Source organism: Haemaphysalis longicornis, unplaced genomic scaffold, assembly GCF_048455015.1.
Source record: "Haemaphysalis longicornis isolate Haplotype H1 unplaced genomic scaffold, Haemaphysalis longicornis Haplotype H1 scaffold_1, whole genome shotgun sequence".
In the NCBI taxonomy this organism is placed as follows: Eukaryota; Metazoa; Arthropoda; class Arachnida; order Ixodida; family Ixodidae; genus Haemaphysalis; species Haemaphysalis longicornis.
Genome location: NW_027526203.1, coordinates 436,905,473 through 436,977,325, shown reverse-complemented (window position 1 = coordinate 436,977,325; position 71,853 = coordinate 436,905,473). Strand labels below are relative to the sequence as shown.

Below are 71,853 nucleotides of genomic sequence, written 5' to 3'. Positions count from 1 at the left end.
TTGGCCCACTTTTGACGCAGTTTCTATGTCAGAAAGCTTTCCCCTTTCTCTCAACTTTCTTTAGGAAGGGATGGTACAGTTTGTGTTTTACAGCGAAGTTGTGTTATCATGTTTCGACGTATAAAACTGAAACAAGCCCACGCGACATCCGCACGTGCGGTTGCGAAGGTGGCTGCGGCTCGGTACAGCTTTCAACCTTTAAACTTAACTGACGGTCGGCTGCCACTGTCTGGTGCGTCCGTCGCTGATATGACACTGTCCATATAACGTGTCCTTATGAAGCAGCGCATACTAAGAAGCACCATATTGACACGAAGCAACGCAATTGATTAGAAATGTAGCAAAGCTTATAACTGGTTGGGAATCGAACCCAAGGCCTCCGGAATGCAAGTCGAGCACGCAGTCCCTGCGCCATTTCGGCTCCATGGCCTTAGGTGTCTAATAAGTGGCTCTAGGTAATGATTTGCGGCCTTTGACTTCAAAAACAAAACAAAAAAATCGGCAATCGGCACAGGCAGCTCAACGCACAATGCGTTTGGGTTTTATTGGCGGGTGGTCTGGTTCAACTTTAAGTCACCACACGTTAAGGCTGAGTTTAGGCCCAACAACCCACGCAATCGCTGCCGTCGGAAGCTGACGGCAGGCGAAAAGTTCCCTTCAGGCGAAAAGTTCGTTTTTCGCCGTCGCTTGTACACGGGGTTAACGCGTCACATTGCGAACGAGTATATAGGACAGCAACGTCTCATCAAGAGATTATCGCGCGGCGTGCGCCGCGGTGGTTCAGCTGAACGTCCTTTCTCACGAAAGCAGCCGCGAAGCTTTGTCAATTGGAAACGAGACGTAGCGGATTTTGTCCAAATACGTGTAAACACGCTTCAGTCGACTGCACCGACGTCGTCCTCAGTCCTCCTATGCCCTTAGGAGGCATTCACGTAAACGCAGCTAGCATCGAACACTGTGCTGTTTGATACTACAGCGTCGAATTAGTTAAACCCAATCCGTCTCTGCATCGGGCTTGCCTTATTATCAGGAGCGGGATGAAACTTCGTCCCTCAGGAGGTTAGGAGCCAGGTTGAGCTCCTTATTTTGTACGCTAATGAAAGTGCCACGGATGGCTCGAGCTACTTACTCATCCAGTTAGTGAAGATGTATTGTACCAAAATGTATACAGCAAACGACGCAATTCCATGCCTACCGGAACCCCGCGTAACGTTTCCACCGTTGTGCCGCCATATTGTTCAGAAGGAGAGAAAGAGGCCGAAGAACTTTTTTTCCGGTTTCGATTTTGGGGTTAAAGCGCTTTTTTTTTCTTAGCGAGAGCATGAAGACAAAGTATATTTGCAATCGATTGTTAATGCTTGCAGCCAAAGCCGTCCGTTTTGCTTCAAGGTCGCTTCTCGAGAGACGAAGGTAGAATCATTACAAAGTGTATCTCAGGAGTCGCACTGTTCGTCTTCGCGCACTTCCGTCGAACGCCTTTCGCGGAGACGGGGCAACGCCGTGCCTCATCGGATTTTCTTCGCGGACCACGCCGCGGCAGTTTGTTTACGAGCGAAAGAAAAGCTTTTGGGAAAGGCGCTTGTTCGCTTTGCTTCCCCTAAACCAGCGGCGCCAAATGGCGTGGGACGGGATTAGACTTGGCATCCAAGGCGCACGCAAACGAAACACGCTGCGGCGCACGTACGGGGCAGTGCTTTCACATCTTTGCCGAGACAGGAAATTTAAGTGCGCGTCGCGTAAAGAGGCGCAAGGCGCGCGCGAGGGCTGCTATTGCCGGCCTCACTCCTTTCTCCTCTCATTGTGTCAGCCGGCTCCTTCGGCGAGTTCCTAATGTAGAGCCGGAGATTTGGAGGGACGCCACTCGAAGAGAATTTCCACTTTCGCGCAAGGTGGAAATGCCCTTACCCGCCGGCCGCTCTTTTCTTCCGGCGCGTATAGCGGCCGGCGTGAGGTGCGCTGGTCGTCCCAGTTAATTTTGCTCCGCGCTGGGACAGCTCGCTAATTAGGTTCGGCAGCAGTGGCGCGCAAAAGGGCGCTTTCTCGTTGTCTTGTCGCCGCCATCGCCTTCAGTGGACTTGCGGTGCGTTGGAAAGCTGTTTCTTGTTTGTGATACGCAGCAGCCGTCCCGGGCAATCGCGGCTCCGCGGTGTGGGCGCCGCGCGTGGAGCGGACAAAGGCTGCTAGATGCGCCGTGGCAGCGTGGCGTAACTTCGTTTGGCCACAGCGGGGCCTAGCCAGACGTCTGAGCGTTTCCCTCGTTGAAACTCGTGCGCGCCGCACCTGCAACCGTCGCTACAGATAACGCCCAACCTATAAGGGGACCGTGTTTTACGCGCGGCGTAAAGCGGCTGCCCCAATTCGTCGCGAAGGCACGCGGACTCGAAGCTTTGTTCTCGAAGCCGCCGTCCTTAGCAGCGCGTTCACAATCAAGCGAAGCAGCGCCGTAGTTTATTTCTTTTGTTGCTCCTGTTTTGCCCTGGGCTTCACGCCATAAACGCTGCAAAAATGGTAAGCTCTGTTGCTCGTCTTCAAGAGCGAAAGCAATTAGGCGGAGGTAGCTGGGTTAGAGGTCGAGGAGGACGCATCGTGACGAGGGCATAGGATTATGTCTTCCATTGCAAACTGCTTCTCATTGGCTACGCATATTAATGCCGTGAAGGAGGGATGCTGGAACGTTCCAGGTACCAAGGCGACGTCGCCTTTTTGGGCTATAGAAGTTCATGGTACATACAGCGTTTATGCAGCAAACCTTGGCGTGAAAGCAGTTTCCCAGACGAAACGAAAAACAGGGGATCAACAAAAACGCATGAAGCTAGACTTTTTTTCTTCGCTTGAACAACGCTTCACCGCTGCGGAAATCAGATTAATTTCAATTAATATCAATATGGCAAACACCAGGTCGGGAATCGTGTGGCGCACATGTGCAGCAAAGGTTTGCGTGAGTTGGGTTGTTCAGGACGGTTACATGGTTAGCTCTCACTGAGGTAGCAAATATAAGTCAAGACAGAGAGGCTAACTCGGATTATAGCTCTCGGAACCGTGTGACAAGGGCATGTCATTTTGCGGCACTGATTGGGACTCTGACTTGGAATCTTTTTTTCTGGTATTGTCTGCATAGCACTATACTCGGTTACAACTCAAGAACGGCACCACCTCATGTAGTGTATCACTCCGCCAAAGCACCGGACCCGTGACGTCAGTGCGCGCGCGTTTTGAAAGGGGTTTGCTATGAATGTGTGATATCGTCTGCCTTGTCTTACGCAGTGTGTTTGTCGTCACTGGAGTCGTTTATAAGCATATCAAGTCCGAAAAATCACTGGAACGGCTCACGCCATGTTCAAAATATTCCCAGTAACGCCCTACTTTCGCCGCGCGGAGAAACATCCGGCTACTGTGATAAGGCACAGCGGCAACTTCGGTGCCGTTCTTAAGTTGTCACCGAGTGTAATTAGATTTGGAATGGTTCGGCAGATACAAACTTCCTCACCTTTACATTCACGTTAAATAGAGTGCCAATGTTGCACTCGCGTGGGATGACGAGTGGGGATGAGTATATGAAACAGGGAAGAGGAAGGAGGCAATGAGAATTGGCGGTGGTAGATGATTAGAGGAAGGAGAGAGGGGGTCGAAGAGGAATAGGAAAGGAATTGAAGAGGGTGAAGGGGATGTGAGGCAGAGGGGAAAGTAGTGGACTGTGGAGCACGAGGGCCATTTGAGGAGTAGGGGAGAGGAATTACGGAGAGGAAAGGTGGAGGTGGCCGAAAATTAGAAAGGAGGAAAATTGGGGTATGATAAAAATGTGGGAGTGAGAAAGGCCTGGTGATAAGAGCAGGGGTCGGAGGGGCGAATACGAAGAGGGAGAGCGCAAAATGTAGAGCGCGAGGGGGTATCGGAGGGGAGTGGAGAAGTGGAGCAGCCGAAGAGGAGTGGAAGAGGGGAGGCGGAAAAGGTAGAATTAAGTCAGGGGGAGTAAAGTAAAGTGGAGATTGGGACAAAGGGGTTATGAATGAGAGCGAGGAAAGGGGGGGGGGGTAGCGTGAGGGTTACGTGACAGGGTGTGTAAAGGCGAAACCCGGTCGTGGGGCGAAGTTATTTGGAGGGAAGCAAGCAGATATGTGGTCCATTTTTTTATGGGAAGCATTCTTTGTCTAGTAACCTCAAGTTGCGGTGAGTTCGGACTGAAATTCGATCCGCGGTTTACATGTTGCAGCGGTTTTTCCTGCTGCGAAAATGAGTGGTCGCCATCTATATCCGAACCATATACAACGAGTCCGAAGAAGAAGTATATACAGTAGAATGTCCTTAAACGAAATTGGTTATACGGAACAACCAGTTAAACTAAACAGTCGCCTCAAGGGCACGGGAAAATATGTTCCGTTTGCTAAGACTCAGCCACCAGAAAATCGGGACGACAGGCAACGAAAGATTCTCTTTAAAATTTCAATGGTACATTCTGCCTTTAAAATATAGTGGGAACTGCGATTTATTGCTCACCGAAGGACGATTTCGTATTTGCACGTTTTAGCTCTGGCAGTTGCTTTCTATATCGCGACACCCATACCCTTCAGGCTGCTTTTTGGGACGGTTTGCTTCGTCACAAACAATGCGGATTTTGAATCCTTCCATTTGTAGGTCTGGTACTGTGGTCAGGATATTTGTCGCCGTAGTGTTCGGGGAAAACGGACGATTCAATTCACGGATAGCAACGTAAGAATCCGTGATAATGCGAAATGTCTTCGCGGTGAGGTGGGTGGAACGGTCATAAATTTGCCGGGTGGCTGCCAGAATGCCCAGAAGTTCTACTTCTTCTATGAGGCCGTGACTCCGGGACATACTTCCGGCGCATAAGGCAACCGCATGGCTCACGACGCTGCCAGGGAGAGGCTTCAATCACCTCCCACGGTGCCCGCCACGCCCGTCCCTCCCCTCCAAGCAGATTGGCAACTTCAGCTACGGCTCCTCAAGAAAGAAAGCAGGAAACGTTTGCAAGATGAAACACCGGTTGGCATCCTTGCACCGCTCAAGCCCTTCTCGCGTCCGGGCGAGGTATTCGCGAATAAAGTGTATGCAAATGCAGCGTATACACCACACATTATACATAAGTGGTCAGCCCCAGCAAGCTCTCAATTGCACCGATGCCCTCACTGTAATATTGACGCCATACCAAATCTCTTCCACTTAATTTGGCTCTGTCCTGTATTCGCCCGTAACCGCCATCAGCTGCTAACAGTAGGTCCTGCACCTGTGACTGAACTGGAGCACGTTAGTCGTGTCCGTGACGACCCCGCTACTTTAGAAATAATAACGTAGTACGCCCTTGAAAACGGTCTTTACAAAATGGTGTAGCGGTCTCACAGACTCTCTCGGACTGACCTTACTTATCCACGTCCGATGTCAACAACGACATCGCCACTCATGACTTAGTGAACTGTGCCTTCTGTGAATTGGACCCCAAGACTAGAACTGTGTGCATTGTGTGAATTGTGACCTTTGGCTTTCTCCTCCCCCTTCCCATCCTCACTTCCCCGTAGGGCCTTATGGCCTCTCGTCTTTAATAAAGTGTTTCACTCACTCTTCGTCACAAGGGCCGTTTTTGTAAAGCGACCACTGCCGAAATCGTTGATGATCTCCGTCTTCCTTTCCGACGCTGCCGCATTCTGCGGTCGTTTCTGCGCTTCCATCATGCTGACTTCGCAACACCCAAAAAAAACGCACCGACGCTTACGCCGACCTGAACACAACTGCAAGCACATTTCGGACTTCAAGCAACCGATGCATTGTTCGGAGTGTCTGAGAAAACCGGACACCGTCGGTAACCTATACTGCGATGGCACAGCGCTTTCCCATCTACGAGTGGTTTCCTGTCTATTTTCGCCTTGGTTTACGGTGGTCCGAAAATTTGCGCTCCAGTTAACGAGATTTCTTTTGCAGCAAAACTGTCTATGGCTAGCTTTTGAAAAAAATGTTTCGTCCTTGGGCAGGGTCACGTCTGCAACGAATTTTAATCTTTCGGCAAAGCCAACTTTCTGACATATGCTCTGTGCTGTCAATTTAATGTGTGTATTTTGAAAACAAAAACGTTGAAATTGGCCGCTAGGACGATTCTGTCATTATGCCGAGTTTCATTCACTTGTCATCACTTCTCGTCACCATTTACTTGTTGAACTAGATGGTTCGCAGTGAAGTTGGGAACGTCGCACAGTTACCTTCTGCTACAAATACACGGCCATCTACGGAGGAAGCATGGCTGGTATGGCTATAGAAAGCGGCCGTAACTCTTGCTTAATCAAAGCTATCCCAAGACAGATTTAAGAACATTAGCCGCTAAGACGAATTTAAAATTGCGCCGAGTTTTGTTCAATTCTCACAGATAAGAGCTAAGGAATAAAGGTTACAGAATTACCGTCTGCTGTCAGTCCATGGTCATCCCCAGACGAATTATGGTTACAGAAAACGGCTGTAACTCCTGCTTAATAAAAAAATATCCAGAAAAAAAATACAAGATAATTATCCACTAAAATGACTGTAACATTACGCCGAGTTTCATGTACTTTTCCTAATTACGTAGTGCACAGTGAGGTTGTTTGTAAATACTGTGAAATTCTCATCTGCTGTGAACACGTGAGGTCCTACGGGCGAGAAATGGACAGCCCTCTGTTTGTGTAGCTAGAATAACAATTTAGTCCTTCCAAAGTTCGTTCAGCTAATTAACTAGACAGTATGCTTAATCGCAAATTACAAACAAACATGTTTTCCTTCCACTCGTTGGATTGTACCCTGTTTGTCTCGTCGTCCTATCTCCGCAGAGTCGAAGGGCAATGGATTTTTTTCATTACCGCATACATAATACAAAATCAACCAACCGCAAGAAGTTTGTTGCGTTTAACTGGTTGTTTTGATTAACCTATTTACGTTTATCGAGATTTTATTGCATTACTGCACACTATTTACTCTCGCATGTATCTTCCAATGCTTCCTGTAATATTTTCGGTAACCGTATGCGCAAATATGTACTCGCACCGGTATATGAAAAACGCTCACTGTAAGTAAAAGCTTGCGTGGCCTCGGGTAGTGTTTTTTTTTTTACAAATGCTCGTTATGGGGCAGAATGAAGCATAAAATTGGCCGCGTATCTGCTCATTTCGTTACAAATGCCGACGAAAGACGATAGTCGACTGGCGCCCCTGGCAAGTACATGCCTCCCTTCTCTTTCCCGCTCACCTTTCATGCTGTTCCTCTTCCGTCTCGTTCCTTCCAAGATAACGCGCTAGAGGTTTGCTCAAGTCAATTTAAATTTACCGCGTTCCACTGCACAAAGTCGGGTGCCGCGCTGCCAGCGCTGCCGTACGGCGGAGACGTGCGTGAATCGAGGCACCCTACTACAACGTTTATGGAGCCAGTTTGCCCTACTCCGCAAGCGTTTCAAGCGGAACGCAGAATTAATCTAGTGGAACCTTTTGTTGCTATTGCCGTTTGATTTTTTGAATGCCGCCAGGTAGTGGGGGCAACAGCAGGCGATGGTTTCTGTAGTTGATGTAGTATTTTATTTTATATCGCGAAAACCAAGCATCCGTGAATTTTCTAATAAATTTACACTGCAAATGTCACTCATGTATTGATTTTCTGCCTTATATTTGCGCAAAGTTTTGTTCTTGTTCAACGCTGTGGGCAAGTAGGAACATTGACACCGGACTTAGACGTTTAGACTTGGCTTAGGGTATATAAGACTATTGTGCAATTTCTGTTTCACTTTGGCCGGGTGGCTGAATCGAGCCACAGACAGACAGACAGACAGACAGACATGAAGACAGACCAAAATTTCTGCGTTTAAGTAGCGTAAGAAAGACTATCGTCTTTAATAACTGCGACGTCTGCTTGTACAGACACATGCCATATTTCTCAAACGCCTTTTTAAAATTTTTTTACCGCCTCGTTTCCAACTAACCAATTATGGTGCGTCCCGGCTTCTGGCAATAATGACACTCGTCAAAGAAGGAGTGCTTCACGGTCGTAAAAAATGGGATAAAGTTCTAAAAAAATAAAACGCGTTTGCAAAGCAGAAAATGCTTCAATCCTGCCGTAAATTCGGCAGGTGGGCAACTGGTGATTCCGCATAAAAAAATCAAATGGAGGCAAATTATAAGACCGTAACTTCGCAGATTTTGGCTCGTCTAGAGCAGGATCTGGTTGCCTGTCAAACGACCCCTCGTTAGATCATACAAAACGACTAAAATGGACAGGCGCCATGTTCAACGACGCTCGAAAGAGGATCACGTGCCGAGAGCGAGAGAGCATAACACGAGTGTCGTACATTTCAATCGCGTGCGGAGAACTCTAGCGCACACTTCGCGCATCGTAGGCTTCCGGAGCCGAAATCAGGCGAGCAGGGAGGTCTTAGCAACCGCAGCCGCGGCCTCGTGTACGGAATTGATGTTGTCTCCTACTTCTCGAGCGGAATATCCTCCTTCCGTTCCCCCCTACCGTCGTTCCGAACGTGCTGCTTCAGAGCGCTCTTCGAACTAAGCTATTACGCTCAGAGCGCAAATGCACGTAGGTCTTTCCCCGCCAGAAAGAGTGGCGGCGAAATGTCAAGGTGTGCACCTCATTTTGAGCGGCAGGTGCCTGCTTACATGAAAAGAAAGAAAGAAAGAAAGAAAGAAAGAAAGAAAGAAAGAAAGAAAGAAAGAAGGAAAGAAAGAAAGAAAGAAAGAAAGAAAGAAAGAAAGAAAGAAAGAAAGAAAGAAATAGATGTGGGAACGAGTTCGTGCGGAGTGGCTTTGCTCTTGCTCATATACCAAATCGGGGACGAGGAGAGGAAATATAGGGGCAGAGCATTTACGAACTCGAACCATGTGCTCACTTTCTCCCTCACCGCCACCTTCGGCAGTGAGCTCTAAAATGGTTCCTTGTATAAATGCGGGAGCACTAAAAATCTCCTCTGGTTTCGCATCAGCGCGCTTAGCGTGCGTGTGGAACGACCTAAATGCCCCTCGCACTACCCATTATACGTACGTACGAGTCGCCTGGAAATAAATTATTCTGAAGATTTTTAAAACAAAGAGGGTCTTGTGCAATCCTCGTGTTACAACAATTCCCCTCCCCCTCATCACGCACCCTTCCCTTATAGGCGTATACTCGTATATACTGGTATGCGCACACACAACACTTATCTTATCCTTACCTTGAGCCTGCTTATGTCCACTGCACCTTCTATGCTACACCTCTAGAGCATTTTACCAGGTTCGAAATGTTGCCTGGCCCGGTATATATATATATATAACGCCACCTAATACCACGGGAGGCTGTACTAGATAGGTTCAACCATGCTGGGTGAGGCTCCCTGGGCCACAGAACAGCATCACCAGACAAGGATTTAGCCAACCTGGTTAAGTACATTTGCTGAAAACCTCCCGATGATTACACAACCACACTATCGGACTTTAGGCATTCCATAGGCGTGGCTGCAGATCTTTGGGAGAGGCCTTCGTCCTGCAGTGGACATAACCAGGCTTGATATATATATATTATATATATATATATATATATATATATATATATATATATATATATATATATATATGAATAATTTCGCGGTTGGCTTTTTCGGGAGTGGAACTTCCTTTCCTTCTTCAAGGACAATCTTACAATGCACGCAAGACCCTTATGCCCCCTTTGCATTGGAGGGAATTCTTTTAACAAGCCAAAGAAGGTAACAACTCCGGTAACTACACGACAGTTGCGGAGCTTGGTGTTGAGAGGGAGAGGGTAAAAGCTAAGGAGGGGAAGAAACGAAAAAAAAAAAGCCACGGGAAAAATAATAAAAAAACATCAGGAAAGGAGGTGGGAACCCAAAGGGCCTTCTGGGCCATTCCAAAACTTAGCAAATCGATTGATTTTGATTGATTATGGGGTTTAACGCGCCGACGCAACGCAGGCGATGAGGCGCGCCGTAGTGGAGGGCTCCGGATTAATTTTGACCACCTGGGGATCTTTAACGTGGCCGAAATCTCGTACACACGGGCGTTTTTGCTTTGCGCCTCCATCAGAAAGGCGGCCGCCGCGGCCGGGGATCGAACCCGCGACCTCGTGCTCAGCAGCGCAAAAACTTAGCAAATCATGTATATATATATATATATATATATATATATATATATATATATATATATATATATATATATATATATATATAATAGGGCCGAATGACGTGTGCTTGTCACGTTTCTTTGATTCATTGATAAATAAGCGAAAATATAAGTCGAGAAAAAATCCGCCGTTTTCCGGGAGCGGGACTCGAACCCACATCTCCGCATAACCGGTGCGGTGCGTTAACCAATTACGCTATCCCCACAGCGGCTTCTCTCTCGACTTTAAAGCGGGGGTTTATATTTACAAGAGCTCTGAGGCCGGTCAACTAGCGCCGCCCCTCGACTACCGCGGGAGACGTAGAACGTCTTCTTTCCCAGCGGCCGCCACGACCGCAGCGGCCGCCGCGTAATTGGTTAACGCACCGCACCGGTTATGCGGAGATGTGGGTTCGAGTCCCGCTCCCGGAAAACGGCGGATTTTTTCTCGACTTATATTTTCGCTTATTTATCAATGAATCAAAGAAACGTGACAAGCACACGTCATTCGGCCCTATTATATATCTCGAAAAAAAAAAAAAAAAAAAGCCGAATAGCACTGGCAATGACGACTGCAACCTTGATATGTATCTTTACCAAGTCCCTCGTCCTGTATCTCTCTGTTCTGCTATATATATATATATATATATATATATATATATATATATATGTGTGTGTGTGTGTGTGTGTGTGTGTGTGTGTGTGTGTGTGTGTGTGTGTGTGTGTGTGTGTGTGTGTTACAGGGTTGTGCATCATGTACCCGCACGCTGCCTTCTGGCACGAGCGCTCCCATGGGCCCAACACCCAGCCACCCTGCCGCCGTCAAGTGGACCGGCGCTTGCCACGTGCCGAACAGAAGTCGGCAAAAACAGAGCGCGGACCCTTTGTTAGGGGCCAATTAGCGTTCTTTTCAGCTCTTCGACGCAGGTTCACCCAAATACACCAGTTCAGCGTAAATCCAACTGGAGGAAGGCGCGTGTTTGTCGACATTCTTCCTTTCGTATCTCGTCGTTACTGTTCCGTGAAAAAAATTCAGGCAACGATGCTTCCAAGTAAGATTAAGTCTGTATGTTTTGCCTCATTACGATTCACACTCTTCTGAGCGAATGCAGCTAGGACACATGTTCGTACGCACTTGACGAAATCCGAATGCTGCTCGGCGTTTTAATTGGAGTTAGCTTGCAATTACGGAACAGCGGGAGCGAATTAAACGGAAGTAGAAAGCGCGCGGCGCGGTTGATTTGCAGTCGCCAACAGCGTCGTCCTCGACATCGGTGGCGACACTACGCCGGGGCCAGTAAGCACCCTGCCCAAAGTTCTAGTATAGTGTACCCTTTGTCACCGTGCAATGTGTGTTTGCGTGGGTGGGTGTGTTTTAATTTTATCCGCGTATTTTTTGCTTTAATTCGTGGTGGCATCTCGCAGCACCCGCTTAAAGGCTAACTGTGCTCATATTTCACCCAGGCTAATTTTACTTTGAACGTACAGAAAGTACCCCCAAACCAACTGGAACATGACTGGCACCCCGTGAAATGTGTTGTTCGTTAGTTAGAAACGTTTAAAATAGCTCACTCGCAGGCGACGGTGCACCTGCAAGCAAACAAGCGTGCAGCGGACGAGACATTGCAGCCGGCCGGGTGCTTTTTCCTCTGGCCATCCAGGAGAACCGGTTGGGCTCCGCCGGGCGCGCCTCTTGTATGGCTGCTGTGAGGGCGTAGCGTTGCGCGCAGGTTTGCTTCTGCCGGCCTGCCGCGTGCGGCCGCTCGCTCGCCGGCTGGAACGCCACTGTAGGCTGGCCGTAACGGCCACGCTCTTCTCAATTTCGGTTTCAAAACCTCCGATGTTTGATGGTCGTTTGCGCCGTGGATACGCGGTATCTCATCTGTCATGTTTTGTATTCTGCAGTCCTTCTAGGCAGACTATACGGAAACAACGTTTTCGGGAAGTTGAAATTTTTAGTGCAGTTGGCCTTTTAGCTTAGGACTTTAGTTTGTACCATTGGCATAAGAATGACCAATTGAACTCAATTTTCTACACAATTTGTTTTAATTCAACAGCATGAAGTGGCACCTGTAGCAAAAACGTGCCGTGAGCATTGGCGTCTGTTGCAGAGAAACGGACTATAAAATGGGCCACGTCGCAAAGAGAATGAAATGTGAAATAGCGGAGTAGAAAAAAAAAACTACCAAAATTTGAGACCGGATAGGAATCGAACCCAGGAACCCGGAAATGCGAGTCGAGCACGCATTTCCTAAGCTCCATCGGCTTTTGTTTTTATGTTTCTTACATAGTATTTATTTCAAATATAGAAAACCATATATACAAGAACTATTTACAAATCATGCCGCTTAATATAAACGGTAAAACGGGGAATTTGGGATTCTGGGAACAAAACATTTACAATAACTCCCACTAGTAAGAGGGTAACGATACACACCGGTGCAAAACTGGGTACCAATAAGGTCTAAAATCATTTCGGTCACAGTAGCTTTTAGTTTAGGTATCATTTGGTTAAAGTGCAATTTGGAAGATACGATTGGCTCAGCATTTCTGCCTAACATGCACGTTTTCCATAAACTGTATGGCTATCAGAACAAAACAGGCCATAAGGCACATCATCGCAGGGAACTACAATGTAACGCTCACTGTGGGGTGCTAATTCAACATACTTTTGGAGTGTCCGCTGAAGCACATCTGAGAGCAATAAAGCGTCTTTGCCGTCAATTAAACAGCGCTCAATTGTTTCCGGAGCATTACAAAGTCAACAATTAACAGAAGACACAAAAATGTTCCTACTACGCAGCCATGTTTTAACGGGCAAGGTTTCCGTATGCAGCTTTAAAAGGAAAGATTTTGTACATGGAGAAAGTGGCATTTTGCACACTCGCTGAACGACATCATGGCCCGGTAAACAATCCTAAAGATATCTGTAGGGGGGTGCAGTAAATATGATTGATGTTAAATGTCCGTGAACTGTTTTGCGGGGCACTTTAAATAAATAGTCGGCGAAAAAGCAAGCCAATAAAAATATGACAGAAGAACAAACATCCTTCGTGAATCCTGACCAGCATGGCCGTGAGGAAAATTTAGAAGAAACAATGATACCAGGAAGAGGATCCACAGGATTCCCCTTACAAGAGGCTCAATAACGGGATGGGATGAGTCACGAAGAAACAAAAAACGCGCGACTAGTTGCCTCAAACAGAGGTGCGTCAGCCCGAGGCACGGTGTAAGAATATATTCTTACACCGTGGCCCGAGTCCTCCAGCACGGACGAGCCTAAACAGATTATCCCGTCTCATAGACGCCATAGAGGACAACCATACAAATCTCGGGAAGGACCCGTGAAAACGCTGAACGGGAAGCCGCGCGAAGTGAAAATTTTTTAAAAATATACAGTAATTTTGTAGGAAAAAAACATATTGCACGCCTTAGATCTACCGAGAATTGAAAAATTGTGCGGTACAAAACTCCCAACATTACGACGGCGTGTTACCCCACCCTCCCGCCAGTATCGTGTGCTACTCTTATGGCAGCCATTTGTACGCCAAGCTATTTTGGCGGCCGACATGACAATTCAGTGCCTACACATATCGGGATTGAGTAAGTGCCCATGAGCCAAACCAAAGACCGGAACTCGTGGCAAAGTTAATTTTAGCTCCTGAAACAACCCCGGGTTCTTCGGTCAATGAGAGCACCTTGTTAGTACTAGGTTTATCAGCACAGAAAAAGGCGAGATCATCGGCATATGCCAGGGCCTTAATCATTGCCCAAAACATTAAAACCACGAATGGCGGGAAATTGACAAACTGACGAGTAGAGGGGCTCTAAATAAATAGCAAAAAAAAATCCCGCTATCTCCACGAAGTGAATGATGATGAGAGGGGCGAAGCTAAAATGCTTATCGGTGAAACCGTGAAACATTGTTATAGGTCTTCTTGACGGCGCGCATCATCTGAATGAGTGAAGGACATAAGGCGCGTTCGTAGCCATGCTCGCGTCTCGGTTTGTAGCGCAGTGGGAATTGCACCACGTACCTCTCGTCGCGGCCAGAGGGTCGTGGGATCGAAACCGGGCGCCGCCGCGCCAAGACCACCACTCCTCGCTCGCAAAGCTTGAGACTTCCCACCCCTCCGTTGACAAGCCCGTCGACGACATCGATGTTTGTGGTGATTATGTAGGGCTTGTTTGGGACGATGAGAATCTCCATGGGTAAGTTGGCGAATTCGGTGTGTGACATTTTAGCCACCTTGGCCGTCGCCTTCTGCAGAGCGTCTTGTGTCGCGTGCTCGCAGGCGACGAATGACAACCTCTTCTTATTCCTCTCCTCCTTGTTGGGTAGCAACGAACGCGTTGAACGTTTTGTCCTCTTCGTTCAATCTTTAGTTGGCCAATCCCTAGGTGCATCCTGCCGCAATCATCATCGTGGTGCCGTGCAGCAACGAGCAGCAACGAGGGACGGGACAGGGCCCGAGCAAGAGGAGCTTCGCCCCTAAAAGAAGCTGGAACAGAGGCCACCCTTCTTTAACTGACAATTGTGACGCCACAGACCCCGAGAGGTGCCCATTAACAATTAGTCTAGTTGATCAGTTGTAATAACAAAGGCGTTCAAAACAACTATACCAACGTTCACGGGCTCAAAGAGTGAAAACAAAAACGAGTGGCCCACGCGATCGAAAGCCTTAGAAAGGTCAATCTGAAGTAGAGCGAACTGCTCGTAAGGGCCGGAACAAAACTGCAGGGCTGTGCGAACAAGGGGAAGATTGGTCTGTATTGAACGTCCACACAAGCCACATGTTTGGTGAGAACGTATGAGCATAGGCATTGCAAATCTAAGTCGGTTAGACAGAACCTTTGCAAAAATCCTGTTGTCCACAATAGCGTGTGTGATTGGCCTGTAACCATCAACTGAAAGCACTTTTTTCTTTCCTATAGACTTCGGAATTAAAAGAGGGTGTTCTTGGGTGAATGACAGGGAATAAAATTTATCTCGAAGGTATGAGTAACAATGGCTCGGAAAACGGGGCACAAAAGAGACTTAAAAACTTTGCTAAATTCACCTGAAATTCCGTCAGGGCCAGGTGACTTGAAAATGGGAAGTTGACCGACAGCATTTTCTATTTCAGTCAAGGTAATAGGACCACTTATGCATGAACAATCCTCATCTGATAGAGGCATAATAGGGGACGCAAGGCATTGCACAACATCGTTGTTAAGGCTGCCAGATGTAGATGTCGCGCTAAACTAATTTGTGTAGTATTGCTCAAACTCTGGTATAATTTCTTCCGTGGTGCTTTCACGTGCACCATTAGAATGAATCTGACATTCTATAAATTTGGCAGCCGCGCAGCGATGCTCATGTAGCAAGGCCTGACCAGGAGGATTTTCGAAATGCAAGACACGATTATTGCGGCAACGCACAACAGCTCCTCTGTGCCTCAGTGTACCATACTGGTGAAGCTGGCACTACCCAGTAGCAATTTCTCCAAGGCATATGTACTTGGTTTCTCATTCCAATTAGTATAGTTGGTACATGCTCTTCAAGGGGAGCTGTTCCTCGCATCGCCTATGATAGCTATTTACCGAAGCTGTCTCAATTACGAGCCCGCGAACCTCCAGCTTGAAGATTTCCCCGACAGCAAATAAAGGCAAGTCCGCCGACACGCAACGTGTCAATACTGCACGTAAATGTCTGCTGCAAAACCATTTATCTTTCCGAAGCGATGAATTATAAGTTTCCAAAGCTCTCACTGTGGTCGGAAGGCAGAACGAGCGCACCCACCTAGATGCAAGACAAGGTTGTGGTCAGAACAAGGCACTGGTTTAACGTAAGAAGCATGGGAATTTCCTCTAAGATGTGTGTACGAGCAAGGCGCTTTGAACGGCAATCCGGTATCAACTATATATCGCAGCAGTCGCAAGAAGTAAGACAAGACGTCAGCTGTCCTGTCCCGAGAAGTATTCGGCCCAGTACGGTCTCCGGGCTCACAAACGCAGTTGAAGTTTCCCATTAAAAGAAGAAATCAATCTGTGCTTAGATAAGTGGCTAAGTTCTCGAAAAACCGGGTTCGCTTGACACGGTCATTAGGAGTGTACACGCTGGTCAGACGCCATAGTGCCCCAGACAACAAAAATCACAAGTCAACCGCCCTTCACCATGCACATAATACGTGAGCAAAGGAAAGGACAGATCCTTCCTCAGAAACAAGAAACAAGAGAGACCTACTGAGTGTGACACAACGACCTCAAAATCTGAGAGGAGGAGGAGAAGAGGGAGGAGGATAAACTTGATTGACAGCATCCTAATGTGGTATGGGGTCCTCAGTCCAGGGAGAAATGACTGCAAAGCTCTATCAGTCGCCTCCACACTTTGGAGAACGGAAGAGGAGACCTTCAACTTTGGAGAACGGAAGAGGAGACCTTCATCTACAATCGCTCGTTAGAGTAATAAGTGCTGGCTGTCGCCTACAAGGACAAAAGACACCGCAATGATGGACTTTTTCGAGCCTCAAACTCTTGACATGCCCTAATGTCGCCCGATCACGGTGTAGTGTTGTCGTTCTACACTTTCGTTAGTTCTAACTTTCATTAATTCCAACTGAGATGGCTTCCCTTCGCGGTTCGGATTAACGAGTTTTACTGTATACAATATAGGTGCGTCCAGAACTTTCTGTGCTTCATCTGCCTTTCTCAGAACCGTCCTCCGACGCTGCTGTTTTCCTTTCCCAACGGGAATTCTGATTTTCTGTACCTCCCAGCGCTTTTGTGTACGCCTTTCTGTACCTCACAATGCGACCTTGAAACACATCTAAGGCTTTCCGCTCTTAACATAGTATGCATACGTGTAGAAAACCCCACTTCTTTACCTTCGGCACCTCTTTCCTCAAATATAAAACCAATGGAAAGGGACGCAGCACAGAGATGGCAAGACGCACGGGCAGCCATCGGACTTACAGGGGATCGCTATGGGAAGAAACTGTTATTTTTGTTAGTAGCAACGACGACGACAACAACGACAAAAACAATAACTACGGCGTTTTTTCGCAGAATTTGGCACTTAAGGCTTTTGCTTTATGATGTGAAAGTTAACTTTTCCACGTAGCACGCGAGTTAGCAAAAGCGAGCAAGCAAACAAGCCGGCCTTTCTAGCACGCGACGCACAGCTGCACAGCCGCGACGCAAAGATACATCTCTGACGCTGATGTGTCACTTGTGGGTATGTCGGTATGGCATCGACGCAGTTTTTTGTTGACCCACAAATGCAAACCTCTATATCCGTCTGACAATCGACTGGTCTCCACAGACTTCGCCAATATTTGTCATGGCTATGTGCCACGCGTAGATATGTGGGTATAGGCCAGGGGAAGGTACTGTTTTAATTGCAGAGCACTTAAGTGACAAGCCTTGTCGTCGTAGCTCGCTCTCTGGACCCAAGTAGAGTCAGACGGCGTTCCGTGGTAGCGGCTGTCGTCGCGGCGTAACCCAGACGCTTCGAAAGCCAAGCGGTTTATATAGTCATAAGCGTTCGAAACTGCTGAACTGCTGGCGCTTGTCCTACAACTCCCCGTCGTTTAACGCAAAGAAAACTTTAGGCACGTTTGAGGCAAAATGTAGGTAATTAACCGGCAGCGCCCGCGTTCATTTACTTAGGAACGCTGGTTGGGTTGGGGTTTACGAGAGTAAGCGAAAAAAAGTGGTAGTGCAACGCCCGCACGTGCGGGAGGAAAAGCAAGCACAAAAAGAACAGAACTCCCGCAGGGTCAGTTTCAGGTAGGGGGTGCGCGAGGCGGGAAATTTTAATTGCATTGGGGGGTAGCAGTGAACGGATAACGGCGCTGCTACAGCCCATTATGGCGAATCACTGCTCTGCACTTCCGAAAGCTTTCACGTTGAGTGGAACGGGTATAATTTTTTGGTCTTGACACCATTTCAGAGTTTTGTATGGTTCAAAAGCATTCGTTTTGAATTTCAGGCTCTAGAATGTAGCTGAGATGAAACGGAATCTGCAAGTGACAGGCCTGCCACTGGCTGCTTCTGGTACAGCTGCACAAAACTGGCGCTTTTCAAGCGGACAAATCTCAGAATTCCGTTACCAGATGGCAATACCTGTCCACCTAGAAATGGCCAAAGCTGCAGTACACCGCGGATTATTATTCAGCCTCCTGGAAGCCCAAAGTGATTGTAAAACTTGCATGTAAAATCCTGCACTCGTGGTTCCGTAACAGCTAGAGCAATGGTCGAGAAATTACGCCCCAAGCTTCGAAAGCAGCGGGCGGGCGTTCGGCACCCATTGCTTGCAAAGGAATGTTAATTTAATTTTAATTAACGCGTGTTAATAAGGTCACCAGTAGATATCTGGTAGGTCGGTACCAACTTGTGTGTCGCTGGTTACGGGTGAAGTCCCCTGACTCTCCGTGCTGGTCACGGTACTCATAAGGAGGGAATGATAGGGGAACGGGACGAGGACGTGGAACGGGGAGAGGGGGACGAGAGGGAGGGTAGAGGAGTCGGAACTAAGGGGAGGGGCGGTACATGGAAGATTCACATTTTCGGCTTCGCAGAAACCTCGGATTCACACAATTTTCGACGGCTAGCCAAATAACTTTTCCTGTGAAGATTAAAAGACACAGTAAAAGAAAAAATACGAAGGAAAGCACCGCAAGAAAAACAATAGAAGACACGAGCAGAAAACTGAGACTGTCTGTCAGTTGCACACCATCTTCTGAATGTTCGTATTAACGCTAACGTGAAGAAAATTACAAAGGCAGCCAACTGCAAGTCTCCGCTTTGGTTGAGCAACTTATTCTGGGCTTAGTCAGCAGAAGACCGCTGTTTTCATACTGCTGTCCACGGCAACTAGGTATAGACAGGAGCTGAGACGCTAAGAATTGGAAAAACTAAACTTTCAGTTAAAATCTCCTCGTAACTTTCCTAGAAACTTCGCTGAAAGTAAAGTTTATGTGGCATGTTTAATGTTCGAGTCGAATAACGTTCTCGCGAACACTTGGGCGGTTGGTGTTTCTCCAAGTTTGAGGAGTAACTTAGGCTGGAATATTAATTAGATGTTAAAACCGCCGGCGCCGCCTGCTATTTTTCTCCGTTCTTTTGTCGTCTACTACAGCACAAAATCCGTAATTCGGTGCATAACCGTGAAGCAAAGTAGGTCGCGCGAAACACCGACCAATCTAGCTCCCACTATAGGTCCGACGAAAAGTGCGCATTTCTCTTGCGGGCTCTTGCGAAGCTCTAGATTCAATTACGCCGGAAACAAAAGAGGCACTTTTTTTCCCGAAAGTACACGGCTACTGTCCAGGCCAGCCCAAGGAGTCTTCCCGTGACGCCGCCCGAAGTCCGCAGAGAAAACTGCATGTGCAGCCAGCGCCGCCCAAGGAGCCCACCGCTTGAAAGGAAGCGAGGAATAGTTCGCTTCCCATATAGAAAGTGCGTATTTCTTCCGCTCACAAGATGAATGAAACCTGGCGTTAGCCGTGTGTAAGAAAATTTCGGCAAAAGAACAGATCTCGAGTGGAAAGCGCGCGCTCGAGGAACCGGTAAATTCGGCCGCGTCGACCAGCGGAACTGGTCTTGTCAGGCCTTCGTGTTCTGGATCTGGGTCAAGCGCACGGGTACCCGCTGATCTAGTTCCCGCGCTTACCTTCACCTGAAAGCGCAGACCCTTTCTCAGCCTTCTCCGGATGTCAGAAACACGCCGCGAGTGCTTGATAAATTAAAGGTAAATGCGAAAGAAGCGTGATTTAGTGTAGTTACCGTTGCCATCGTTTTTTAAAAACGCGATGCGCGCGGTGTGCGCGACGCGCAATTTCAATGCTTAAGAGCGTCCTTAGCACTCCCACGAGAAGAAATGCGGCAGCAGGTGTTGTTCTCACGTTCGGAGTGCTTGTTCGAGGTTCTTTCGTTACAGCCGTTCCGGCACGGGGGAATTGGGAGAAGGGTATCGGCCCCTGGAATAAAGAAAGGGGAAAGGGCCGGTCAAAGCAGGAACAGGCTTTGCGGCAAACCTCTTCTTCCGCCTCCCTTCACCTTGTTAATTAATTCCTCCGCCCTTAACTGTGCGCGCATAGCTGCCTGCGGCAAATTCAATTTCTTTTGCAACGTTCGGGTCTGAGCCAACCTGAGATTCTATTCAAATTGCGTGGTATGCCTTCGTAGGTGCTCCTGTTCGCGGCTGCCGTCCAGAGGTCGGAAGATAAGCGCTCTAACTTCACTAACTTTTGCGCCGCCCCCAACGCAAACCCCTTTTCTCGGCCTCAGCCGCACTATTGAGGTCGAGGTCTGTGTAAGAAAGCTCACTGATTGAACCCCATGTCCATAATACCCTCAAACCAGAAACTCTACGTCACCTTGAACTCAAGATCATTATCATATCTCATATGAAGGGAATTCTACAACGCAGGCGATGAGGCGCGCCGTAGTGGAGGGCTCCGGTTAAATTTTTACAACCTGGGGATCTTTAACGTGCGCCGAAATCTCGTACACACGGGCGTGTTTGCTTTTCGCTTCCATCAGAAAACCAACCGCCGCGGCCGGGAATCGAACCCGCGACCTTGTGCCCAGCAGCGCGATGCCTTAGCCACTGAGCCACCGCGGCAGGTAAATAAGACAACCTGCCTACTTACCCCGACGTGCTAGCACTTATCCTATTACAAGGGGGTTAACGACTAAGCTGCGCCTGAGCTGGTGCCCCGGAGTTGAGGGATACTGGTGAATTTAGGCCACTTGGGAATCTTCAACGTACGAGGGGATCTCGACACGTGGGCGTTTTCTTTTTTATCTCATTGAGAAAAATAGCTCACGTGGTCGGGATCAAACCCGCATTCTAGGGCACAACAGCACAAGGCCTTAGCCACGAGTCACCGCTGCGGGCAGCACTTATCTGCGGTAATGAGCATTAACTTTATAATTGAATTTCTCCGTAAATTTCATACACAAAGATTCAGTCTCGCTAAGTGTTCCCGTGGATCGATAGCGTTAGTTATCTGGGCGGAGTATATCCGAAACGTAATCCAAAGCAATGGCAAGCTGTTGGAAAGCAACTGTACAGGACTATACTATATTAAACTATCAATCATGCTGTGGATCTATCATGTACAGCTTAAGCTGAACAGTTAGTTGAAAACATCCTGCGTACATGCTACAAACCCTATGACGCCAATTTAGAGATAGTATTTTTTTTTAAACGCGTGTTATTTTGCCCGGTACAACTAAAATCACTAGAAATGGCAAAAGTATCCACTGAAAGGCAAATGCCCCCCATCTTACACCGCCCTTTAACCACAACTTAAGTCTCAAAATCTCCGGCTGAGTTCGAGGTTAAAACATGTGACCTCCCTCAAGCAGCAAATGACAGCCCCTGATTTCACCTCAACCTCACCTAATCTAATATAACGAGGTGGAGATTCACCTGAGGTTGCTATCGATTTCACAAGGTTCTGCCACCGATAGCACTTGGTGTTGGGGCGGCGCACGCGTCATCGGGTCTTCATTTTCATTGTGCGCGTACTCATTCCCACGGGCGACTATTCGCGCGCCGCGCCAGTTCGCGAAGCGATAGGCGGCGATGAGCCGATCATCGCAAAACCGGATAGTTAATCACGGCTGCAGAGTCACCTGACGTAGTCGGTAACGAAACGTTTGTTTACATCCGCAATGGCAAACGGCGGCTCGCCGCCGCCCGGTTAAAGTTGGCCCGGCCCGCCAAGGCGGGCCCACTGGGCCGGCAAGCAGCGCCCCGTGCTCACCGGCTCTTTGGTCAGTGACTTCAGCGTACACATGTAATCGACGAAGAGCGTGGGACTCATCAGTGCCCAGAAATTACTTTGACTTGTCAGAGCAAGCTTCATCTTCTTAGGTATAGCTGGATGCATAGCGGGACGGTAGGCTGACTTGCAGCCTTGTCGTACCTCTACCGGCACGACACGTTCAGACGTTGTTCCACATTGAAACTCATAGAGTCTCGTTTCAACGTGGAGTTCGAAGGTGCCAGAACTTTTGCGTCTGTGAAAAGAAGTGAACTTTGCGGTCTGGGATACAGGTGTGGCGTGAAAGCAAACGTGTGTATTTCTTGATGTAATAAGACGTTGAAAAGTGTCTGCTTGAGTTCGTCATTTCCGACTCTTCGCGCAACCCGCAATGCTTTAGTACTATTCCAAACGAAGCCGCATCAGCTCTCGTCGCAAGTGCGAACACCGCCGCATCGCGCGGCACGCGTCGCGCGCCCGACGTGTCCGAATCACTGGGTGAGTGCACATTGCACCTTGGTTTCGGCTCGCTTGTTCACAGCTAGGGATACATTTACACGTCTTATTAACCACCCGCGAGCGTCCGATCTTGAGCTGGCTAGTGCGTCGTAAGAAACTTCTTTTCTTTCGTATAGGTATCTTAGACTGAAGCTCGAAGGCGCGGTCCTGGCCGTGTGCTGAAACCTCTGCCGCTCAAGCGCAGGACTGGCCGGCCGGCCGGACGGCACGGAAGCATACGCTTGCAGCGCCGTCGGACGGCACTGCAAGGCCCCACTATAGAGCCGTCGGACGGCACTCTAGACACTGCGTTTTTATAAAAACACTTAATTTCACTTAACTGGTATCTACCAACTCTACCAAACCTTGGGTACTTTCGGTTTTGCTTCATTTAACTTAAACCCCATTGCATTGCTTGCGCCTGATCAGAAAAGAGCTGCAGGCAATACGATAATATCTCTTCGCCATATATCTTTCACTGCTAAAGCACCGTATTAGCCTTCTTCGGTCAATTTCGCGTGAACGGGCTGAAGCCGAATTCACAGAACCTCATTCGTGAACCCTCCCGTATTTTCTAGTTTATAACTCACCTCGGTATGCGACATCGGTATGCGACGGCACGGCGTTAAGCCGCGCTTTGAGCTCTCACGTCGTCATCCGGTACGCGCAGCCCGACGCACAATGAGCATGACGTTGCTTGGCTCGTCGCAAGGCATAGTTTGGGTGTTTCGTAGCGTTAAATCTAAGCATAGGATGTTAGGCCTCACGTCACGCTTTGAAGTCTAGCGTCGTCAACCAGTATCCACTGGAAGAAAGTACTGATTATATTATTTGTACTACAACCTGCGGGTGCAGACTGCCGCCGTAGGACCTCGAAACGAAACGTTGGGGCTAAGCTCTGGCACACTGCCGGCAGTTGCTGGGGTTATTCCAGCGAAGTCATACATACCCACATATCCGACATACACGCAGCGGTGTATTGAACAAGGTTTTGAAGGCAGGAATGTATACGTATCCTGCCGCAGCGCTCCTTGCTAAGACGTCATGCTGTAAAGGCAAACTTGATGATGATGATGATGATGATGGGGGTTGGGGGTTGGGGTCGTGGTCGTGATGATTATGGTGATGGCGACGACGACGACGAGTAGTCCAAACCCTACCAAAGTCCAATACCCGCAGCGTGGTACTGGAGAACGCTTTATATGCCCAAACCAATGCTTCTTTCGCACAATATTTCGCCGTTTACACAGCCAAACTCTGTCAATATTTGTCTTATCGCCTGTGTTTTAATTGCTCGTCATCGACAATTTCTGAATTACTCCCGGTGGATGAAATATTTTTGTCGATTTAATTCTACATCTTCAGATTCAGCACGAATTTCTTGTTAGTTCGCCGCAACACAACGCAAAGCGGTGATTGAATGCATTCCTGTAAATATGGGTGTCCATACGAAAAAAATGAAGGAAGCTCACAGTAGCATGTAAGACTTGTAGGTAGCGAAGCTGTACGCAACCTTCACGACCATCACGGCGGTTTAAGTCAACGATTTCAGCCGATTTGTTGCTTCTTCGCCGCCGCATTTACTCCATCAGTGTTGCTATAAGTGTGAGCTTCTTACATTTTCGGGGGAGGGATAATCATTGAACATCTCCTTGGAGGGGCGTACGCTATGACGTGTCTTTCTCATTCCAAGAGACAGTGTTGCCACAATTACGGCGAGCGCTAGAGTTTTCTTTTTTTATATATAATCTTTCCCAATCATTCTAGTGGGTATGCTTGGCTTGGAAAACGTGCGCCGGGGACGCTAGGCGGTCGCCGCGAGGCACACACCCACAGGAGCGCTCGGCATTCTCTTAGTTTTTTAACTGCCGGGCGGTTGCCGCAGTCTTGGCCAATCTCCCTAAGTGAGTATGCTGGGCTTGACAAACCTGGGCAGGGCACGCTGGGCGGTCGTCGTGAGGCCCGCGCGCACGTGCGCGCGCTCAGCAATTTCTCGGAATTTTTAACTGCGGACACGAAAAATTACGATTGGCTAAACCAGCTTCGCTGTTAATTAAGAACAGTGGGCGTCGCACTATGCCGACCCGGGCGAATTTACGCAGCGGCCGACAGCCGGCACTGATATGCGCGTTATGGATTACAACGTTCGTTATTACGATTTATGAAACAAACAGGTGAGCGTGTCGTTAGTACGTCTGAAAGGCGGTATGAATGCGGCGGAAACAAGGTGAAGCACACGTTGGAGACGGGCATTTCGCGGCGGCAGGAAGAGCGTGGAAACCGGCGTGAACACACAGGGGACCGCGCTCGCAGCAGTGAAGAAATAAATAAATAAAGGCCCCCTCGAGCCTCGAGATACGCGTCTGAGAAAAAGTTTGGTTGTGCCACCTGCCGCCAGACAGGTATACGGAACGGCGCCGCCGCAGGGGAACGAGGGAGATCTGCGGGGCGCCGTGTGCTTTCCCGCAAAGCACTTCGTCTTTTCTTCGGGGAAGAAACAGGTACGACTGCGACGAATGCAAGACAAACAGTGCGAATGCTTACCGGAAGCTTTTTTCTCCAGACAGCATGCTTGTAGCATCGCGACAGGTGTTTTGATCGCTACACGTTATGTGCGTGTGAGGATTGAATGTACACCGTGCGACGTGGCGATGAAGCATTTTCTCTTTCAGTCGCTGCGAGCGCGTCCGCGTTTTTCGAAACGAATTCCCAGGGCGTGTTTTCCTTTTCTTCTGCCTTTATCCAACTTCGTCGGCTTCTCGAGTGTAAATGCCTTATGTTTTAGCCGTGAGGCTTGCAATGTTGCGTTGACGTTAACCCCCCAGCGCTATATTGAACTCGCTACTTTCGAAGGCGTCTACTGCGCAGCTGGTGCCCGTTGTATAGTAAGAATGCAGGCATGAGAGGAGATGGTTGCACATGTGTCTGATGGAAGAGAATTCGACTCTGATTCGTGTAATAGGTTTTCGGCTCTGTCGTCAAGTATTTCTAGCTTTCTTTTCTGCATGTGTCTGGGAACGAAAAAATGTATCAATCATATGAGAATTAAATAAATATTTTGAAATTTTTTATGATAAGGAGTAAATTTGAACTTCACACGGGTTACATTAGTCTGTATACTGTATTCGCTAAGTAGCGGATATCGTAGATGTCTCTCGTGGAGAATATCAAGGCATCGATTAGATGATAAAACTTCAACAAACATTTGGTGACGTTTGCTGCGATTTGAATCATGTAATATTAAATAGCTTTTTTTATTTTTTGAAATTCCTTTAATGGCCAGTGACATTACATTTTTTAATAGGGACGGAAAAAGCCACGCTTTCTGATAGATCCACCGAGCGGGTCTATCGACAGGTTTTAAATAAGTGAACTTGAGCAATATTTTTAAGTTCAAATTAGTTTACGGTGCCGCTTTTCTGATGAAAGCCAAAAGCAAGAACGTCCGTTTGTACGAGATTTGGGAGCACGTTAAAGACCTCCAGGTGGTCAAAATTAATCCGGAGCCCTCCACTATGGTGCATATCATTGCCTGCGTTGCGTCGGCGCGTGAAACCCTACAATCAATCAATCAATCAATCAATCAATCAATCAATCAATCAATCAATCAATCAATCAATCAATCAATCAATCAATCAATCAATCAATCAATCAATCAATCAATCTAGAAATTCAGATAGATGAGGACGATTTAAGCGAATCGGATAAATGAAGACTGATAATAAACAAGCCACTAAAATTAAGAAAAATAAAAGAAACTATCTGAAACTGCTAATTAAACGTAGAAATAGACCTGTCTATAAAGGCGCCACTATCTGCCCTCTCTCTTGCAAGAAATAACAAATAAAAGTATTTTTTTGTGCTAGGCACAGTATTAGCGCTAAGTAAATGCAGATCCCGACTTTACTTTGGTTGAAATCGTTGAGAGAATGAACCTTTGTCAAAACTCGCTCATGGTTTCTTATTGACACTTCGTCTTTAAACTCTCGTCCTTTCTTGTTCGTTTTTCGTTGCTGTTTTTTTAAAGATATGTAAGACTAGTTTTTTTTAAAAAGCTTGTTTGCACGACTCTCTGAAAGTCTACGAAGTGCAATCGGGTGTGTTAAGCGCCTTGAATTACGGCTGGAAAAGAGGCATTTTGGCACAAGTCGTTATATTGTGGCAGGTCATATTTCAATTTGTGCGACACATTTACGATCGACAAACTAAGGATCAATAAATACGCAAATGGGAAGTTAACTTTGATTAGAAATGTAATGTGGCGCTTCTCCTATTGATGCCTTCTGCTGCCAATTAAGAGCCTCCTGGCACCGTTAATAAAAGCTGCAGGTATGTACAGGTGCCGTCAGAAGTAACTGGAGCACGGGAGCTGTGGCCGAACCGCATAGGAGCGCCGTGGGGCTCCACCGGCGGCATGCGCGCCTGCCGACGGCGATACCCCACCTATACATCTCAAGCCCCTTTTTTAACCTGGCTTCGAACATTCTTAGCAGCATACCGGTCTCAGCGATGGCGCTGATAGCAGAGACAGATCTGACAACGTCATCGGCACACTTACAGCGCACGCGAGCTGCCGGAGAAGCTTGATTGATTGATTGATTGTGGGGTTTAACGCGCCGACGCAACGCAGGCGATGAGGCGCGCCGTAGTGGAGGGCTCCGGATTAATTTTGACCACCTGGGGATCTTTATCGTGCGCCGAAATCTGCCGGAGAAGCGGCGCTCATACAGAGATCTGCATTGACAGTTTTTTTTCTTCAAATATTTTTAGCTCTGCATGCTATCAGCACCGTCACCGAGACCGGTATTCTGCGAAAAATTCGCGAATACAGGTTAAAAGAGGTGTTTTGAGATGTATAGGTGGGCTGTCGCCGTCGCCAGGCGCGCACGCGGGTTCTCGTCTTTTCGTTTGCCGCCGGTGCAGCTACACGGTGATCCTATGCGGTTTGAACACAGCTCCCGTGCTCCAATTACTTCTGACGGCACCTGTGAGGCCGCCGCATAGCCGAGAATAACCCCCATACGTTACGTTACGGCTCTATCTCTCCAGATATCGTGGGGCTATATGATTTACCCTATTATGCCATGTCTGGCTGTTGGCTTCAAAACCTCCCTCCCTCCCTCCCTCCCTCCCTCCCTCTCTCCCTCCCTCCCTTCCTTCCTTCCTTCCTTCCTTCCTTCCTTCCTTCCTTCCTTCCTTCCTTCCTCCTCCTCCTCCTCCTCCTCCTATTATCCTCCCCCCCCCCCCCCCTCAGAGATTGAAAGATAAAAAGAGTCGGGAGGAAATTGAGCAAATCAATCAGCGCACATCCACGTGCGATGACTTCAGTTTTGCGTAATCAGCGAGAAAAGCAGCAGTTTTTAGTAAGGAAAGCCCATGAAAGATGTGCACCGACTTCACATGCTTGAAAACGACGAGTAATGGATGATCAAGCATTGTGTGTTGCGCGTGTATCGTGTGTTGTATAAATACTGACATAATGCAAGGAACACAAAAAACTATGTATAAAACTATGTATTCGACCAGGTACAGTAACAGGCCAAATTCATTCGCAGAGGCGCGTATCATGAATCACGAAAGATGTACACCAGCGAAATTCAGCGAAACAGTGTGTCGCGGCCATTTTTTCCCCTTCAACTACGCATGATGGCGTACAATCATGGATCAGGTTGTTGTAAAATGGCGTTAAATGACCCGAAGCCCGCACATTTCCAAACACCATGAAGCACTACGGTCCACATTAGTATGCCGCAATTCCGTGAAATTTCATTAAAAATCGCATATGTGACTTGCGTAACGCTAAAAAAGACCACCCTCTTTTTTCTCCGTGTGCCTGACAAACAAGGAAATATCGCTTGCACAACGAAAAAACAATTTGCTCTCATCTTACAGTCGTTTGCGAGCGTAATTTGACTTCCCCGTCGTTATCCGAAACACAAAGAGGCGCTGCTTCCTAAGACATTGGACATATACGCAGGGTGCTTAGACGAGCCGTGTGCCGCGAATGTCGTCCTTTTTTCTTCTTCTTTCTCTTCTCTCATCCCTTCGTATAGGGGCTAGAAACAGGAGCAGCCTTACGCTACCCGCGGACCCCCCCCCCCCCCCGACTTCCTAAGTTGGGAAACGCTCAGACGGGGTCGCTTCGGTGATGTCTCAGCGCTTTCTAACCAGTTTTTGTCGCACACATGTGCAATTTGCGATTGCAAATCGCGTTCTCTCGTTCACGGCGGCCGAGGAACACGACTCCGAGGCGGCCATGATGCCTCCTTTTCCGAGAACGTATGTCTTTTCCTCTTTATCCTTTTTTTTTTCTTTCCCCCTTTTATGTGCCTCCTCAAGCCCCGATTCTTGAGGTCGCGATGATGCTCCGCGGTCTCTTCTCCCCATTTCAACGTCGCCGCGCGAGGACCCCGAATAAAAGCAAAGCGTTTTCTTCAACACGGAGTCCGACCACTCCCAATCCTTGTTTTGCATCCGTCAGCTTGTTCCTCGGAGATCATTTCCAACTCGGCCTGGTAGCTTGATCAGGTGGACTGTGCATTTTCCTCGTGGATTGAAGTGCAGGCAAAGCCGGCATGTAGGTCGCGCTGTTAGACTACGTTGATGTACATGATCCGGCTAGACAGGCGGTTGCTTCTGAGAGTGTTTTGAAATTCAGCATCTGATTGAAACTGCTCATCGAGGCTATCGGTCAGAGATTTCTAGGTGAACATTTGATGTAGTGTCGGTGAGCAAGAAATACGAGTAATCGATAACTTCTTGCGATTTTCGTACAAAAATATCGATTACTTCTTTTTCTTGCTCCCAGATACTGCATGAAGCAGTTGCTGGACATCAATAGTTTACTTAGATCAAACTTCTACAAAAGTTTACATAGATAAATATCACCGAGTGTTGGAACAATAAAATCCTTTTTTTACAGCACACACAGACTATAAAAACGATTCAGGGAATATTTACAGTCAAATAACTCATAGATAGCCCTATTTGTCCACCCCCGCCAAAAAACAAAAAAAAACAAAAAACGCGCGAAGTGAAGGAGTCTCCTTTGCCTTTTTTGTCACTTGGCATTGTGGCTTCCCGATGCCCTCCTTGGCGGGACATAGCTCGCCTTTGTCCTGCTTTCCCCCCTGTATGGTAAATTTTATAGACAAAACCAGCAGAAAAATACAGAAAAGTAGTTATCTGCGCTTTGCAGGAAAGATTACCTTGTGCTTTGAGGCAAAGCTCGCTTTTTCAGCCGTCCAAGGTTGATGACGTAAGCTGCGCTTAGCAAAAGAGTACTCCGGCTTCAAAGTCTAGGTGGTGTTGAACTAAGGCCTTCTCGCGTTTCCCTTGGTGCTGGTGCGACACGGCCGTTTCCTCCGCCAATAACGAGGACATCGCCGGCCGGCGAGATGCATGACTTCCGTGCACTCCTTTGGACATGCTCTCTGGTCAATCGTGTTTTGTTTCGTGAATGCGTGCAACCTAATGGACCGGATACAGCTTCGCTGGGTAATTAGACACCGTATGAATGGTTTAACATACCATTCTTTTTATTACCCGTCACATAGACAGTATTCGCAGATGGGACTCAATCCCCCCGACGTCGCGTCTAGTAGCCCAACGTTCGGGATCACTGCGGCGGTGACCGAAGAAACTCGAGAAGAAGAAAACATGAGCAATTTAACTCTGCAAAGGTAGATGACCAGCGAAACTTTTTAGCACGCGTCATAAAGGGGACAGAATGTTTGTGAAAGGTATGAAGAAAATTTATTTCTCTTGAGCGCTGGCGTGATGCTCCCTAAAAAACGAGCAAGCGCGTTTATTTCGACTCTACTGATTTTGAAAATGGTGCCTGTTCATAAATAATATACTCAAAGCCCATATCCAAGTGACGAGACGTATAAGCTTCAGGACCCGCCGCGGTGGCTCAGTGTCTATGGCGTAGTGCTGCTGACCCCAAGGACGCGGGTTCGATTCCCGGCCGCGGCGGCGGCCTTTCAGATGGAGGCGAAAAGCAAAAACTCCGTGTGTTTGAAATCTCAGCGCAGGTTAAAGAGCCCCATGTGGTCAAAATTAATCCGGAGTCCTCTACTGCGGCGCGCCTCATCGCCTGTTTAGCGTTGGGGCGTTAAATCTCATGATCAATCAATATGTTTAAGGTCCAAATCCTGTTTCGAATGATGTGTAACTTTGGTGGTGACCATGCGCTAATAGCGTACACACCGACCGGGTCGCTCACCTTCGAATGCCTCGCGCTTCCAAGACACGTGGAGCCTCGGGAGAGTTTTTCGCCGACATGAAAAATACGTGAAACCCTAGCCACATACGCTTCGCCGAAACCAGAGCTTTTTCGTTATTGCAATCGGGGCCGCTAAAAGCCTCAGAGATAATTAAACCAATTTATAAAAGAGGGTGGTTGCTCTTGGCGTTTGCCGTTCGAGGCGACTCGTAATATGTCCTTAGTAATCACGAAATACTGCGCAGAAATAAAAAATTGGGCTCGTCCGGGATTTGAACCCGGGACCTCTCGCACCCAAAGCGAGAATCATACCCCTAGACCAACGAGCCAAACAGGAATTTAAGACTTGCTTTCTACAGTGAAACTAATGTTCAAGACTATTCCGTGCAGCTACTTTTACCGCGCAAAATTTAAAAAAAATTTCGCCTCATCCGGGATTAGAACCCGGGACCTCTCGTACCCTAAGCGAGAATCATAACCCTAGACCAGCGAGCCTTCTTTTTCCATTTTTATTAAAGGAAGTGGCTATTTACAAGGTAAAAGAACTTGCTGGTTCTTTGTACAGGGGGGTGCGACGATAACTGAAACACCTTAAAAAAATTTCCAGGGCGAGCCGCTGCTCTGTTCGCGCTAAAACTTCACACGAAGGTCGGATTTTGTGGTCTATTTTGTTTGACACCGGGAACAACGACGGTACTTACCTGTTTATTCTCAAAATAAATAAAAACAATTTTCGCCTATGGGAAAATGGCGGCCAATTTGGACGTGCGAGGCAGCGCGTGCTGATCTTGGAACGACGGTGCCACCTGGGGTATGCAGAGCGAAACGCACGTTAGGGATTCGCGGAAGGACGGAGCCAAGTGGTGTGGCAGATTATCAGAAAATCTCTTTTATCTCCAGTTTACGATGATCACAAATACTTCTACAACATGTGATACCGATCATAATAAAATATTTTCACGGCTCATCGTTGCCAATAAACGTTGGATTTATTTCCTCATCTGCTTTCAGATTTTCAGATCGTCTGCTATATCTTTACGAGGTTATCAGGCTCTGCGAAATAATCCTCACGATTTAAGCTTTGTCCTTGTTCTCGTTTTATTTGTGAAGTTTTGTGTGCGTATTTGGCTTTTTCCTACCGTAGATCCCAGACGTGTGTTTGGCTCTGCATACCCCAGATGGCGCCGTCATTCCAAGATCAGCTTGCACTGGCTCGCACGTCCAAATCGGCCACCATTTTCCCATAGGCGAAAATCGTTTTTATTTATTTTCAAAATAAAGCGGTAAGTACCATCGTTGCTCCTGGTGTCAAATAAAATATACCATGAAATGCGACCTTCGTGTGAAGTTTAAGCGCAAACAGAGGGGCGGTTCGCTCAGGAAAAATTTTTAGTGTACCAATTATCGTCACACCACCCTCTACATCAGCAACAACAAAGGTACATTCTTACAGCGCTGAAAGCGAATCAAGGCATTCAGAAGCATACTGAACAGTTTTCATTTCCTTATTTCTAATACACAGCTCAACAAGGCATTGCATGTGTGTGAAGCCTCGCTTCCATCCTACGCAAGCGTCCTAAAGCTCATTTTCAGAGTTGCTCATCAAAGAGCTGGAAGAGGCAAAAATTTCACAGAAAGGTACCCATGCTGATTTAGCCCTTTCCAGCGCCATGTCATGATCTGTGCGTGAGCGAAAATTGCATAGAGTCCAATCAGAAGTAGAGTTTCAACGTCGGAATGACCTGACACACAGAGAAACTTTGCTTCGTATCACGTTGGATATAAATTGATGCCTATAACAAAACGAACTTTGTGCCAAAAATGCGCTGCGTTAGTACAGAATAACAACAAAAAAACATGCTGCAGCGATTCAGGGTGGAGGGAAAGCGAACAATCCGTTGACCATGGAACAAAGAAACCTTTGTTCGCCAGCCACGTTCTCACCGCGAGAACTTGTACGTGGAACCTAAAAAAGAAATTCTCACAGCTGTTTTGACTTTGTACTTGCTTACTCGTTTCAATACGCCTGACTTCAGCTGGCTTTCGATCCTCGATCGGTATACAGGAGGTGGGAAGAGCATGTCTATAACGTCTCAGTACAATGTCTTTCGCTTTATTTGCTCAGATAGTCAAAGGAGAAACGTTCTTGAAAACAGCCCTTCAAAAAACCCCTAGACCAACGAGCCAGGCTGGCATTAAGGACTTGCTTTCTGCAGTGAAATTTCATCTTCGAGGCAATTCGTGCAGCTACTTCTACCGCGCAGAAACAAAAATATTTTTGGCTCGTCCGGGATTTGAACCCGGGACCTCTCGCACCCAAAGCGAGAATCATACCCCTAGACCAACGAGCCAGCTTGGTATTTAGGACTTGCTTTGTCCAGTAAAACGTAATCTTCGAGACAACAGAGAGTTTTAGCTAACCGTTTTCGAAGGTCCGCTGCGGTAACGGCGGCGCGTTCAGAGAAACCGGAGCCAATGCCGTTCGCGGTCAGGCGTGCCACGCATGCGTGATGGCGCTCCCACTTGCTATCGGACCGGAGCGGGCAGTGAAAAACGGTCAGCTAAAACTCGCTAATTCCGTGCAGATACTTTTGCCGCGCGGAAATAGAAAAAATTTGGGCCCCTCGCACTGCAATTTTTTTAACTCTTTAAAACGTCGCGGCCGGCGCTCTCCCGGTATCTGGATCGGTAGATTGGTTCGGGGAACAGTGATTCAGTTAGGCCTCTAGAAGGATATTACGGGAGACATTGGACAGGTATTCCATAGAAAACCGTGCCGTGAGAAAACGGAAAGATGCGACTACTTCCCGCAGAAAACCACTGCTACTGTGCCTTACATAGTCAACCAATGAAACAACCTAATTTGGTAGGGCTGTCGCTAGTGTCATTTGTAAACAGGTCCGACCGAGAGGGTCTGTCTCGTAAACCTTGCTACAAGCTGTTTCGCAAAAAGGTGTGGCAACGCCAGACCACCATCCACGAGCCTTCGGAGCAAATTGCTGCGACTTGTTCGCTCGAAAGCCGACTTCCAAACGAAAACTGCAAACAGGCGATGGACCTTTTGCACATTCATCCGGGAACACGATAAAACTTGCATTATATACCAAACCCTGGCCACCAGAAACAGGTTGCATACAGTTGCACGCACGAAAATGGACAATTTTTTACCGCCCCATCTTTCCGTCTGCGCACGCATTCCATGCGCCCTATTGCCCCAGTACGCCGCATTTTCACGATACCGATCCAACGGTACCCCCGAATACTTTGACGGCGTTGTGAACCACTGGACGTTTTCGTAAAAATTGACGTTTAATTGACTACCCGTGACATCACAAACGCGTTTAGCCATGCCCAGCGCCATACTCACACTTTCTTTGTCTGAACAGAAAAAAGCCACATCATCATCCGCGTAGGCCAACGCACCTTTACTTCACATGCCTGTAGGCGAAAACCGCGTATGCTACTACTTTCAATTATCGTTGCACACAAAGGTTGTATATAAAGGGCAAAGAGTAACGGGCTCAGTGGACACCCTTGCCTCACTGAGGACTGAACGTGTATTTTATCTGTTAATTCCTTATTAATAATTATGTTAGTATTACAATTACTTTATGCCATTTTAACACCATTACCGGTCCTAAGTTAACATGCTGCAGTATTTCAAACAGTATTTCATGATACACGGTCGAAAGCTTTCGCCAAATTTGAACCATGGCTACCGTTCGAAAGTCGACATCACAGTACTCCAATGCGCTGCGGGCTACATGAATATTTGTAAATATGGTTCTGCCCTTAACACGTTTGGTAGGACCCTATTAACAATTTGATGAGGCCTTGCATACGTTTCGCAAGAACTTTCATTAATATGTTATAGTAAGTATTAGTAAGTGCGATAAGTCTGTAGCCAGTTACTTTGTTCGATTGATCGCTGTCCTCCCCCTTCTGTATCAGTACCATTTGGGAATTTCCGCATGACGGCGGTAGACTCCCGCGCTCAGAAGACTCAGGCAAAAACCCATGAAGTAGTCCTGTCACTTCTGCTTTAAACTTCTTGTAAAATGCTGCACTAATCCAGTCAGGATTAGTCAGGATTAGTCAAGATAATCAGTCAGGATTTGCCAGAGTTCAAATGATTTATGGCGCCCTCAATTTCGCTTAAGGTTATCTCCCTTTCCACAACTTCCATTTCTTCACTTTCCAGCTGCGGCAAACATTTCTAAAATTCTGTTTCAAACCCTTTTCGTTGAGTTTTCGCAGCGCAAACAAATGGCGATAGTACTCTGTGAACGCAAGAGCTATCTCATCTTTGTTTTACGTCACTACACCTGCCCCATGCAATTTCTTTAATGTCTGGCTTACTAGAATGCCTTTCTCATCGGCTAGGGCACGTTTTGTCGGTTGTTCACCTGCCAACATTTTTTTCCGCACGAGCCCTCACAGTTACAGCGCGGTATTTTTCAACATCAAGGTCTTCCAGGGCGCGTGTCGTGTTTCTTATGTCATATATAAAAAGGCCGGGCTCTTTTGTTTCCTCCTGTATCAACTGCTCAGGCATACTTCGGAGGCCTGGTTCTTTTTCTCTTTCCTCCCTCTTTATATTCCTTGGTCGCTCTGGAGCGATCATTTTAATGTTCTGTTTAAAGTTTTCCCAGGCTTCACTTTTGCTGTTACACTTGAGTCCATACTTATTATCAAAGAATTTTTTTACCCTGTCAAGAAAAGCCTTATCATCAAGCAATTTTGTTTTGCATTCATCTTCCCAAGTGACAACTTGAAATTGGACTTTGGTCTTGTTTTATACCCCAACGAAATTGTGACCAAACAGTGATCGCTAAACGACACTTCTTGCACTTCGTAGTTGTTACATAACGGCGTCAAATCCCCAGAAACATGAATGCGATCCAACCTCGAGTGACTTGCGCGTGACTTGCCTAGACCAACGAGCCAGGCTGGCATTTGGGACTTGCTTTCTGCAGTGAAACGTAGAATTCGAGAGTATTCCGTGCAGCTACTTTTATCGAGCAGAAATAAAAAAAATTGGGCTCGTCCGGGATTTGAACCCGGGACCTCTCGCACCCTAAGCGAGAATCATACCCCTAGACCAACGAGCCAGGGTAGCATTTGGGACTTACTTTCTGCAGTGAACCGTAATATTCGAGACGATTCCGTGCTGCTACTTTTATCGAGAAGAAATAAAAAAACTGCTTTTGAAGGTGAGTTGCGCTTGTTGTGAACACAGCGACGGAAACGGAAAAAAAACCTACACTTTCACGAGAAGACAGCGCCGTCTTCTCGTGAAAGTGTGCGTTGTTTCCCGTGTCCATCTCTGTGTTCACAACAAGCGCAACTTACTTTCAAAAGCATGTTACACCAACTAGCCCGACATCAAGCTTTACTGAAATAAAAAAAGCTTGGGCTCGTCCGGGATTTGAACCCGGGACCTCTCGCACCCTAAGCAAGAATCATACCCCTAGACCAACGAGCCAGGCTGGCATTTGGGACTTACTTTCTGCAGTCAAGCGTAATCTTCGAGACTATTCCGCGCAGCGACTTTTCCCGCGCAGATTATGGTGATGATAAATAAACTTTATTTGAGTCGAGGTGCTCATGTTAGGGCACCCGCCCTGTGTAAGGCTTTCTTAGTCCGGGATGCCTTTAACTATGCTGGCCATCCCTGCCCTCTCCACCAATCGTCGCTTGTGTGAGAGGTCGGAGCTGGTCAGCAGCTCCACCCACTGCTCATAGGTAAGATTGGGGTCAGGTGTGAGGGTGGGGGATTGCTGCCACTCCCATACCATGGGGTACAGGGTGCCTGGTTGGGGGCAGGATTTGTATGTGGCAGGGTATAGGATGGGATGCATGGCATGTAGAAGGAGGGTGTTATTGTGGGCGGGAGTTAGCCTGTAGCTTCATCGCGAGAGAGGTTTGGGTGGGGGAATGGGTATTTGCGACGCTCGTTCCTGTAGTGAGCGAGTTTTTCGGCGTATGTTTGAAGTGGGGTGGGCTTAACTGTTGCTTCAGATGGGGTTCGTGGCCCTCGTGGGAAACGGCCCGCTGTGAATGAGCGCGGGCAGTGGCGTGTGCCGCCTCGTCACCCCCGAGGGATTCGGGACCTGGGCCCAATTTTTTGCAGTTCTGGAAGTGGTTTTGCTTGTTGTAGAATTTTCAAGGCGGGTTGCTGTATGCGTCATTTTAGGTAGTTCCTGCAAGCGGCTTGGTAGTCAGTAATAATAGCTAAAAATTATTCGCCTGTTGTGGCGGCTAGGGCGATGGCAACCTCTTCAGCTGTTTCGATGGAGTTGATGAAAACAGTCACTGCAGTGAGCTCAGTTCCTTTGGCATTGACCAGATTGGCGGGTTGTGCAGATTTGTGGGGGTATGACGATGCGTCCGTATAGCGGGTGCATGGGAGGTGGTGATATTGGTTATGAATGCTGCGGGATCGTGCTGCTCGGCGTGCTTTGTTGTAGGGGGGTGCATGTTTCGTGGGATCGGGGAAACGCGAATGTTTTGTCGTATAACCAGGGGGATGCGACTTTTGTGGTCGTGGTTGGGCGGTATAGAGTATTGTAGTTGTTAAGAGCGTTGCACCTACCCGTTGGAGTTAGTTTAAGCCGTTGCATTTGAGAGGTGTGTTTTGCCTGTTTCATTTCTTCCCATGTTTTGTGGACGCCAAGCTGCAGGAGTTTCGTAGTTGCGGTCTTGGGAGGGAGACCCAGAGCTGTCTTGTATGCTTGGCGGATCGCTGAGTTAAGTTTAAGGATCTCGGCTGGTGTGAGGATTAGGTATGGAGCACTATACGCTATCCGGCTGTTGAGTACGGCTTTTATGAGGTGAAGCTGGTCGGTTTCTTTGAGGCAGAAACGACGATGGGAGACGCGATGTATGAGGTGCATAAGCTGTGCGAGGGTCCGCTGTAGGGGGAGGATCGTTTGGGAACCTGAGCCATACTCTGGAATGGTTATTCCCAAATATGCGGAGGTAGAAGACGTTGGGAATTGGCTGGTTGTTGATCTTGAGTTCTGAGTCGGGTATATGTTGCGCGTTTTTCTTGGTTGCTGTTTTGCTGAGTGTTAAAAGGGCCGATTTTTCTGGAGCACATTCATCAAGACCGCGTGCTTGGAGGTTTGTTGCGCCACGTGTATTGCAGTTTGGAGGGCCTCTTCTTGGGCACCGATGGATCCTGTAGGGGTGCAAAGCGTCTGCATACATTCCATGTCGGAGGTTGGGGATCGCTTCCAGGAGTGGTGGGAGGTCCTTCATTGCGATATTGAAGAGTAGTGGTGAAATAACGGAGCCTTGCGGGGTCCCCTGCGGTATGGTTGTGAAGGTTTCCGAGCGGAGGTGCCCAATGCCCACTGTGGCGGTAGGGTTGGTAAAGAATGCGGTGACATAGTTGTAAAGACGTTGTCCACAATTGATTGAGCTGAGTCCTCGCAGGATGGCCTGATGTGTTACGTTGTCGAAAGCACCTTTGATGTCTAATGCAAGAATGGAATATTTGTGCTGATTTGACAACTTGGTCAGTATACCTTTGTTCAGCTGGAGTAAAATAGCTTGAGCGGAGAAGTGCGGCCGAAAACCGAACATTGTGAGAGGAAAGTAATTGTTGTCTTCGATAGCGGGTGAGAGGCGATTGTGGACTATATGTTCGAAGACTTCTCCTGCGCAAGATGTGAGGGAAATATGTCGGGGGTTAAGTGGCTTTCCGGGTTTGGGGATAAGTGTTATGTCTGCATGCTTCCATTGTGAAGGCAAGGTGCCTGCGATCCGGTGTTCGTTGATGTAGTTTAGTAGATTGTCGAGGGTTACGGGATCCAGATTACGGAGGATTTTATTGAGAATTTTGTCCTTGCCGGGGGTAGTGTTCCTGGGGAGGTTGTGCACTGCAGCTCCCATTTCCGTTATGGTGAAGGGTGCATCGATTTCCGCATTGGAATAGCCGGTAGATGGTGGAAGTATCGTAGGAGCCTGTGACGGCGGTGCTTCAAGGGGCAGTTTTAGTTCTTTTACCACGTCTTGTGCAGTCCCTGGGTGGTTGTGGATGAACCGTCGTAGTTGGTGTGCTGTAGATGCTTTCGATTCTTTCCTACCCATAAGAAACAGAACTAAATACTCGGTGCGGCGGGTTCCCAGTGTTCCTTGAAGAGTCTGTCGTAAAACTGAGGACGGCTGTTCGTGCTGTGGAGTTCGTGGTGTATGTTGCATAATCTCGGAGAGTTACTTTGTCTGTGTCGGTCTCTTCTAAGGCGACATCAGGAAATTATTGCTGGCTTAGGGGAAGAGATGACTTTTTTGGTACAGACGGATCGACAATTCCATTGCCACAGTAGTGTGGAGGGTGGGGATGTTGTAGGCGCCTTAGGTGGAGGGGAAGGGGGAGTCGCCATCATTTAGAAGGGGGTGAGATTTACCGCGGAGCTTGAAGGTAATGAGCGGTGTTTGGGTTTCTTGTTCGTCTTCTTTTTGGTTGCTTCAATTGCACAGAGGCGTTTGTCGAGAACCTGGATTTCGGATCGGAGTTGCGAGACCATATCAAATATGAACCGCTTGAGGTCGTGTATAGTTGAAGTGGGGGCATCGCCAGCGCGAAGTGCGGTAGATGGTGCGGAGGATGTTGTTTTAGAGAGGGAACTAGAATGTTGTTGCATTTCTGCTGAAGGGACGGAGTTGTTAGCAGGGCGTGTGGTGTACGACGTAGATGGGGCTGTGGTTTCTGAACAGGAGGAGGATTGCCGTTGTATTTGGGTGTGAAGTTCCAATTCTTGTTTGAGGGTCAGTGAGTTGAGCACGCAATTGCGCGTTTTCTTGTTCAAGCGCGGTGTGTCGGGGGTCATTTATGGGTGTGGGGGGTTATTTCAGCGGGAGTGGGTAGATGTGGGAACTGTTCTGGAGCAGTGGGTGGGGTAGCAGCACAGCTGACCAGCTCACCTGGGCTTGGGCAGGGCGCTGTCGTGGTGCTTGCGGAGGCGGTGACCGTTGCTGATGGCACCAGGAGTATCGATACGCTTGCTCTGTGAGGGCCCGCTCCCGCACTCGAAGAGGTGGAAGGGGTGGGCGCAATTTCTTTCGGCACTCCCTGCTAGCTGTAAGGTGATTAAGTCCGCAAAGTTGGCACACTGGTGTGCAGTCGCGATCCGGTGAGGGGTCTTTCGCGTGGCACTGAGCACAGGTAGATGTGTCCGGGTTTGGACACACGTCTCGCCGGTGGCCCAGTTCACCACACAGTGAGCAACAGTGGACTGTCTGTCGGTATGGTCTGCAGCGCGTAAGGAGGCCGTAAGCTTTGATGTAAAACTGCACGTGCTGGCCTTCAAAGGTGATCACTGCAGAAATAGAGACTCCCAGCACGCAAGCGTCGATGATTCTCGGTCCTGTGGTGGCTATTATGTTGTTCAGTTGTTCTTGCCTGGTGCCTTGGTCCATGCCATGGATAACTCTTCGAACAGTGCCCGGGAGGGGTTTTAGGTATGCCATTACTTTATAGGTTGCAGTGCCAAGCTGTAGAGTGTTGATTTGTCGAAGTCCTTCAACGCAAGCTTCCTCAGGCGTGCTGACGACGGTGAGGTTCTGCTGCGCTTGCTGTTCAGTTGTAACTCGGGAGTGAAAAATGCGTTCGGGGATTCGGCTAGCTTGTAGTATGCTTTGCATAATTTGGCGATACTGCTAGGCTGCAACACGCAGACCCGAACGCGGTCGGAGTCGGGGAGAGGGCGTAGTGCGAACGGTAGCTAGTTGCTTGCTTGCTTTTACGGGGTGGGCAGGTATCATTGCTCGTTGCTTGAAGAAGTGCCGTTCTCGGAGTATCTGCTGCCATGGATCGTTGCGAGGGATTACTCGGCCGCTGAGTGGATCGAAGTCCATTGTTTCTTCAATAGCGATGCTCGGAGCATGCATTCGATGTGCTTGAAAGGATATTAGCGGAGGGTCAGCGCATGCCGGCTGTACCGGTGCAGCAATGGTGGCCATGCTAGTCGGTGTTAGGCCTAGCTATGGTCATCTGACAGTCGGGTCTTGAAGAGACGATTTGGGCGAGTTTTTGCTCTTAGGGTCGTCTTGAAGCGTGACGATACGTCAAGAGTGACGTTAAAAGTACGACACAGTTGTTTCTGAGCTGAAAGAGATGTTTGTCAGCCAAAAACAAGCCGAAAGGAAGGAGCCCTGGCGAGATGCATGTGATAAGCTTGGCCGTCTAGCGGAGAGTCTGTTACCGCGCAGAAATAGAAAATAGAAAAAAATTGGGCTCGTCCGGGATTTGAACCCGGGACCTCTCGCACCCTAAGCGAGAATCATACCCCTAGACCAACGAGCCAGGCTGGCACATGGGACTTGCTTTCTGCAGTGAAACTTAATCTTCGAGAGAGTTCCCTGCAGCTACTATAACCTCGCTAACTCAGCTAGCGATTGGCTTTTTTCGTTGCGAGGCTTCGTATGGGCCTTGCGAGCCCCGCACAACACCAGCGCCAATTCACACATGCTGGTGGCTCAAAGCAACATTAGCTGGGCAGTTCTTAGAGCCCCCGCCTCAGCAATATTTCGTGGAATTAAAAAAAAAAGCGTGGACATCGGCCCCCTACCCCAAATAATAGCACAGTTATAAAGAGCCATGCCCAAATACGGCTTGCCTGAGCGCGCGTCTTTCTTTTAACAAGTTAATTCGTGAATTCAGGTTCGCGAGGGGGCCAACCGTGCGCTCTTAATATCATGTATGCCCTCGGCCGAGGACAGTTCCAATGTGAACGAACTAAGCGCCTTCGTTGCGATAAGAAAAACTCTGAGCATGCTCTGTGATTTGTTATAATGTAAATCGTGAACTCACTGTTGCAGGAAACTGAATGTTTTCCTGGCAAGCTGTAAGGATGTCCACAACTTCAAGAAAAAGTCTTTAAAAACGTTAACCCATCGCAGTTACGGCTGCCGCCGTAAACAGCGCATTTAGTTGCCTTTACTGCAGTTCATCTTCACCCCAATGCACTCAATTAACTAATTTATGAAACCAGGAAAAAGCCACGCAAAAAACTTATTTTAGAGTCTTCTCAATGATTCGAAGCATTTGCTTGTAATTGCCTGGTGTTAGTCGTCCATTGCTGCGGTTTTGAGTGCAATGGCGAAGAGACCGGCGGAGAACTGTGACGACTGAGAAACGTGGCTGCGCAGTGCCAATGCACAGGTGATATTACCGAGTGAAATTGTATGCACGTTGCTGTCATTAGTCGAAATTGCTTTGTTGGAGGCATGGAGGCAGAACCACGGGGTTTCGTTCGAGTGTACCCAGTTCTCTCACGATAATATCTGGCGTCGGGCTGAAATCTGCTACATAAAATAGTGGCGGGTACCGAAGCTGTTACATTGAGTCCGACCACCCGAACGCTGAGCGAGTGCCTATCTAACGCAGTTCAAACGGCTGTGAACAAGCGCAAAAACACTTTGCTGCTACCAGGTTAAGCCGATCCTGTATCAACGTATGAAATTATTTACAAGTAAGTGAATTGGTTGGCGATCAAAGAGAGAAAACAAGTGTCGAATGCGAAATGTTATTTTCCGGGTATTAGGTCAGTAAATAGGCCAAGCGGATACATCGATCAATTAACAGAATAAAGCCTGGCGCTTAGTCGGATATAAATGTATGAGTGTCGCACAGCCCTACTTTGCAATTATGTATTGTCAGAGTGCTTATGCTTCAGAATCGGTCTCAGGACCTCCGCTTTAATAGAGGTTCTCGGTTGTTCTAGCGTGGTGAGCTCGGATACTCCGAGGTTTCAAGAGCGCGTACATGTTCGTGCGCTTCCATGTGCATGAGTATTGTAAGTAGAGACCGGATTTTAGGCAAATGCCTCTTTATTTCCTCGCGTTCCTATCGCCCCACTTTGATATATAAGCATAAATCAGGGGTTAGGAAGGGCTTTTATGGTGTTTTTTCTAGTACCTATAAATCCCTATTTTGTGGGTTTGTGCCTAAGTGCCTCTAAATGCCTACAAATGGCTATTTTCAAAATCGGCGCCCATATGAACACTATTTAATCTCAAGTGTAGCTTTCGAGTACAGTTCGAAATGGTTATTCATGTTAGCGGACAACATTGACTCTTCTTAACTCTATGGGGTTCAACCTAGTCTTCTAGTTCGGACAACTCCCGGAAAACAACAGCTAGAAAAAGTGAAATGGTGCGCTCACTCTCAGTAACAAGATGTACAATTTTGAAACCACAAATCTGCAGATGGTGGTAGTTTGCTATTGTTTCCACCATTTTCGCAGTGATTCTTGTACTCTGTTGCGCATGCTCTCCAAACAGATTTCTTCAAACATGTGGAGTCGCACCTTCGTTTCTAGAAGTACATTCAAATCGAACTCTTTTTTCAACCCAACGTTTGAGTATCTAACGCGTCTTCCTTAGCAGATCACACCTATATTGACCAGTCAACGGCGAAACATCACTGCAGAGCTGCATTTTTTGAGCCTTAAAATTCGCGCTGCCTACGGGCTCTAAAACGCGCTTTTCCATCAAAAATATATGCTCGGCTGCTTAACACCTTTTGAAAAATGCTCTTTAAATGTGTGGAGGTGTATTTGGCAGTGTTAGGACGTCTTGCCTGAAGAGTTCGGATAATATCCATATATCTGACAAAATTGCCAGAGTTGTACCTAAAAGTCCTCATGCAAAAACATGTTAATTTATTAATAAATTATCGACCCTCTTGGTTTTATTTTTGTGTCTGTCTGTTTTTGCCGTGTCGTAATTTAATTGCGTCAGGCTGACATAAAGTAGCGCTTTTTTTAAAGCAGTATTCCCAGCTTTTAAATATTTTTATGCCTCATTCACTATATGCGACGCTCAAGCCAGCGACAGCGGCCATCGAGCATGAATGTGAGCAGTGAACTTGTTAAATTAAGCCAATGGATCGCCATTAATCCAGCAGTTTTATGGGGCAATTGAACAACTATGTTGGACTCTTGGCACCTTTCTACCATCAGAACCAATAACATTTTACGTTTTCCTTTCGTAGATACAGTTCGCGCATATCTTCTTTTGAAATGCTCATTTATGTAAAAATTTATGGCGCCTATATTTAGGACGTTGAAGGCCTAAAACGTTGCCTTGCCTGCCTATTTTTGGCGCCTAAAACGCGCTTTTTAATGCCTAAAAATCTGGCCTTTAATTATAAGCAATACGTAGATGTGTTTGTGATTTTTGGGTTGAGTTTACTCTCCAAAAGCAGGTATGAGCTTCGTACAAAGCGCTAACGGGCAAATGGAGAGAATAATATTTAAATGGCTTGGCTAGGCCGGTAGGTCACTCAATGTAGTCACTCAAATTAATTGTCGGTGCAATGGCTTCTCGGTTAACATTATTACAAATTTCACGCTTGTGCAGTTTGCGTGAAGGATGATCCAGGGGGTGCATTTGATGGTTTAATGTACTTTTTTTTATGATGGTACTCTCTGAAGACTAAAGTAGCTACAAATTCACAAATTTGAAAGCATTGCAACGCTAACCAAAAAGATTTTTTTTAAAGAAATGTTACTCTAGGTTGAAAACTGGAAAACTAGAAGAAAGGTAAGTCAAGTCGCTAACCGATATTAACGATCGCCTCGAGTTCAGTTGAAGGGGAGTATGCTTCACGTGTTTGCAAGTAAGGGTATACCGCCAGATATGGAACCTGTGCCGGCTGTCGTGATGCCGTGTAAATGTGGGCGATATTAAAGCACCCCTGGCCCTGCGAAGTTTTTCGGGGGGGGGGGGGGGGGGGCAGCCTTAGGAGTCAGCAAGGCTGAACTGCCTGCTTGGTTCCATTGTTTTCTGTTAAATATTTCTTGCAAAGTGCGACAGATGAGAGCGCCGTTAACAGTCTTTCTTCCCCAACTCTCCTGGCGAAAAGCGAGAGAACATGGTTGGAAGGACGAAACACCGGTTCCAGACTGTTTGAATCGAACGTAACCGTATTGACGCGCTTTGTAACTTGTAAAGTTTTTGTGTTGTTACTGTTGAAAGATTTCGTGCAGTATCGGACGATGTTATACGGGCTATGAAGAGGGTGCGAGAGAGAAACAAAGGGAGGGACAAAACGGTGTTGAAATAAAGGCCCAAGTATTGGCCAAGTGGTTACGGCACCAGGGAGGCGAGGGTCCAGTGTACGTGTAGGAGTGCAGGGCGGCCTCCCAGTTGCGCTGGGTGCGCTCGTACAGAACTGTCAGGATTGCCTTAAGTTCCACACGAGACGAGAGAGTCTGGACTAGTATGGAGCTTTGTTCAAGAGAGTGGTTGTGTAATAGAAGAAATCATGACAGAGGACAACTCCCTTTTCGGTGAGCAACGAACAATGATGTTAGAGCTGAGGCGCTTTCCCCTTAACTTTCTCATCTTCACGCTTCATGCAACCTGGCTATTTCGTTTTTCCCGCCTTTCTCTATCTGAAACCGTTCAGAGTAGCACGGAGTGGGATTGTTTAGGGCAACCTCGGGGGGATCAGAGGTTCAGAGGTTCGCCGGGACGAACGGGTTGTTCCACGGAACACATCGCGTTTCGAGACATGGGAACGAACATAGATCTGTAGCAGATGGGTGGCAAAGGTGGCAGAGGGAAAATCGCGCCTCCAGGAACATCCCGCCCTGCTTTCTAATATGGCCGAGGGAAACATGGTTGCATAATTGACAAAGCCTGGGAACGCTACCGAACTCGGCAGCAGCGGGCTAATTGAAACGAACGACCTTTCTCATTTGACAAAATGCTCGGCAACGTGCTGCACTCGAGTCGATGAGTTCGGAAAGCCGACGCAACCCGGCAGGGAATAAGAGCGCTCCCGGCTGGGCGCATGCGCTGCGCTATAAATCAATTAACAGTTACCGCTACTACTGCTTCATTTCTTCGGGCAAGAAGCGTGTAGCGAGATTTTCCTTTTGTACACGCCGACTGAGAAGTGGAGAACCTACCGCGGCGTTTAGCTCACCGCAAAAGCTCATAAACCGCATGGGAGAACCGCGCTGTGCGCAAATTGCATTTACGTATGCAATACTTATGAGCCCTGCAGCAGACGTAATCTGAATGTCTGGCTTTGTTTACAGACAGTTATTCCCTATGGCATGTATCAAAGTGTTTGAGATTCGCAGTAAAAAGTACCTCGTTGTTTGTTCCTCAAACAAAAGAGAAGCAAAAGAAAAAAAAAGCGAACGAACGCACAAACAAACAAAAACATGCGGTCATCCCGAGCGAAGTTTTGACAAAGTTAAGTTACCAGCCATTTGGTCATAACTTTGTTGACGCTGCTATCACGTTTTTGCTTGCGTAAAAGTATTGAAGCGTCCGTTCTAATTTTCTCTGCGCGTGCGAATGATTGTTGGGCTCAACTTTCGTAAAACGCTATGTGAAGTTTTGTGAGTATATAAATAAAAAATACTGTGCATTGTCTACTAATGGGTAAGGATTCGTTTCAGCCACTCATCTATACACCGAGCCCCTTTGAAGTCAGCTTCACTACAGTACATGAATGTATTGCTGGAAAGCCTTTTTTAGGGGGATTGTAAGCAGTCTTCTATAAAAGGGTGAGAGCCCAAATTATCCCTAAAGCTCTACAGACCGTTTACAGCGAGCAGGTAGGCCCACCTTGGCCAGATGGCGCCACCACCGCACTCGCCGCTACTGCCCTTTTCCAGTTTCGGTTTCGCCGTCGACGCCCATTTCCCGCTCTAAGTGCATCGTTAGAAAAATGGGTTAGGCACGAAGAATAGTCATAATTAAATTTTGTGGATGCAGTCGGTGCTCATGTTGGTCGTCGCGAAATGGAACGGGACGTTCGCAGCAGCGCTCCAATGTATACAGAAGCATTTGAAGTCTCTGGCGCGGCACCACCAAGCGTGATTCAGTCATTCGCTCCCGACAGTTCAGGTTTCCGCCACAGGCCTCATGTGTCGCGCTTATTACGACAGGTAGATCATAGGAAGAGTAGAAAAGCAGAAAAAAAAGCGTTATCGATTACAACTGTGGCTCGGAACGTATGCTCACTCTGCGCACTGAGCGAGCATCACGAACCTTGCGAAGGGTACTTTCGAGGACACCAGTAACTGAAATCTTGAGCGATACATTTCGCTGCGCAAGTCGTTGAAGTAGATTATTCTAGCGGCAAATTTTCAGTGTAGTCCGATGCAGAGCCACAGCTGAGGCCGTACAAAATGAAAGTTCGCCACTTCAACTCTCTGTAATTAAATTCTTTGTAGGCTTCTAATCGGTGGCATACATGGTTATCGCAGTCAAGCCATTAGGTCACCAATAAATAAAACTTGCTGCGGCAAATTTGGCAAGAAATAATGCACGAATGCTAGAGTAAAAATAAAAACTAAGCACAGATCCAAAAAATTGTCATGTCGGATATGCAACCAATCTAATTATTCAATGCGTAATAAAAATAAAAACTAAGGACATATCTAAAAATTGTGAGGTCACACATGTGAACAAACCAATTATTTAATGCATAATATAAAAACACAAATAAATGCTCCCATCCGCAGTTTTATGTGCCAGCTCGGGAAATATTTGTATGGGTTAACAAAGCTTGATCCCCCGCTTTGAGCATTTATAAACTTCACTGAACGGGCTAAGTAATATTTCGTGATTTACGTGCGAGGGTGCCTAACGTTAATAGCCACACATATGCGATTTTTCCGCCGACTTTATGTGCCATATGGCAGTTTCAACACGTCTATTTCCATAGCCGCCAGTTGCACGTACTTACCTAACAGACAACAGTTGATAATGCGGAACGGGTATACAAGGCAGGCCGTGTCAGGCGTAAGTTAGCTGACAATTATAACGCTGAGCGCTGCAGCATTTTCATCGCACGACGAAACACGAAGACCCGGTAAAGGAGTAATATACAACTTCCACACCGATGCAGGATTATTTTGTTTTACCGCCCTTCATATACATAATATAAAGCGCCCACAGCGGACCATTTTAACGCAGGCCGGAAAGGAGAGCTTTAAAAACAAGCTTTAGGATGGTATTAATATATGCGGAATTGTGTTTTATTACACGATGTTACAGTCCTTAGGCTTTTATTTTCTTATTATAAGAGAGTACGTAGAAATGAAGAAGAAAAAAGCTAAAGCCATTGGACACCTTTATTTCGACAAAACGCATGAACAGAAAACTAGGGGACGAACGCCAATCAAAACAGCGCTCAAACGACCTTTACGTGGGATTTTTTTGTGGCTACGTAATCTCTGAACGCGTGTACACCCTCCCTAGTTGGACAACACGCCCCCATTCATTGCAACACTCCAAAATAATTGCCAAGTTCGCCCATTGGGCCGCGCCAGCGTTCCCCGATGCGCACGGGCACCAGCGAAGACCACGGCGAGAAACGCGTTCTGAAAGGCCAGTCATGACGAATTACGTCACACCGGCAAACATGGCCGCACCCAGGGCGTCGTGCTGTAAACGGTCTATAAGCCGAGTCTTCCTAAAGTTAGCTTCTTTATTCTACATAAATGCATTGCTAGCGCCTCGTGTGGCGTGTTCTGTTCTGGACAGTGGAGCTGTTCTTTGTGTTCTATTCTTAGTTGGTCGAGGCTTTCATGGGTCTAAATGGGGTAACGCGTTCGCAGCGATGGGGAGAAGGCATCGGGCAGAAATATTTATTCGTGACACATGTATACAGGATGGGTATGGAAAGACACGGGACGGCGTTAGCGCCTCCTTGAGCGTCCATGTTGCATCGAGAGGGCTGGATTGCCCCGCTAGAAGAAATGACTATTTACAAAATTATATCCTCTTTGGGGATTTCACACGACAGTCGCCACCCTGGAGGCACAAAAGTGTCTCATCTCCTCCAGGGTGCTTCGCGCGCACACACACATAGTTATGTATGCATTTTCACTCTGGTTGGTGTTTCGGGCACCTACACGGCGCACACACTTGTCGTTGGGTTGACTCGTTCTCAATTCACTAAAACGCGTGCCTCACACCTGCACAGCACATGCACGGTTCGTCGGGATGAGTCGTTCACGGTTGATCCCCTGCACGCGTGCCGCGCACCACCAGAACCGTTCCCCGCAACCACACAACACCGCTGAAGCACCACGACTGTTGGAAGGATTCCTGGTTGGTTAGGTCGAGCTGGCCTTGGAGGAAAAGTTTGGCTTTCCCGGACACATTGTTCATCATGAGGATGATCGGTGCATGCTTCCCGCGGAACGAGTCAACGAAACACCTGTTCCGCCACAGTTCTTGCCGACCTAGAGCGGTGTACAGGAGCCGCAGTTTCTCACGTGCTCCTGCATTTCTATCTTGGTCGTTTTTGGGGTTCAGTGGGAGATGAAGATTCGTAATCCACGACAGGCGTCGCCAAAAGGCCTTGGGGACTCTGCACTGGGCGAAGACGTGGCTGGTCGTCTCTGGCTGCCCGCAGTAAGTGCACCACCAGTCGCGCGTAATGTGCCATTTGGCTAGCCGGTCGCGGGTCGCCATGGCACTTGCCTCGATCTTCCACTGTAGCTCTCGTAGGTTCGGTGGCAACCACGGGGGACACGCTCTTTTCCACCGCTTCTCCGGTCGGCGACGGGTAGTCGGTGGGTGTATGACGCCAAACGGCGTGGTGGGGAGTTTTTCTGATGCCTCAATGGGGGATAGTTCACGTAGGTTTTCGTCTTGCAGATGTCGCCTGGCTTTTTAAATGCGAAGCATTTTTTAGGCTCGCGATGTCACTCGTCGATGTTGTCGGCGCCGTCCACACGCTCACTGCGCATGCGCGTCGCGTCGAGGCGCAGGTGCGCGTCTCTCCCCCGTACCCTCCTCGCTCTCAACAACAGGTGCGGCGGTGCGGGAGGAGCGCATGTACCCCGTGCGCTCCGTCGCTCTCAGCAACAGCTGCGGCGGTGCGGGGGGAGCGCGTCTGTGCGCGCATGCGTCGTTGCTACCCGTGCGCTGCGTCGCGCTCAACAGTAACGGCGGCAGGGCGTGTACACGTGATAACGGCGTGGTGGGTGCGTGGAAAGTTCGCGCGCTTGTGTACGGAAGTGTGCGCATGCGCGTCTCTCCCCCGTACTCCTCTCCCTCGAACGCGGGCGGTGTGTATATAAGCGGCGGAGCGCGCGTTCGGAATTCAGTCAAGGGCGTCTTTGCTTGGCTTTCGCTTGACTTGACGCTTTGCTTGACGGCACCAAGCAATAAAGACAGACTTTAACTTTACACTCCTTGCCTTCGCTTCTCCTTCATTCAATAAATAAGAATAATAAAGACGAAATAACAATTAAGCATTCCCAAACCATACCCAATTACGCAACATTCACGCGATACCCCCACCACTCTGCGACGCATTTACTCGAGTTCTCCCCGTGGGAAGATGCGGGCGGGTTTTTTTGTTTTTTTCAGGTAGGTTACCACGGTGGTTTGGTGGCGGCCTGGAGTCTCGCTTTTGGCAACCTGGTTCCAGTTTATGTCCTCTATGTGCTGGCCAACCCAGTACCGGAGGAGGGTGGCGGCTGGTTCGTCGTTCACTTCTAGAATGTCGAACATTGTTCTCAAAGCGAGCTGCCGGGCGGCAATGAACAGGTTCGGTACCGACAGTCCTCCCGTGTTCACAGTGCTGTGTAACTGTTCTCGAGGCACGCGTTCCCTGGGGCTTGCCCATATAAATCGGAAGAGAATTTTGTGGATTTTCTTGACCTGTTGTGATGAAGGTAATTGTACGCGGGATAAGTGCCATGCTTTCGCGCAAAGTGTTGCTTTAACTACATGTACACGTTCGTGCATGGACATGTTGGTTGTTGGTGTTTGGTTTATAGCTTTCTCGATGTTGTCCCTTATGGTGTTCCAGTTCTCTTGGATTGGCCCGTGTTTATTGAACGTGACACCTAATATTTTTAGCCTGTCGTTGAGTGGAAGACCTAATATTGGTGGCTGTTGTCGGAAATGTCCAAGTGCCATAGTGTTCGATTTTTGGATGTTTAATTCTGCGCCCGAAAGACTCGCGTAACTCTGGAAACATTTCAGACCTTCCTTCACATCCACTTCATCTCGTGCATACAGTGTCACATCGTCAGCGTATGCAAGTACCTTCAGGCAGGAGCTATCTGGGAGGGGAATTCCCCGGAAAACTCTATCCTGTTGTACTGCTCGCAAGTACGGGTCGATGGCGATAATGAAAAGTATGGGGGCAAGGGGGCACCCCTGTCGAACTCCTCTCTCGAGTTGAACAGGCTCTCCTAGTATGCCGGCCATGCAGACCCTAGCCACATTTGCGGTGTAGGCTGTTTGGAGTACTGCTATTAATGTGCTCGGGATTTTATACTCTCTGAGAGTGGTGAAAAGGTACTCATGCTTGACCTTGTCATAGGCTTTTTTCTGGTCTAGTGATACTATGTACCCAGCTGCATTGCACTTTGTGACGTAGCTTAGTATGTCACGGATCGCGCTTAAATGGCTGTACATGTTTCGGTACGGCACGCTGCAATGCTGTGATCTGTCAATGATCGTTTCCAGCGCCGCCTGGAGCCTTTTCGATATCAGTGACATTATGATTTTATAGTCAACATTTAGCAGAGAGATTGGTTGCCATGTACTTGGATCGTCTGCTCGGGAGTTGTCTTTCGGAATCGGGACTAAAAGACTCGATGTGAACGATTGGGGCCAGTTTCGGTCTGATGCTGCGTGGTGCACAAGTTTTGTGAAAAGGCACGAAGTTGTAGCCAAAAAAAATTCCCGCGCCTTCCCGCGAGGGGAACACGAGTAAATGCAGAGCATTGGGGCCTCAGTACTGATTGAAGGCAGTGTTGCTTCCATCGCTTCTTCCGTGATGCTGGAGTAGCAGACACGAGTAAACGTGGGCACGAGCGTCAACCAAGGAAGGAAGGAGCAACGCAGTGACTGAAACACGAGCGACCGCTAGCCGCTATATTTGCAGCGCGCGCAGTAGAGGGAGAGCAGTGCGGGAGGGAGAGCGCACATGCGCAAGCAGCGCGCGCCCTTCCACGCCCCACCGCGCTGCTATCACGCACCTGTTACGCCGAGACCGCGACGGAGCGAACGGGCTGACTACGACGCATGCGCGCGCCAGCTGCTGTTGAGAGAGAGGAGGGAAGGAGAGGCGCACCTGCTGCGGACGCGGAACTGTTGACACCGTCCGACGCAGGAACAGGCGAGGCTAAGAAATGCTCTGCATTTAAAACTTTGTAAAAGGCCCATGGTAGGCCGTCTGTACCTGGGGATGAATCAGTGCGCGCTTTGTTGACAACATCGTCTAATTCGACTGTGCTAAAAGGTGCCTGTGACGCTTCGCGCAAGTCTGGGTCAACAGTCGGCACATCGCGCAAAAGATCGCCGAGGTTGCAGATTTGCTGGTCGTCGGTGGCTCGAGCAAATAATTCCCGATAATAGTCCGTGAACGCGTCGATATCTGTCATGTTGCCGATCGGCGCTTTCGGGTACTGATACGCGTTGGGGCCTCCCGTGGCGTTCATCTTGAAAGCTTCAAGTCTCGCGTCAAGCGACGTTTCCCGCATAAGTTCCGTGTGTTTTTGCTTTAAGATTGCGATCTCCTGTCCTACAAGGGCGGTTTTCTGTGGCGCTCGGTCCAAAATGCGTATTTTCGTCGCTACAGCGTTCATGTATGCGGTGTGTTCGCGTGCGACGCGGCGTCCGCATTTTTTGAACGTCTGTTTTAAGTTTTCTTAATTGTCATCCAGGCGGTTAAAGTGGGGTCCGTTCTTGGTAGCTCGTTTTGAAGAAACTCTCCCACTTCCTCTTTGGTTTTTCCATCGATTTACAAGCTACTAGACAGGCGGCAAGGGCGATCCGTAACATCGGTCTGGGGGATGGCGATTTTCATTTTTAGGCACTGGTGATCCGATACCGACGGTGCGTTTGGTCTAGGGTTTTCCACTGACGAAAAGGTTACGCTGTCCGCTATATCGGGTGCTACGTAAAACCTGTCGATGCGGGAGCTAGCCGGACCCCTTTCCCACGTGGGGCCGTACGTTTGCCCGTGCAGTTTGACCCACACGTCCGCCATGTTGTAATTACTGATCAGCTTCCTTAGCTCTTTCGTGTGCCACATTGGTCGCGGTGCCTGACTCGGACTCTTTGCGTCTCGGGCAGAATTGAGGACATTGTTAAAATCTCCCCCTAGTATCACTGGCATATTGTGTGTCATGTACGCGTTAAGGTTTTCATAGAAAGGATTTTGTTCGCTCCCTTTAACGGGGGCGTAGGTGTTTACTATGCGTAGGCTCGTGTCTTTTACTTTCAGGTCTAAGGCTAGTATTCTGCCGCAATAGTCTTGATGGAAGAAATGCTTATGAAGCAAATCCTTTCTAAGGATTAAGATACCGGTGCCACAAAACTGACGCGTCGTAAGGCTGAAAAACCCATCTACTCCAAACTTTCTTTTCAGGTCGTAAACTTCTGCCGCTCTTGACAAGTTCGTTTCTTGTAACAATAAAATATCTATATTTTGACGGCGAGCAAAATGTATGACGTCATTCTGCTTACTTTCGTCTTTAAATCCCCGAACGTTAAGCGTTCCTATTCTAAGCAGCATGATTAGAAGGGTTGGAAGCGGAGCCTTCAGCTTACTTGTCTTCGTCATCGCTGAGCTGTGGGGGTTCTTTTTTCATCCTTTTTGTCTGGTGTGCGCGTCGAAGTTCGGCTCGCGCTACTTTCACTCCACTGCTTGACACGGAAGAGTCCGAGTCCATGGCTTCGTCGTTCTTGCCATCGTCGGCCTTGGAATGGCGGAGTTGCTCCTCTTCTTCGTTGGTCTCCATAGAGGACTCATCTTCCACGATGACGAGGGGCTGAGGAGAGCTGCACGAGCTGCTCTCGCTGGGGTGTTCCGTTCCCGTTGGGGTTGCCTGCGGTGAATCAGTGGCTGTCACGTGTAGAGGAGGTGGGGACGCTTGCGCTTCGGGTTCGACCGGGTTAGCCTCGTTGTGAGACGGTGCCGCAGGTTCCTCTGCTGACACCGTGCTTGAAGGGGGCGTGCTTCCGTCGTTCCCGGCATCTTCTTCCATGGCGACGCTTCGCTGCCGTCGCTCGCGACCGGCGAGAACTTCAGCGAAGCTTCGTGGCTTGACGCAGTCAGCCGTGGCGTGGTCGCCTCGGCACCGCCTGCATTTTGCCGTGCAGCTTGCTGTTGTGTGGCCAAAGGTCGAGCACCGGTCGCAGAAATCTTCTTTGCAGTCTTTCCAATAATGGCCTGCTTTTTTGCCACGGCTGTAGACTCATAGCACTCCGGGGTAGTCACACATGACGCGATGTTCTAGAACTCGGATAAAGTTTGGCACGGGCTTTTCCGGTTTCATCTCGATTTGAACGATGCGGTGGCCATTGCGGACTGTAGGACGGTCGACGGTGGCAGGCCGTTCGACTGCGACGACCTTGCCATAGGGCGCCATTGCCCTTAGGAGATGCTCGTCGGCAACGCACCCAGGGATGGAGAGACAAGCCACGCGGGTGAGGCGTGGCCCAAGGGCTTCAATGGCGACGGTCTTGCCGCAGATAGACAGGCCACCATGTCGCAATAGTTGCTCCATGGCGGCAGACGTGTAAACGGTACATTGGAACTTGACTCCTCCAAGGTGTTGAACCATGTACACGTTCGGGAGGCCGACGACGTCGGCGACGGCGTCTATGACAGAGACCACGGATGCGTCGGCAGGCACGGTGACATTGAAAGGGGTCCTGAAATGCCTTCCGCCGATGCATGGATGTACATGTAACCAAATAAAGCAATGTATTAGCAATCTCCTCCTGCAAGAATTTTGTTAAAGCGATGAGTATTAGCTGAGAAATCGTAAATCAAAAACCGCGAATTATCGTCGCGCCGTATTTCCTCCTCCTTTCAACTGTTTCTTCGCTGTTGGCCTCCCCTCCCATGATGCTCCGCTCATCAGCGGAGACGTACTTCCGCTATTGCGCTCCCACAGACTGCCGTCTGCTACGGGCCAGCTCTTTCTGCTTTTTCATCGGTGTAGACACCATGGACACAGGCTGGAAAAGCGAACGAATGACCTGGCCGCATGTGTGCGGCCTGGCCTTGCCCTTTCGCGGTGCACGTAGCTGCAGTTGGTATCGGCGGCGAACTCGCAGCCGCGTGGGGAGAATCGTGCGCTCGTTCCCTTTGGTGCACCGCGCACTGTTTATCCAAAAAGCGCGGTCTCAGATGTGGCCCCGCTGGTGCCGGGTGTTATTTTGCGGTGGTTGTAATTCCTACTACCGGCGGCATGTGAAAAAAGACATTTTCAACCGACACAGAACCCGTGCACAAAACGCGCCGGATCGGATCGCTTTATCAGCGGCGATGAACGTGAAGGCGAAGAGCAAACCAACGCTGCACTCGATCAGCGAGAACCCGTGTTCTGACAAGCTGCACCCACGTGTTGCATTCAACACTGACGGGAAAGCGTTTGTTTGCACTTGTTTGGATAGTTGTAAAATGTCCAAACACTCCGGCACTCCGCTAGCAGATCAGCCGGCGAGACATTTCGGAAAACATTTGACAGATGGCGCCGTATGCATTAGTGTGTCGCTACGCAAAACTGATGAGACGCTCTACTAAAACTCCCATCGCGGTGTCACGTAGCGGGACGCAAATATTTAGCGTTTAGCGTATGCAAAGGCCACAAACGCTGTACTAAAACTCTATTAGCAGCAAAATAGCGTGCGTATGTGAAACCACTTGCGTTTACAAAGCTGCACGCCGAGCGCGTACGTTTCAAACCTAGTGACATCGTTTAAATACACTGGCAAGCACAGTGTAACGTAGTCAGATATCAACCGTATGCTCAGGCGACAAGCAAGAGCTTGTTTTATGTGGGGCGGAGATTGCGCATAAAGGCCCGTTCGCACTTGCGACGAAAGCGAGTGAGAGCGGCAGGAATTCCGTCGCTTTGTCGCGCGACGATCGTTTTTGTCGAATGGTCTTGACAAATTTTGGTTGCGCGACAGAATTCCCGTCGCTTTCGCTCGCTTTCGTCGCAAGCGGGAATGGAAAGTTCTGCCGCTGCCGTCTGCTACGCAGCTCGGAGGTAACCGCGCGATCTGCTCGGGCCGGATGAACGCGCACACTCCCGCACGGCAGCGCCCCAAGCGGCAGACGGCCGCGTACATCGCTCCCGGCGCCCGCCTGGAGCCCGCCCTCGGCACACTAGCCAGTATATTTCAGGCACTATGATGGAGGAAAGATTTTTTGCTTCCGATGAACCTAGTTCTTTGCCCCTGTGTTTTTAAATACGTGAAGTGGTTAGCACGTCGTCCTCACGCAGCTCTGTATCGTCGTAGCATCGCTGATTGTCCGAACGAAGCTTGCAGCTAAGCCAATGCAGCGACCGAAGCTGTGTGTGTGTGTGTGTGCATCGCCTCCTGTGTGTTGTGGACGCGTTCGTTTCGCGATGAAATGCGACATTGTACTTCTGCGGGTGGATAGTGCTTCCCATGGTCTGGATTATCTTTCTCGAACGACGTACCACTCAACCTCGCATGGGGTATGTGCAGTGTGCCTGGCTAAAAGCCTTCTCGCTTGCGCGCCAGAGTTGTGACTTGCTGCTCGTCCCCGCAAACCGGGTGTGAGGTGAGTGCCGAATTTACGACGGGCAGGAGGAGGCAACTCATCGTCTGTCAATCGCGGTTCAGACTTGCAACGCATGTTGTGACGTTGCGTTCGTTCGAAACGCATCTCTGGATTGTTTTGAAGTTGAATAAAATGTACGCGTCAAACCCGGGCATTCGGCTCAGGGCGTTCTCTGCGATTGCACCAAAGAAGTGCCACGGGACTTTCTTTATGGTACGTATACTCACGTAAGATAAAATCCACGTCGTGTTATGGCCGTGTTGCATTCAACACAAACGGTTAAGCGTTTGTTTACACTTGTTTCGTTTGTCGTAAAATGTCAAAGCACTCCGGCACTCCGCTGGCAGATCAGCCGGCGAGCCGATGCTGAGCAGACGACTCATCTCTTTGCCGGAAGTGCGTGAAAAAGCCGCCCAATAGCAGGATGTCTAGCTCATGACGAACATCTGGGAATCGATGATGTAGACATGTGAAGATGGCGGCGTCCAAAAACACGAAGGAAAGGGTGAGAAAAAAGCGACAAACTTTGCAACAAAAGTGTGAGCTTTCCGCTGCGCGTAAAAGAGTAATACTTGGCACAGGTGACGTTGGCGACCCAATCTAGCGATTGCGCTAGTTCATTTAGTGTGCTCAAAATGCCTTTCAGGGCCCCTTGAAGACGAGGTCCTTGGTCGGTTGGAAAGATGGCGAAGTTTTCACTCCGCCCGGCGGTCGTCCAGGGGGTTGCCCGCCCGCGCTTTCCGCGGAAGACATCTTTCTTACGAAATCAAACTTACTTGTGACCACCGAACAGCCGAGCACCAGGTAGCCAGGAGAATAGCAAGCTCCAAGCTCCAAGCACACATGCTGCAAGTTAAAAAGATGTTTGAACGAGACGCTTATAAAGGCAAAGTTTTTCTAAGCTACTAAATCTGGTGGCAATGTTTATACTTGTCAACATTGTGGAGCAAAAAGAAACCACTAGGCATATTTGAGGCAAGACATCAATACATAAGGGATATTTGCACTGTTCTTGTAATTAAAAATACATGGCTGCTTGATTTTTGTTGTAGGAAATAAAAAGATGCGCTGTGAAAACACAAAAATGGCTTGGAGCGCGCCCTCTTGGCAGTGTTCAAAGTTCAAAAGTAACAAAAGGTTCCAGTAGATGGCGCGAACAGTGGAACCCGGCAAAAACGAAATGATTCCAACGGGAATCGATCTGATGGCTCTGAAAAGTTCTATGAAGCTTAGCCTTGCGATTAGGGAACGCCACGCAGCTTCGATGTTAACATCAGCGTTTGCAAAGTTAAGTTAGCGAAGCTGGGCTAATTTTTCCACAATCCTTTGTTACAGATTGTGAAGGTACAAACCATCTATATTCGCTCTATCACAACGATTACATGTGCTAACTTGACCAATTATGGTTTTGTTTTTCCGAAATGAGGCGTCAGGCTCTTCTTCCGCTTTACAGGCTGATTTTGCTGGGGTAGTCGCCAAAGAAGGCTTACGCTTAAGCCTACTGTGTCGATAAAGATCTTTCTAAGCTACGCCTGTCCGAACATTTTTTTTTAATATCTCCATTGCCATGAGTGCACCGCAAACGCAATGCCCACCGGGATGCAAGTACCACCGCGCCGAGAAACTTGCGCTTGACTGGTACAACCGGCCCTTTCAGGCATTCTTCAGGACATCGATGAGCTGTTTAATTTTATACAGGCGTGCTTTTATAAAGCATAGTTCTTGAAAGGATGTTTTTAAGGGATGTGCTTTCTAGCTCTGATTCCCCCAGTTTCCCTTCTCTGATTTCGCTAGACATTTCCCCGGGTCGCAGCAAAGCTAGAGACACGAGCGTAGCGCAGCCGGCCTTGAAGGCGCCGAAGAATTAAGACGTAATAAAGAACACGGTATCGCTTCCGCACCGACGCAGGTTTTAGCTGAGCGCGTTCGCGTTCTGCGCGCCAGCTGCAGCCAAGCCGCAACACAAACAGCGAACACGTTCTGCCAAGGCGCACAATTGTTGCGGCTGCTTTCTGGCGAGTGACTGACAATAGCTCGGTGCTTAAAGCCTCAGAGCTCAAACCGCAAAGCCTCAGCGGCATATTAGGAGCGCTCTCGGCAGCGAGAGAGGCCAGCCATCGTCTCAGCATAGAATGCTCTTTGGCGGAGCGCACGCCGAAGTTTTGTGCAACGAAGTTGCGCAACGTAAGTGCGAAAACAAAGCGTAAAGAGCGATTTGAGCGCACAGGGGAAGTGCGCCTACATACTTTTGCGCAGGTGTGTTTGCTTACAGGACAGAATTATTATTCCGCGTTCATCCGATGCAGAGGTGACAACTTTCTCATCGCAGAAAAATAAACATTAAGAGTGAGAGTAGGGAACAGGGACACAAGGCCAATACGAGTTCACGAGAAAGAAATCCGGCCCAGAACAGGTATGGGCTGGGGAGCACTCGGAAAACCTTCCCAATTAATGAAAAGTAAGCTGTACCTTTGTCACTCAAAAGAAAAATATACAACCAGTGCACACTGCCGGTGACGACATATGGAGCTCAAGCTTGGCGCATTACTAAATAACTGGAAAGAAAACTTAGGTCGGCTCAAGTGGCCATGGAACGAATAATGATAGGAGTATCACTTGGGGACCGGAAACGACCTTCCTGGATCAGAAAACAAACTACAGTTGACGATATCATAGTTCAAATAAAGAAAAATAAATGGGCTTGGGCTGGCCATGCAGTGAGACGACCCGACAACCGGTGGACCATTAGGGTAACAGAGTGGATACCAAGGGATGGGTCCAGAAGAAGTGGAAGGCCAACAACATGGTGGAGGGGTGAAATAGGGAAATTCGGTGGCCAACAGTGGATTCGAGCAGATCAGGACAGGAGTGATTGGAAGTCAATGAAGGGGAAGGCCTTCGTCCTGCAGTGGATCTGAGTAGGCGGATGATGATGATGATGATGATGATGATGATGATGATGATGATTGTAGTGAGTAATTGCTTACAAATACGCCCTTGGGCGCGCTGTGTGTACCAATGGTTTGGGCAAGATCGAGAACTGGCCATCGAGGCACTTGCACATTTATACCCGCATATTCTCGCCCAGTTAGTTCATTGCTTCAAGTAACTTGGTTTGCCCCACCCGCCGCGGTGGCTCAGTGGCTAAGGCGTTGTGCTGCTGAGCACGAGGTCGTGGGTTCGATTCCCGGCCGCGGCGGTCGCTTTTCTGATGGAGGCGAAAAGCAAAAACGCCCGTGTGTACGAGATTTCGGCGCACGATAAAGATCCCCAGGTGGTCAAAATTAATCCGGAGCCCTCCACTACGGCGCGCCTCATCGCCTGCGTTGCGTCGGCGCGTTAAAACCCCACAATCAATCAAATCAATCAACTTGGTTTGCCCAATCACTCAAACACCCGTAGCTAGATACCCATTAAAGCACCCCTGCAACCCTTCTTTCACTCTTTTTAAAAATCTAGAATGCTTTCAAAACGTAGTCAAGAAGCGCTTCTAGTGTTCAGATTATATGGCCATGAATTACCCAAGACAAATATTAGTACCCTGGGCCCATCAAATAAAAACTCGCTGAAAAGATGTTTCCCTCCATATAGGTTCGGGTCGTGTTTACGGACTTGAGTGACGTCACTCGAGCCAAATTGTGGCTGTTTGCTGCCTTCGTTACAGTTACAGCAATAGACGGCTTCTCAACCCGCCTTGAAGAAAATCGAAAATAGAGCACGTCAGATCTATCTCCTGCGACGAGTAATAGAAGCCCTGCCGCCATGTGCTAGCGATAACTATAGCTTTTGAAGACCCTCCAGGCTCGAAGGAAAAAGTGTGCTGTGTGTACACAAAGTAGCAAGCAGCTTTTTGGACTTTTTAGGCGCAATAAACACGCACTCACAAAATGAAAAAGAAAAAGATGAAATGAAATTGTTAGCAAAAAAATTTAGTAACCTACACAGGCTCGCAACATCTCGGCTTTGTCCAAAGGCAGTGTGCACTTGCAAGTCAACTCGAAAAATGCTACCGAAAGCCAGCCGCGAACGTACCAAACTTCGCCCAGCATTTATCCGAAACCAGTGCGGCATCAGCGGGCTCACACCTGCCGGTTTACCTCACCCTCCAGTCGTGGAGACCCTCACCTATTGTCGGAGAGCCTGCATCGGACTGCCTCGGAAAGGTGCACCAAGTTTGAAGGTCGCGTCATCTGCTTTTGTCGTACGCCACCGATCCGGGGCCGTTCCCCGCGCAGAAAGAAACACCACTTCCGCGCCTCGCATACGGGAAGCCATGCGTACGGCCGTGCTCCACGGTAGCTACGCCTGGCGCGACGACTGGGCGAGACAGCCCCAGTGGGATATGGACATCATTGGGATAGTTTGAACGCGCGCGTTGGTTTCCGACTGAACGCCGCTACCGTCTAGTATAATACGCATTTTGTGTCCTGAGCGCGCAGCCAGGAAGCCACGCGCGTGTGACTTCTAGACCCGTTGAAAGGCCCGAGAGCTCGGCAGTCTTTTGTTTACGAACTCGCGCTACGGCGCGCTGTTTGTGACGGCGCGACGGAACAGCCCGAATTCGGCCGCGCTACGCTTTAGGGACACCCCGTTGCGTCGAGGAGATATTGTTAGTTGAACACGCGCTGCTTACAAATTGGCTTGAGCCCCAGTGGCGCTACCAGTGTACGATGAATTTGTGCAGCAGGCGGCAACACCGTAAACACGTGTGCTCGTGAAGGATTTGGAGCTTAAGCAGAATAATTTAATGCACCAAAATGTACGTCAAGGTCGCGAGAACTTTGTTGTACGACTAAACGGGAAGCCGCTTTCTTTGTGTGTTTTTGTGTTAGAGAATTGAGTGCTATACGCAGCAAGCGCGCAATGGGGAAGGGAAGGGCTGGGGAAGTTATCGGGCCAATCTCAAGCTTAATGCGCTTACTTTGGGGTTTGAAACATTAAATTCTCGAGCTTTAGGGTCCTATTAGTGCTGTAAACACTATCTAGGTAAATATACAACACTCTGTCTCTCTCTCTCTCTCTCTCTCTCTCTCTCTCTCTCTCTATATATATATATATATATATATATATATATATATATATATATATATATATATATATATATATATATATATATATATACACACAGAAAGATAGGTCAGCAGTCTACAACGCCAAAGGAGGCATAGGGGTGTGGCTAGGCTCTTTTCTTTATCACTACGGTTAATTAAGTAAACATTTTTTTTTAATTATACAGAAGAAAGAAAGAAAGAAAAACACGCGCCCAGAGTGGGGACCGAACCCACGCCTTTCGATTACATGTCGAATGCCTTACCAATTCGGCTATCTGGGCGACTGTGTTCTCCTGCACTTTCTCGGCTATTTATATTTACTAGAAGTGTATCTGACGCTTGAGGGTGGTAGCCAGCGCCACTCTGACTACACGGGGAGAAGGGAACCTTCTTTTTAACCCCCGGGGCGTGACTCGAACGTCTACAGCCTGTCATGAGCGGGTTACTGGCTGGAAGCCCTCGTATTGGCTGGAAGCCTTCTTTCTTCTGTATAATTAAAAAAAAAAGTTTACTTAATTAACCGTAGTGATAAAGAAAAGAGCCTAACCACACCCCTATGCCTCCTTTGGCGTTGTAGACTGCTGACCTATCTTTCTGTATTTCCTCAACGAGCCCCTCATTTCCTTACTATATATATATATATATATATATATATATATATATATATATATATATATATATATATATATATATATATATATATATATATATATATATATATATATAAGACTACGCAACCAAATGCATGTGGCTCACTTTTGTATGTAGTGTCTCACGCGATTTTTTGTTTTGTGTAATAAGATACTTAGTCAATTTTAATTACCCAACTTTCAAATCAAGGTAACTAGGCAAAAAATCCCAATTAAAAAGTTGCAGAGCGGTATTCAAAACGTCAGAATAAACAGTTTCTGTCTTTCTATCCATTAAATATTCGTGTTTTTCAGCTTATTGAAGATGCCCGCGAAATACAAAAAAAATACCAAGTGACGTGCCGGCATGCGCGTCTTGATTTCAGTGCTCCCAAACGTTCCGCGCACCAACTGCCATAGGCGCGCTAGGCGACAGGGGAGCAACGTGGGCGTTGGCTGTGCCATTTGCGCCAGCGATGTGCTTCTCTAGCGACAAATCGCCAACAGCGATAAGCAGACGCAGCTGTTATCGCTTGCCCTGCAAGAATCAACAGGTTCGTCATCTGCCCTGTCATTTTTTAAGCGGTAGCGCGGTGTTTCGCTCTGCATACCCTAGGTGGCGCCGGCGCCGTCGTTCCAAGTTCAACTTGCGCGGGCTCGCATGTCCATATCAGCATCCATATTCCCATAGGCGAAAATCGTTTACATTTATTTTCAGAATACACAGGTAAGTACCGTCGTTGTTCCCGGTGTCAAACAAAATAAACCACAAAATGCGACCTTCGTGTGAGGTTTGAGCGCGAACAGAGCGGCGGTTCGCCCGGAAAATTATATATATATATATATATATATATATATATATATATATATATATATATATATATATCAGGGTGCTGAACCGAACCGAAAACCGGCACTGAACCGGAACCCGAACCGTTATTTTTTAGCACACTGAACCCGAACCGGAACTGAACCGAAAAAAGGAATAACGGTTAGCGGTTCAAGCCGAAATGGTTCGACCCTCCGTTGTTGATATTGCACACTAAATGCAATTCAGGCCTTTTTTCTTTCACGTACCATCAACTTCGTACCCGCTGGCGCACTTTCCCCTCCAGACAATTGAACACTATCACGCTCTATGTAAACACAGGGTAAATGAATCAGCACCAATGTAGCAATGGTCTGTTGCTGCTGGAAGCGCAAGCGTAGTGCAAGCAGACCAAACGAAATGTCATTCTCGGCAGCTTGCAGGGGGTATAAAACGACTTTTTCCTTCCCTAGCTGCGACTTTTTTGGGGCAATAAGGCTGCAGGAGGGCTCCACTGCGCAACAGCGAAAGCCCACACCCGATGTGTGCAAACTTCTTGCATTTCACAATTTGTTTAAAAGGTCCGACACATGCAAAGTGTCAATACTTGACAAGTGGAGCTGCTCAGTGGCTAAGCCGTTTGCTGCTGACCACAAGTGGTCTCGATCTCCCTTCCCCACGACCGTTTTTCTGAAGTAGATGGAAATGGTGAAGATCCGTGTATCGAGGTTTTTATCCATGTTTAATATCACCAGGCTGGTTAAAATAAGTCGGCCGGCCTGCAAACATAAGCTGCGCCTCGGAGCAGAGATATAGCACGGGGCATCAAATGCGCCAGTTTTTTTTAAATGTGTTTACACGGAAAACAACAAAAAAGAAAAGGCGTATTACGTTGTTTTAAAATATTACGCGAAAAGTAAGTAAAACCGAATAAGTAAAAAAGCACCAAAACGTGGATATTGCTCTATACTTTTCTTTGCCGTGCCTTTCGCAACCAAACGTGTCATAAATGCGAAGGAAGTGAGTTCCGCGGTCAGTTTTTCAGGACAGTACAGTGGACAAGTTCCGTTTTTTACAGATACAAATAACAACAGATATGTCAGGGAAAACTGTTAAGGTGCGCACTTAATCCCTTGGCAAGAAACTGCAGCCCTCGAACTTGTCTTGGAAGCAGAAACAGTAATAAAGCAGGTGACACCTGCAGAAAGGCAGGCCGGTACCTCACACTGCCCCATTCGCCCAGCGATCATATTTTCTGCTTGTTCTGCAGTTTTGTCTTTTTCAGATCTGCTTTTTTTCGAAGGTGCACTTGTACTGACTGCCCAACTCGCTACATTAATTCTGTAATGCACACATCCGGTATATTTATCGCAAAAGGAATTGCAGTGGTCAGAGCAATAATGCAGTGACTGAGCGTTAACTACCCAGGCAGCACAGAAAACGTGGCCAGCCTTTGGCTTATCTTTGGCCGATGCTTGGCCTGTTTGGCCATTGGAAAAGTTTGGGCTGCCAGAGAACTTAGGTTCTTCGGCATGCATTTGGTCGCGGAATACTTGTTGTTTGTTTGGCCAGCCGAGGTCTGAAGACGAACGACAAAAATCTGGCCATGGAATACTTGTTGTTTGTTTGGCCAGCCGAGGTCCAAAGACGAACGACAAAAATCTGGCCGCGGAATACTTGTTGTTTGTTTGGCCAGCCGAGGTCCGAAGACGAACGGCAAAACTCTGGCCGCGGAATACTTGTTGTTTGTTTGGCCAGCCGAGGTCCGAAGACGAACGGCACAAATCTGGGGGCGGAATACTTGTTGTTTGTTTGGCCAGCCGAGGTCCGAAGACGAACGACAAAAATCTGGCCGCGGAATACTTGTTGTTTGTTTGGCCAGCCGAGGTCCGAAGACGAACGACAAAAATCTGGCCGCGGAATATTTGTTGTTTGTTTGGCCAGCCGAGGTCCGAAGACGAACGACAAAAATCTGGCCACGGAATACTCGTTTTCTCTGCGGCCACCCATCTAGAAAAGATCTCCGGCCAGAGAATTGCGCGTGTGTACGTGACGACCTCTAGAAGGAGGGGTCGCGGTGGCCGGGAAATACAATGGTGCGGGGGAACGAGCCGCTTGTCCGCGGGGACTATGTGGCATGCAGTAGCATGGTATGTAGCTTCGCGAGTGCCAGGCGGTGGCAGTGACCTCTTCAGCGAATACCCCTTTCTTTGAGTGAGCTAATGATGGCCAAAGATCTCTCCTTTAGTTAACAAGCTCTGATAAAGCAGGTACGGCTACTGACATCAGACTTGCTTTAACTGAAATATTAGTGTGTAGGATGCTAACTTAAATTTCAAATATTTTTCGCGCCGAAGCTGGCTTAAACAAAAAGGTATACCTAAATGCTACATTTACATCACACGAGGGTATTAAGTTTGCACCGCAAAGGCGACGTCAGGGCATATTTTTAAACTAAACGAAAAAAATGGCAGCTGTTGCAATTGATCTAACTAGCATTCGTGTGGTGTTTGGAAGCACCGTGCCACTCTGGTTACAATAGGGGTGTTACCCGTGAATAAAACCAAAAACAGGCAATGAGCATGTAGACAAGTCATTAATTTTCTTTTTCCCAGCCTACCAAGCACATGCATATGCTCCTAGCATACAGCTAAGTGCCCGTGATACACGTGGCGCTACTGATTCACATCAGCCTTTCATTTGGGACATGTGCTGTGTTAATAATTATTATTAAATTTGCGTCGTAATAACAACATACCCCTTAGCTCTGCTATCCATGACTACATACTTCCCTGTGCCACAATGTCTTGTGACCCAGCTACTTCGCCGAAAACACGATGTTTCGTCATTGGTGAGTGGAACATCCTTGACACTTCATTTCGGTTATATTTCCTAGAGTTCAGTACCTGGACAAAAAAAGAACCCTTCGAGGATTCGAAATATGTATTTTACGATAGCTACATGCTATGCTGAGATTTTACGCTCTAACGTATATTTATATGAAACGCGAATGCTCTGAAACGACGTGAGTTATTCATCAAAAGTTGTGGGAACCACGGAAGTTGCGAAGCCCTATATTTCTGGCACCCAGGGCATAAGAACTCTCCTGACATGCACAGAGAATAATACAAGCGTTACGAGGTTGCACGCAGGTTGTTGAATCCAAGCTATGCATACGACGATTGTGAATACCTTAATAGTACGAAATCACGTGCTGGGCGCGTCCTGAATTTGGAAATAATGTATTCCGTGGGTGTGATGAAACGCGTATGCGTGTTATAACATGGAGGTTTAAAGGAACGTTACCCGCTGTTTCCCTACAACGTCATAGCATTCTTTCAATTATCGCTTTAATAATCCTGTCCATGTCGTTACCACAAACATATTCTCACACAGGCAACGTATGTATCACAGCTTTTTTTTTTCAAAGTAGCGAATCTAGCGCATTTGAAAGCTTTCTTCACGATTTTGAGTGCCGCCACTTTTACGCAGCCGAGGTGATCAGTCTGTCTCCAAAATGAATTATTACGAGAGCATTACGAAGAATTACTTCCGTACAATTTCCTTGTGAGGCTAACAGTTGGCCAAGTACTTCAATAGTATATTCAATATCGTCAGCGACAAGCCATCTATAAACTGAACAACACACCAGTGGAGGTTACTGGGGACACTGCTGAAGGAAGTTCGGGCATGAGGTCGCGTCTTGCCTAAACACAAAAATGTTTGCCCCTACGCCTCCGTCACCCCCATCAGGTTTCTCCCACATGCGCTCTACTCTTGCACCGGTCGCTTGCTATTTTTTCACGAACATTTCCGGCCTAGCGGACCTTCGTGGTTACTAAAACGCTTTTGAGCTACTTCTATGGATTTTTCCTTACTCGAAAGATAGAAAAAAGAAGCGCAGGTTCTGTGCGGGACTATATGCTTGTTTAAAAACTTAGGCAAGAAGTGAAAGTCTACTGTCACCCGCCGCGATGGCTCAGTGGCTAAGGCGTTGCGCTGCTGAGCACGAGGTCATGGGTTCGATTCCTGGCCACGGCGGCCGCTTTTCTGGTGGGGCGAAAAGCAAAAATGCCCGTGTGTACGAGATTTCGGCGCACGTTAAAGATCCCCAGGTGGTCAAATTTAATCCGGAGCCCTCCACTACGGCGCGCCTCACCGCCTGCGTTGCGTCGGCGCGTTAAACCCTACAATCAATCAATCGAAAGTCTACTGTCGCCTCAAACGTCAGGCTGAGTGTAACTCAGGAAAGAGGAGGGGTAGGAGAGGGAGGATAAGGGCTCTTAGTGAAAAGTAATACGTTTGAAATACCTACGAGTATGCTTGAAGTGCACTTCAAATATGCCTTGTATTTGTACATGTGTTTCAAGTGCATTAAAAATTGCATTTTCTTAATTTTTAGTAAATATTGAAAACACATTACTAAAAAAGCGGAAAAATACAGTGCTTTTAAGTACCCTACAAATAGATTAGGTATGTACTGAACCTCATGACTGCGCGCTTAAGGCATTCTGAATATATTGAAAATGTATTTCTTCCCGCCAAACGATCTAGGTCCAAATGCACTGTAAATATTTAAAAAATGTGCTTACCTAACTACATTTAGAGCAGCACTCTGAGTATACTTTAAAAGTGTGCTGAAGCATAGAAATATACTCCGAATATATTCGAAATATATTTCAAATGCATTGTACGTTTGTGGAACGAACATGGTAGAGATACACTCTCAATGCAGGAAAAATATTCATTGAAAGTACATTTTAAATGTATTATAAAAGCTTTGCCGAAATACATTTCGAGTACACTAGAGGTGCTGCTTCAGTTGCTGAAGCGTAAGATTCACGTAAAGCATATCTTAAGTGCCGGATAAAATACATCTCAAATGAATAAACGTACTGAGAATTTCTCCTCGATGTGTACTTATAATAAAAGAAACTGAGGGAGATACTTTCACTTACTGCGCTGTGTAAGGCAGGCATACATATAAGCTCTCTGTATTAGAGAGAAACTCGGCGTACAAATATGTAAGCGGCGGTGTTCCAACGTAATCGGCAAAGCAAAAACATCTAATTTAACGAGTATATATATGTATGAAAACACTTGCACTTTGCCAGCGTTGTTACGACGGTATCTCTGTGGAGGATTTGAAAATTTTATTTTTCTGAAAAATATCGGCCTTAGATGGACAACGCGGGCTATGCTTGCGAGGGCGATCAGCTCGGCGCCTCTCACTGCCGCTCACTACCTCCTCCTTTGTGTCCGGTACCTGCGGGGAGCGGCGCACCCCTCTTTTCACGTTTTGTCTGCCCTCGCTGCGTTTCTTTTGCCTGTCTTGTGGTGTTACAAGTTTTCGGACTCCTCAACGTGCGGTCGTCGTGCGGACGAAGCCTCTGCTTGGACGGCGCGTTGCAGCGGCGTTTTTATCAGGATTGCCGTCTAGCCAAGGTAAGCACGATTTACCAGCTATTTGCGCGTACGGTGTCGCACAACAATTAATCGATGTATGTTTGCCTTGCAATCAAAGTGTGTTAACGCCTTTTTTGAAATCCGCACGTGGTTGTTAAGCTTACCTTTACCTGCGAGCAAGATTTCCCACCGTAACTACTCCGTGCAAGGAAATATACTCACAAATCGACGACAGCAAGAAGACGTAAAAAAAGGATGTTAATGCTACCCTTTTTGCGCCTAATTTTTAGCTCGGGTCTTGCTGAGTGGCCGGGGGACTGTTGCTACGAGTTTTTCTGTAGATAGAGTTATTCCTTTGTGAGCTTATTTAGGAATAACACTTGCAGTAAACACATAACAGCCACGAACGTTTTAAACACAGCCGGTTCACAGAAAGTCCGCCGTCCATGTTTACGTGTTTGAGAAATTTGCGAAGTGTATTCATGCTGAGCACGAGGTCACGGGTTCGATTCCCGGCCGCGGTGGCCGCTTTTCTGATGGAGACGAAAAGCAAAAACGCCCGTGTGTACGAGATTTCGACGCACGTTGAAGACCCCCAGGTGGTCGAAATTCATCCGGAGCCTTCCGTCGGCGCGTTAAACCCTACTAACAGAGCGTGAAAGGGGAAGAGGTTCCCCGCCTGCACTACATGAGTATCGCACCCTACAAACAATCAAATCAGATATTCAGGAACGCAGCTTTTTTTTTTTTTTTTTTTTCTGTTCGCAGCAGCCGCTCACAGCTGCGCATGTTGACAGCAGCCGCCGTACGGGGAAGGAACCCGGTTTGTGGCACACATGCATTCGATTAGTGCGCATGCCCGGGCCATACGGCGAGAAGCCGGGTAGCCTTCGCGATTTTTGTCCGTCGCATGTCGCCATTCTGTCAACTAAAGCCATGAAAGAGTTTGTGCCGTCTGTTTGGAAGTGACCAAAAGTGTTAAAGCCACACACGTAATCTTCGGTGCAAGTGGCTGTAGCGACACTAAGTGCTTCATGCCCAGGGACTTAAAATGATTTGTCCATCTAAGACACTGTATGAGTCGCCGCTAAGTTACAATCAGTTTCCGTTCCCAGAACCAAGAACCAGCCAAGGAAGGATGGAGAAGGAAGGGGGGATGAGAGGGGGGCAACCAGTTCCCCGCACGAGACCCCTCGGTTCCCAGAACGAGTCCCCCCGCCGGGTTCGTCTCTTTTTGTTCCTTTGATCGCTCCCCCAAAACTTCGTGAAACTTCAGGACGTTCCACCCTTCCTCTTTTGTGTTTCGTAGCAACTTTTCCCCTCCTTGCTGTATTCCATTTGTTGGGCATTCACGAACACGTGTGCGCGTTTCGAGGAGCCCTTAGGCCGCTCGTGGTCGAGTGAGAATTTCAAAAATGTGCCAAAGGCACTGCAAAACAGCAAGTCTATAGTTCATCTCACAACCTACATGCAGCACTGTGGAGGCTACATTGTTGTCCCCCTCAGCCCGCCTAACTCACCGCGAAGGAAGCGACAAAAGGCGCCGGGGCCGTGCGGTGCCACTTGCCGAGAGGGGAGAAGGGAGTGTCCTTTCAGGACCCCCTTCACGGCGGATTAGGCGCCCTCAGCGGGCGCACTATTGATAACAATGTAGCCTCCACAGTGCTGCATGTAGCTTATGAGATGAACTATAGAGCGGATGCGCGTGGGCTGCTTGGCAGTTGTGTGTGTTTAGCAGCCGCAATTGCCCATTTGCGTCTAAAGGGTGTATTTAAAGAGTTCCTTTTAGGTGTTTCGAGTATTTATGAAGCCACTACTTTTTACTTGATAGTCCCTGACGCTAACAGGTGTTTATCTGTTTTTTGTATGTAAACGACGCGAGAATTTACAATTATTTTCCGCGTCGCTCCCTATAAAATTACCGGTTATGTGCGACGGAGAGCAAGAAAATTACATATGTGTGTAGGCAAAAATACACTTTTTCTTGCTTTGCTTGTTTTAATCGCTTTGGTTAGGTGCCTACCATATCAGAGCTTGTAATTTTAAGGACGGCTTGAGAGTTTTCTTTCTTTTTCGAAATAAACTTACTTTGCCGTTCCTTTGAAGGCATTGTTGAGTGCTTACGCCAATCTAATGACTTTTATGTAAGCTTTCTACTACAATCCTGCTCATGCATTTTTAAACTGTTTCGTTGCGCACTATTTTTTAGCACGTAATCTCCGAAGAAGTTGACGCCGAAATACGGAACACATAACAATAATAACAGTTAATAAGATTACTATTTATCTTATTTTATTAGCGTCTTGTGAGGTCACAGACAAGTTTTGTCCAAGTTAATTAAAAACTAGAATGGCCACCATTTAAAGTTAACTCAAGCGCCTAAGAAAGAGAAGCAGCGTAACGCTAAGAACTCTGTTGCATGTTTGGGAACGTTGTTAGCTGTGTCTTTTTTTTGTACTAATTTTTGCTAATTTTCATCCCTAGACAATCTCCATACATAAGCCCCCCCCCCCCCCCCCCCCCCCCCAACCACCATCCTTTTTTTTATAATGGTATTGAAGATCCAATGTCGCTGCCGCGTGACGATATAAACTATGCTTAATATTACATAAATTGCCTTACGTCCTTCAAATGGGCATTGTTATCATGACGGTTTTTTTTTTTTTGAAGGGGAAACTAAAAAATCCTTTCTCACGAGGAGCGTTGGTACGGCTAGGGAAAAGGCCTGATTGATTTGACATTTATTTGCCTCTAAAAAAGAAGTGTTTCCCTAATATTTTCCCCTGTTTTCTTTTCTTTTCACTACAGGTGCTGCTGAAATTTCCCGCGTGGAGAATCCGAAGTACGAGGACTCTGATGCACAACGCTGCATCTGCGCTGGCTGCAGAGGTGGCTGAAAGGCATTCATTCCTGCTGCTTAGTAATGGCGAAATTGGCCACTTTGCTGAGGTGTACAATAAACAACTTTCAAACTGCCAATCTTGCTCATACATGCTGTTCTTTTCAGTCATTTGCTGGCCCGCAATCAGAGCATGGCCGGTTTACATTTTCACAATGGAGCATATCTTGAGGCTACAGCCTATTAAACTTTTCGAAACCACAACATGAACTTTTCTAGTTGAACGTTAACAATTCCCCCAAAGACACATTGCAAGGCATCTCTCAATCTATTCATGATTTTATTTTCTATACACTAGTAACACATTTTGAGTATATTTGAAGCAGTATTTCCTGTGCATTTAAAATGCATTACTAATGCATTTTGGACGTATTTAAAATTACATTTTCTGAGCATTTTTGATGCAATTAAAATTCATTAAATATATATTTTCGATGTTAATCCAAGGTTAATGGCCTGCTGTAGGGCATGCATGGCAGCAGCCTTGGGCGGGCTTCCTCTGGCCTGCAGAGAATAATCTGAATCAGGCCAATGGTAGGCCATACATCATTGGCCAATGGTAGGCCATACATGCTCGGCCAATGGTAGGCCATACATGCTCGGCCAATAGTAGGCCATATATGCTTGGCCAATAGTAGGCCATACTTCTTCGGCCAATGGTCGGTCAGCCAATGGTATTAGCGGCCATAGTAGATTGGCCAATGAATGACAGCCAAGGTCGGGCCTTACACGGCCAAGGACCATTTTGGACTAAGGGCCGAACACTTTGGCCGAAGATTGGCCGGAAGGAAAAGGGCTGGCCAATGTTCTTTGGGCAAAGATTGGCCGCACATGCTCGTGCCGCCTGGGTAAAGCTTACTTTTAACAAAAGTGTGGCTAACACATTCGATAAGGTGA

The 71,853-nt window shown here is 47.8% G+C and overlaps 5 non-coding genes across 5 annotated transcripts; all 5 read right to left on the bottom strand.

The window, feature by feature from the left end:
- Positions 1-30,862: 30,862 nt before the first annotated feature.
- Positions 30,863-30,934, bottom strand: Trnap-ugg (transfer RNA proline (anticodon UGG)). Its single transcript has one exon. It is a non-coding gene; the product is annotated as a tRNA-Pro (tRNA).
- A 1,950-nt stretch (positions 30,935-32,884) lies between these two features.
- Positions 32,885-32,956, bottom strand: Trnap-ugg (transfer RNA proline (anticodon UGG)). The gene has a single exon. It is a non-coding gene; the product is annotated as a tRNA-Pro (tRNA).
- A 2,688-nt stretch (positions 32,957-35,644) lies between these two features.
- On the bottom strand, positions 35,645-35,716 carry Trnap-agg (transfer RNA proline (anticodon AGG)). The gene has a single exon. It is a non-coding gene; the product is annotated as a tRNA-Pro (tRNA).
- Positions 35,717-36,018: 302 nt separating this feature from the next.
- On the bottom strand, positions 36,019-36,090 carry Trnap-agg (transfer RNA proline (anticodon AGG)). Its single transcript has one exon. It is a non-coding gene; the product is annotated as a tRNA-Pro (tRNA).
- Positions 36,091-40,845: 4,755 nt separating this feature from the next.
- Trnap-agg (transfer RNA proline (anticodon AGG)) lies at positions 40,846-40,917 on the bottom strand. Its single transcript has one exon. It is a non-coding gene; the product is annotated as a tRNA-Pro (tRNA).
- Positions 40,918-71,853: the final 30,936 nt, after the last annotated feature.